Source organism: Heterocephalus glaber, unplaced genomic scaffold (genome assembly GCF_053883595.1).
Source record: "Heterocephalus glaber isolate CG9 unplaced genomic scaffold, H.glaber_assembly_v1.0 deba00001537, whole genome shotgun sequence".
In the NCBI taxonomy this organism is placed as follows: domain Eukaryota; kingdom Metazoa; phylum Chordata; class Mammalia; order Rodentia; family Bathyergidae; genus Heterocephalus; species Heterocephalus glaber.
In genome coordinates this window covers 2,773,674-2,845,762 of record NW_028258332.1, presented here as the reverse complement: position 1 = coordinate 2,845,762, position 72,089 = coordinate 2,773,674, and the positions used below count along the sequence as shown (strand labels likewise).

At 44.1% G+C, this 72,089-nt stretch overlaps 1 protein-coding gene across 2 annotated transcripts; it reads left to right on the top strand.

Annotated features, from left to right (window-relative positions):
* The first annotated feature begins 40,272 nt into the window (after nucleotides 1-40,272).
* Nucleotides 40,273-63,945, top strand: LOC110349271 (uncharacterized). Of its 2 annotated transcripts, XM_087189185.1 has the most exons (5): nucleotides 40,273-40,795; nucleotides 41,177-41,289; nucleotides 57,819-57,924; nucleotides 58,891-59,590; nucleotides 59,927-63,945. In XM_087189185.1, exons 1-4 carry the CDS (start codon nucleotides 40,516-40,518, stop codon nucleotides 58,917-58,919), a joined length of 528 nt encoding a protein of 175 aa, XP_087045311.1. In that variant the 5' UTR covers nucleotides 40,273-40,515; the 3' UTR covers nucleotides 58,920-59,590; nucleotides 59,927-63,945. The 2 variants fall into 2 exon arrangements, 1 of the variants encoding a protein (XP_087045311.1); XR_002395106.2 differs by lacking the exons at nucleotides 40,273-40,795; nucleotides 41,177-41,289 and adding an exon at nucleotides 48,822-49,041.
* Nucleotides 63,946-72,089: the final 8,144 nt, after the last annotated feature.

Sequence of the window (72,089 nt, the reverse complement as noted above, 5' to 3'; positions counted from 1 at the left end):
GAGTGTTTTCCAATCGCACCTAATTATGTATGTTAAAAATATGGTTTTAGCTATTGATTTCTCCTCTGATGATCTCTTTTTGATAGTTATGAAAAAACAATGAAATATTTGCCAGGAACCTCTGATTTTCCAGTTAAATCTTTTTTCTCCACCTCTGGATGTGTGTCCTTCTGAGAAGAGGAAGAACCCCAAGAGGATACAGACGGGAAAGTCATGGGAGGATAGACACAGAGCTTAGACTGAGGTGCCTGTGTGGCAGGGCTGGCCTGGGTGGAGCTTGGGAGAAGTCGGGCCAGAGGCCTGGGACAGCTTCTCCTTTACAACCACCGGAGAACACAACCTGTCAACACCTTGATCTTGGGCTTGAAAGCTAAGAGATACTTTTTTGTTATTTTGTTTCCAATTTTTTGTTGTGATACAATGAACAAAACAGGGAACTTACCCTCTAATCATTTTTGGTGTTTGGTAGCATCCCAGATCCACAGGGGCTCTGAACTTGTTCCACAGTCTCTTTTGGAAACTTGAAGCTTCTATCACTTATTTGTATCTTTCTTTTGTCATTTATCTTGTTCTTTTGATTTTCAGTTTTAGTCTACATTCTGAGCTGTACTCCTTTGTTAGTTTTTTATCGTGCAAACATCTTTTCCCACTCTCCTGATTGCCTGTTTGCCATTTTAAAAGTGACCTTTTCTGAACAAATGTCTAAAAGTTAAGAAGTGAAGGAGAAATTATTGATCCTTTTCCTTATAGTTTGTATACATTTCTTTATTTCAGAAAATCCCCCATTCCCTGGGTTGTTAAAATATCATCTGATATTTCCTGTGAAATACATTAGAATTTTGATTTCTATCTTTATCGTCTAAATATTTTGGAATTTTTTGTATGCATAAAATAGCATCTTTCCTTTCAAATGGCAACTTGGCTGCTCTGATTTGAAATCTCAGTGCAGGAATGGCTTGCTCTCCATGCCGCACTCCGAATGCTGGCTTGGTGGAGAAGTGCCCTCATCCTGAGCTGGAGCCACCTCTGCTGCTCGGCCAGCCTCACTGCACATCCTGTCTGCCTCTCACGCCCAGAACCCCGGTGTCTGAGCTCTTTAGCTGAATAGTTAATTTTTACAATTTGGAAATTCCTTCTCATGCATTTCCACAAAATTTGTGGTGATTCTTATTTATTTTTTTCACATGAACATTACCAGTTTCAAAAACCAAACAGAAATTCTGGTCAACATTTTTATTAGAACCATACACACAAAAACTGTTAGTTACAAAGATTTTCTCCATCTTATTTTGTAAATACATGCCTTCACCTTTCTCCAGGTGAGAGCCAGAATGGACTCCCTTTGTCATCTAGTGAGACTGCATTTCTCTGTGCAGATTTGTAGACCTGTTCCACAGAGTGTTTGCACCACTTTATAGCTCAGGGGCCGGGCACGAGTCTCTGTCACGCCACGCTAGAAGGTATGAGGTTTGGGGTAGGGTCAGCTTTGTTTGAAAGCCTTTCTAGTGGGTGTGAGTGGTGTTTCCTTGTGGCATTAATTTGTATTTCTCTGTGGACCAAAAATGTTGACATTCCTTTCGTGTACTTATTTATCATTACCATATTTTAAAAATACATATGCAAGCCTTTTGAAAATTTGGACTGCACATCTTTTCTACTGACTAGCAAAATTATGCATATTTGCCTGCTGCGCAAGCGCAAGGACCTGAGTTCGATCCCTGGTACCAAAAAAAAAAAAATTATGCATATATATTTGCAAATACATATAGAGACATACACATATATTTACATTTATTTTATATATATATATACATATATATATATATTCTAAAAAGTTCTTCGTACAATCTTGAGAGTCCAAAACAAGTGACAATCAAATGTTTCTAAACAGGAAAATGGAAAAATCAAAAATCAAATTGAACTCTACCCATAGAATGGTACTGTTCAGCATTACAACGAAAGGAACTCTTACACATACAGAAGAAAAGGGGCCAGTCACTGGTTCAGGTTATACGGTTCCATTTATGTGTAGCACAGAAAAAGACAGAACTCATACCAATCAACAAGTGTCCCAACAACAGCTTCATGAAGATGAAAGGAATCGTAAAAAATAGCACACAGAATGCTTCAGGGATAATAGAGACAGGTACCATCTTGATTGGGATGCTAAATTTACATAAAGTCTTCAAAGGATATACTTCAGTTTGGTGAATTCAGATGTATATAAATTATACTTCAGTAATGAAAAGTTAAAGTTTTATTCAAGTTTACTTTTTATCTTCATAATAGTTCTGCCCAACAAATGATGTATTTTCATTTGAAATGTCTGTGGCAGAGTTCTAAAGTGTTCTGCACACGGGTATTGTTTATCCCTTGAGTTTATTCCAAGTTATTCTGACATCTTTGTGACTTGTTAAAGATTTATTTATTCCACTACATCTCAGGTTAATTTGTGACTATCAAATTTATTTATAGAAAGTCACCCAAAATCTTCTCTTGGTCAATCCTCTCTCATTCTCCAGATTTTTAAAAAAATACATAATTTGTGAAATAATACCCTATTTTCACATTTATGATTTCTCCTGTCCGATTGCATTGTCAATTACTTCTAAAAATGTTAATAATTCAAATAAAGAAAATATCTATCATTTCTTTAAGCTAAAAGGTTGATATTCTAAATAGAATAGTTGACCTTTTACCCAACAAAGTGTAATACTGGTTTTTCCCATTTCATTAATATTTTTTTAAATAACGAAAAGTTCATGATAATGTTTTCATATACCTGGGCATAATTTTTGATTTTATATATTCTGATCTATTAACACAGTGAACATATTTTCTAGTATGAAAAATATTTTGTAGTATGAGAGCCTGTTTCCTTCTTTGTATTATTGAGAAACTGTACTGCTGCTACATATAATAAGGTGATATTTTTAGCTTGCTAATGTTTTATTTTGGGTACTTAGTTTAACATTTATAGTATTTGTGTGTGTGTGTGTGTGTGTGTGTGTGTGTGTGTGTGATCTTACTCCAGGAAACTTCCTTCTTATGGATGCTGTGTTTTTTCTTGGTTTGATATCCGAAAAAAATTATACTTTTTCTGCAAGAGAGAGCATGTGCAAAAGAGCAGGAAAATATGAAGTGTCTTTGTCATGTAAAAGAAACCTATTGGTTGTCCACTCTGGGGTGTTGGAAGACGTGGGCCAGTACTATTCTACACCCAGGGCTGGGAAATGGAGTGTTCTTCCAGTGCACATCCCAGCTTGGCTCCGGGGTTCTCGTTCTTAGAAAGCTGGGTCAAACAGACTCGTCCCTGAACACACAGAGACACAGGGCACCCTGGCCTTTTTGCTTAAGAAGGATTTTTCTTTTTCCTCTAGAATGGTTTACATAGCTTTTCTTGCTAGATATGGAATTCTAGGCTCTTGCATTCTTATTCCAGCTAATTTGCTTTTCTGTTTTTGACACTGAATATGGCCATAGAGGAAGTTAAGCTTTTCCATTCTAACAATGAGTTAGTTTAACTTTGAATTGACTATCAAAAAGATCCTTTAATTTTTTAAGTTTACCAAATAGACCATAATATGCATAAATGTTGATTTTTATGGGCCTCACATGTCTTTTATGCTGCAAGTCAGAGTCTTATATTCTACTTCTAGCAAGTTCTCCAGGATGATAACTGTTTCTAGCATCTTACACATAATATAAATTTTGGTTTTAAGTACTCATTGCTCGTGTACTTTTTTGAGGAGAATAAAAACAATATTAGTTTTCCTTTTCCCATCTTTTCTCTCATGATAATTAAACTTTTTATGTCTAGTCATTTTATTGCTTTTTCTGTTTCCAGTGTCCTTTACTATGTTTGCGACATCACTGCATTCTTTTCATTCTCTAAGATATTTTCTGTTTGCTTTTAGGTTATGAGATAATTCCATTTTGTGTTGGTTGTTTGATGTAGTAATTAGCTCGAGCTGCCATAACAAAATATTGTAGGCCGAGTGGCTTAAACAGCAGAGGTCTACTTCCCACACTTGTGGAGGCTGGAAAGCTGAGATCAGAGTGTTAGCCTACTCCTGTTCTGGTGATGTCTCCCTTCTTGCCTTTGTCTGGCTGCTTCCGCCCTGTGTGCCCTTGAGGCTGAGAGGAAGCGCTGATGTCACTTCCTCTTCTTGAAAAGGCAGCCATCACGTCCTGGAGGTTCATCCTCATGCTGTCGCCTCAGCTGCTCACCTCCCAGCACCAGCACATCAGTGTTGGAGCTTCTGTGTATGGGGGACAGGTAGATGCAAACATTTGGTCTGTAGTCATTGGCTTATTGTCACTTCTTTCTATGTTACTCTGGCTTAGGTTTCATTTTATTTTCTGGTCATGTTATTGATTTTCTTAGTATCTCGAGACCTTTTTTTATAATGAAGTAAATCATTTTATAATGCTGTCATTATTATTAAATTCATGTCTATTTAGTTTTATTATACAGTGACTAAGATCTGTGTAGAGAAAAACTGGATTTAATCCAGGCTTTTCTTACAAACTTGCGTTGACTTAGGTAGGTTACTTACCCCTTCTGAGCCTGAGTTTCCTTTCCTGGAAAAGAGGAACCACACTATGTACCTCGGTGGCTGCTATAAGCAGCAATTGAACTCATATATATAAACAATAAGCTAACATATTTGTTATATACAGCGTTAGCATGTACACTAACATACATTGACTCAAATATACAACAATTATCTAATATGTTGTAATAAATATATAAATTCATAACATAAAAACGTATTGCAGGAAGATGGTAAATAGCGATGAATTACTTAGCGTACACATATACTGAAGGCATGGCCCAGAACTATGCCAGGCACAGAACAGCACTAGTGGAATGCCGGTGAATGCTTAATGGCCAGATCACCCAAGTAAAACATTTTTAAATGCCCTGATCTGCATTGCCGCTGGCCCTTTCCCTGCTGCTGAGACCCAGCAGCCCTCCATCCAAGTGATCAGCTCAGGGTGGGACAGGACGACCTGTCCCACACATCACTGGCTGAGAACTGAGGCTGCCCTGGGCCCTAGGCCTGCATTTCCATTGCTCCTTGCAGCCTTCCTCTGGTGAGTATCTGCCCCTCCTGAGGCTTCTCTGTTCAGCTCTTCCTCTTGCTGCTGTTATCTGTAGGGCCTGCTGGGCTGTTTCTCTCTGATTCATGTGAATATTTGAACCGGGCCCCTTTCCTGCATGAGCAGACTGCTGGAGAACCACCTGAGAAAGAGCCAGGATGGTGACCTTGAGTGATTCCCCTGATGATGGGGACACACAGTAGCCAGGAGCTCCTTGGAGTTCATTCCCACAGCCTGCATGCATGCAGCGGAACTTCTCATGATGCAGAGCGCTTGGGCTGCCCTGCACCCCAGGCAGACAGCTGCCTGCACCCCACCAAGCTTTGAGCTTCCTTATTTCTCTCCATCTTTCTAATTTTCTAAATCTATACCAAGTGACATCCACTGATTCTCCTGGCACAGCAGGTATGGCGCTTCCCCTGAGAAGCACCAGGCCTTGGAAGGCCTGTGCAGGGCAACTCTGCTTCCCCCTCCCGAGCCCAGCACCTCTCCACACTTCCTGCAGCCTTCCACCCTCCCTTCTTCACTCCATGGTTCCAGGCTGCAGATGGCTCCCAAGTTCACCAAACTTGAGCTTCACTCCTGAGTTTCTCATATCCTTGCTGCTCTTGGTGGAGTTCCTAGAGGTCAGGGGAAGCTGCCCTCCTCAGAAAGGAAATGAGAACCATGCTGTCTGGCTGTTCTGTTACCTTGGGCCATGGCTTCTATCCTCTCCATCAGTTCTCTCTCTCCAGCATCTTCTCCCTCCTTCTTTCCACTGGTTTATTCCCAGGTGATGTTTAAACATGTTTACATTTTCATTGCTAAAGGGAAAAGAGCAGAAAACATGGGAAGGGAGAAGACACAACAGAGGAAAGAAAATAGAACTTTGCTGGACCTCCCTGTCCCACGAGCAAAATCTGCTCCAGTCTAGTTCACTGGGGCTGTTGTCCTCACTGTTGTTTGATTGTGGAATCTGTCCATCCAGTGACTGAACAGTCGTGCTGGCTGTGAGTGCTCCATGGTGTGTCTGCACTCTTGGAAGGAGATGGAGCTTCTTTTCACATATACAGGAAACATAGATGTATATATGCTTACACATACAGGTACAGTTATATATGAGCCTCCCTGTCTACTCTTCTAGCTTCTGCTTCCTTTCCTGGTAACTGTAGGACTCTGTCCTGCTTCCATTCCACTAATCAAACACTCCAAGGGGCCCTGGTGCCTCAGGAGACTCGAGCCCTGGCATGCCCCTCATAAGCCATTTTCCTCTGAGGGGGCAGGCAGTGGAAGCTGAGAGCTGGTGGAGACAGGCAGGCAGGGAGGGCAGCCTGGCTGCACACAGGGTCTGGGGTAGAGGGGCCCAGGGTCTCCCTTGGGAGTTGGAGACCCTGATGCAGGAAGGGTGGAGGTGCGTTATTCTCGGACAGGGACTCCGTGTTCTCACTTCTGAGCAGGGTCCACACGTCTCAGCCTGGGCTCTTCTCAGCCCCAGGAGTAGAGCAGGATGATACAGGAAGATAGAGAATTCAGGAAATTCATCTGGACCAGGCAGACCAACCTTGGAGAAAGGGCCAAAATGGTATTCACTGCTGAGTTTGTGCACTGTTCTTAGCATTTTTATTCATTTACATTTGCTCACTGTATATGAAAGTTCCTGTTGCTTCATTATGCTTACTAAGAGTCGGTCTGGTTGGATATTTACAGCTTTGGTAAAGCACATGTCCATATCTCACTGTGTTTCTTACGCAGGGTTACTTGCAAGGTTGAGGTTCCTCTTCTCTGTTGGCTGTTTGTCTTTGTTGTGTATGAGTCACACATATAAATTATCTTATTCTTTTAGGTGGTAGGATAAATACTTCTTACGAAATTTAATTTTACTTGTCATTTGCTAGTTTTTTGAAATCATGAACACTCAATTTCATCTTTAGTGTTTTCTATGCATTTTTAAGTTGATCAAAAGTAATTTTTCCTTAAATGGTTCCTAAACTGTTATTGATTGTATTATATAAATAGATTTTCTGATGTTTAACTATATTTACACTTCTTAGATATATCTGGCTTTACTTGTACTTTTATTAGCTTTTCACATGAATATTCATAAGCCAGAATTGATTCATAAGCTATTATTTTATAAAAATCTTTTCTTAGAGTGCTATATATGGTTTTAGATCAAATTATAAAGCCTTACATATAACTTGGGGCTCTTTAATTTTTCCCTACATTTTGCATTTTTAAACATAAGGTTTTTTAGTTTCCTTGAATAGATTGAACATTCGTCTGTAAAATTATCTTGGCCTGATACATCTTCATGTAGAGGTGGGTGAGAGGGATTGAGAAAGTTGTCATTGTGAGATTATCTTCTCTGACGGGCAGGCTGATTAGTAGGCTCTCAGATGTTCCCAGAATCTGTGAATGTCACTCAGATGTCAAAGAGGACTTGGTACTGTGGTGTAGATAGGATCATGAGATGAGAAGTTCATCCTGGACTTTCCAGGGACCCTAGATATGATCACACATGTCTTTTTAAGAAAAGGAAACAGTGTGATTTGACTACAGACGAGAAGGGGTAGGAGGACAGCAGGACCTATAGCAGCTGTGAAGGGAAGGGGTTCACAGGAGGCACTGAGGGCACCAGCTCCGTCAGCACCATGACTGGTTCTATGTATCTGACCTCCAGAATTACAAGGTTTCTACACTTCCCCAATCTGAAAAGACATCAACATCAACATAGGTTTAAGAACCCGAATGAATCTCAAATAAGATAAACCTGAAGAAATCTGTACACAAAATACATTCTAATTAAACATGTGAAAACTAACGACAAAGAAAAAGAACTTGAAAGCAGGAGGAGAGAAATGACCCACTTTTCACAGGCACATAACCCACGGCTGGAGAACTCTCCAGAGAATCATGCTGCTTAGAAAAGGACGGTCTCCAAAGGTCACCTGCTATGAGATTCATTTGTATCACATTAGTGAGATAAGAAAGGTACAGAAATAGAAAACCAATTAGTAACTGCTAATGGTTGAGGAAGGAGCAGGGCTTGGGAGGGAAGTTTTTTGGCTTTGAAAAATTAAAATAAGGGATCTTCTGAGTGCTTGCAAAGTTCTAGATAATACTTGTATCCATGTCCTACTTTTTGATATTATCCTATAATTTTATTCAATGTTATCATTGGTAACCTGGTAAACAATATTTGGTATTTCTTATTTGCTACTACTGTGTGAGAATCTGCATTGATCTCAAAATGAAATGATTAATTAAAAAATAAACATTTTTAAAAAGTCTGTTTCACTTGTTCATATGTATTCCCTTTGACACTTTTCACTCTTCAAAGAGCTTTCTTTGTTAAACAATTTGCTATTGTTTCACTTTCCTCTATTTCTTTTTTTTTTTTTTTTGGCTTACATTCTTTTATTGGTACATTTTAGGTATACAATAAATTTACATTTCTCATTGGGTGCTTGTACCTGTACATGATGTATCTTGGTTCTTATTTTTTTTTCCCATTCCCTGTGCTCCCTTCACCCACTCTACCCTTCCCTATTTACAAAGACGTTGTTTCCATTTTTTCCTTTTCTCATAATTTTTCCTTTCCCTTCTTTCCTTTTCCCTTCCCCTCCCACCACCCGTATCCCTTTGGACCTTTTCTTCCTATTTCAAATTATCAATTATTCATTTTAATCATTTTAATCATTATTTACACTTTCAGTTTCTCACACTAGAGAAACTATTCAGTACTTACACATGTGTGTCCTATTTATTTCACTTAAGAGTATGTCCTCAATATGCATCCATTTAGCTATAAATGTCTCTAGTTTCTCATTCTTTATGGCTGAGTAATACTCCATTTTATTAGCATCTTCTTTATCCAATCTCCAGTTGATGGGCACTTGGGCTGTTTCCAAGCTTTAGCTATTACAAACTGTGCAGCTATAAACATGGGTGCACATATATCGCTGCGGTATGATTCTTTTAATTCTTAAGCATTGTGTTAAGGACAAAGTTTATAGGTGCTTGGAATGAATATAATAGCTTTGGACACACATAAGATCTTTGGTGGCCACTTATATTTTGCATTCATTTTCCTTATATTGATTTTCTGTATCCTGCACAAAGATCTAATAAATCAATCAGCACCTAAAATGAATTCATATAATTCATATCATTGGAAGTTATACATAAAAGGACAGTAGAGAATACCTCTATGTCCACTGAATGAATTTATAGATGTTCAAAACAGCCTACCTAAAATTATTTTGGGTTCACTGACAAAAATTGAGAAAAATGCTCTTTTGAAGCTACATATAAAAACAAAGTACTGAACATTGTTACTTCTAGCTCTTTAACCTTCTATACACTCCTTGAACTTACACCATGATTCTGAAATTTTTTTAGAACCTAAAACATGGTCTAATTTTTCAACATGTCTACTAGTGGAGCCTTGGAACCTAGAATTGAAAGACAGATCACTGATTGCTGTGGGGCACACAGAGGGTAGAAGAATGTTTGGGCTGGATTGGTAATCACATAAACATTTTATTTAGTTTGAAAATTATTGGCCAACTCACTTTCTGGTCCCCCTTCTGCCTCTCTTAGAAAGAAGCTATCTTTCTCTCAATAAATTCTTCCTACTCTTAACCTCTGTTGTTCTTGGAATTCATTCTTTGATTTAGAGAACACAAACACAGTGTTTTTGATATTTAGCAGGTTGGGAGTTATAATATTTCCCTTGTTTGCCTTATTTTGCTTATTTGAATTACTTGGTGCCCTATACAATTTGGAGGTCCCACTGAGATGATTGAATGGAAGTTGTATGGGAGGAATCTTCCTGGCTGCCATACCACTTCCCCTAGTGGGAAGGAGCAGAGCCACCCCCAGCACCGAAGAGGAGGTGAGTCTTCTGGGCCACCATACCACTCTCCCCAGCACTGAGGAGGAGCCTTCTGGGCCACTGTGCCACCGGCCCCAGTGCCGAGGAAGTGAACCACACTGGTGCCAGCAGCCACCTACCCCCCCCCCCCCGGAAAATGAGAAGACACATAAACAAACTCAAAAACAGACTTCTAGGTCACCTAAAGCAACCCCAAAGGGAAATGAGATGGAATAATCTGATACTCAACCACCTGGACTCCCTGAATTAGCAACAAAAGAGGATCTGGAAAAAATGAATTCAGAAATAATTTCTCACATAACAGCAGAGATTGTGCCCATAGTGCAAAACACGATTAATAAATCTAGAGAGGACACAGATGAAAAAAAATAGAGGAGCTGAGAAACATGATGGAATCCCAACATAGGAAACAGATGGAATGCATAAAACAGATTTCCAGGAGATTAAAAACTCCATTGAAAGTTTACACAGCAGAATGAGCCAATGTGAGGAAAGGATTTCAGATATAGAAGATAAGATTGCAATTAGTGACCAGGAAAAGAAAAATTTTTTTCAAATAGTAAAAGCATGAGAAATCAATCCAGCAGCTGCTAGATGGTGCAAAGGAGAATAACACAAGACTGATTGGGGCCGGGGATTTAGCTCAGTGGTTTTGGTGCCTGCTGAGCAAGTGCAAGGACCCAAGTTCGATCCCCGGTACCCCCCCCAAAAAAAAAGACTGATTGGAGTCAATGAAGAAACAGGAGAGAGTGCAGATGACATAAAAAAAATGTTCACATAAGTGATGGCAGAAAGCATCCCAAGGAGGGGAAAAGAACTTGACATACAGATAAGAGAGGCATATAGGATTCCAACTAGCTGTGATCAAAAAAAATCTACACATAGGGAATATAATAGTTAAGATTCCAGAAACCCAACAGAAGAACAAAATTCTACAAGCAGTTAGAGAAAAGAAATAAATCACATACAAAGAAAAGCCCTCCAGAATTGCAGCAGAATTCTCAGTGCAAACCCTCAAGGCAATAAGAGCTTGGAGTGACGTATTTTAAGCCCTAAAGGAAAACAGCCTCCAACCTAGATTGATGTATCCTGCAAAACTATCTTCCAAAACTGATGGAGAAATAATATACTTTCAAGGCAAAGAGCACCTTAGGAACTTCATGAATACCAAACCAGCACTCCAGAAAATTTTAGACAGTATCCTATGAAAAGACAATGAGGATCACAACCCCAAGAAGCCCAGTAGAATGAATCCATTGGGTGCAGCAAGAAATTAAACACAAAGAGGGAGAATCCAGCAAAAATAAAAAGACATGATAATGATAATTCAATATGTATCAGTTATAACCATCAATGTTAATGGTCTCAATTCACCAATCAAAAGAAATAGACTGGCAGAATGGGTCAAGAAGCAAGATCCAACAATATGCTGCACACAAGAAACACACTTAATTCAAAAAGAAACTCATAAACTGAAAGTTAAAGGGTGGAAAACAATACTCCATGGAACAGGAACCCCAAACAAAGCAGGAGTAGCTATCCTCTTTGCAGATCAAGTAGATTTCAAAGCAACACTGATTAAGAGAGACAAAGAAGAACACTACACCCTTGTAAAGGGAACAATCCAAGAGGAAGAGAAGACAATCATAAATATATATATGCACCAAACACTAGTGTGCCCAACTATATAATAAAAACACTAATGGACATGAAAAATCAAATAAGCACTAATATAATAGTAGTGAGGGACCTTAATACCCCACTGTCACAAATAGATAGATCAACTGGACAAAAAATAAGCAATATAATACTAGAACTCAATCAAACTCTTGAACAAATGAAATTAACAGATGTTTACAGAGTGTTTCACCCCACAAAATCAGAATACACATTCTCTTCAGCTGCACAAGGATCGTTCTCCAAAATACACCACATACTCTTAGAACATGTTTAAGTAAATGAAAAGGAATTGAAGTTATCCCCTGTATATTATCAGACCATAGTGCAATGAAATTGGAGATCAATAGCAAAAGAAACCACAAGAATTTCATAAACACATGGCAATTGAACAACAAACTTCTGAATAGCCAATGGATCACAGAGGAAATTGAAGAAGAAATCATACAGTTCCTACAATTAAATGACAATGACAATATAACATATCAGAATCTATGAGACACAATGAAAGTAGTCTTACAAGGGAAATTCATAGCAGTGAATACTCATATTAGGAAAGCAAACTGAGCCCAATTAAACAACCTGATGCTGAACCTCAAGCCTCTAGAAAGAGAAGAGCAGGACAAACCCAAAGCTCATACAAGGGAGGAAATTATAAAGATCAGGGCAGAAATCAATGCAACAGAGACTAAGAGAATGATACAAAAAATCAATGAAGCCAAGAGTTGCTTCTTTGAAAGAATAAACAAAATTGACAAACCCTTAGCCAATTTTATCAGGAAAAGGAAAGAAAAGGCCCAAATCCGTGCAATTAGGAATGAAAAGGGTGAAATTACAATGCACCCAGCAGAAATCCAGAGGATCATCAATACCTACTTTGAGAAACTCTACGCCAATAAAATGGAAAACACAGAAGAAATGGACAGATTCCTAGATATGTTTAAATTACCAAAGTTGAATGAAGAAGACCTAAAAATTCTAAACAACCCAATACAAATCAATGAAATTGAAAATGTAATTAAAAACTTACCAACTAAGAAAAGCCCAGGTCCTGATGGCTTCACTGTTGAATTCTATAAGACATTTAGAGAGGAACTACTGCTACTACTGTTTAAACTCTTCAATGAAATTGAAAGGGAAGTAATACTCCTGAATTCATTCCTGAAAGCAACCATCACTTTGATCCCCAAAGCAAAGAAAGACCCAACCAAAAAAGAGAACTGTAGGCCAATCTCACTAATGAAGATACATGCAAAAATCTTTAATAAGATACTAGCAAATAGAATGCAAAAGATCATCAAGATCATACACCCTGCCCAAGTTGGATTCATCCCAGGGATACAGGGATGGTTCAACATACACAAATCCATAAATGTAATACACTGTATCAATAGGGTCAAGGATCACCTCAATAAATGCAGAAAAAGCATTTGACAAAATCCAACATGCATTTATGATAAAAACCCTACAAAAATTGGAATAGACAGTCTCTCCCTCAATCTGATAAAAGCCATCTATAAAAAACCAACAGCCAATATCATACTAAATGGTCAAAAACTGAAATCCTTCACACTAAAATCAGGAGCAAGACAAGGATGTCCACTATCACCACTCCTGTTCAATGTAATACAGTTTTAGAAACATTAGCCACAGTAATTAGATAAGGGAAAGAAATAAAAGGAATAAAGATAGGAAATGAAGAAGTGAAATTGTCATTATTTGCAGATGACATGATATTCTATGCAGAAGACCCCAAGAACTCCACCAAAAGTATTCTAGACTTAATAACAAAATTCAGTAAAGTAGCTGGATGCAAGGTCAGCACACAAAAATCTATAGTTTTCATCTACACAAACAACAGACTCACTGAGAGAGAAAGAGGGCAAATAATTCATTTCACAATAGCATCCAAAAACCTGAAATACCTAGGAATCAACCTAACAAAAGAAATCAAAGAGCTCTTCTCTGAAAACTATAGCACTCTGAAAGAGTGATTGAAGAGGATATCAGAAAATAGAAAGACGTCTCTGCTTCTGGGTTGGAAGGATCAACCTAATGAAAATGACCATACTTCCAAAACTGCTATGTAGATTCAATGCAATCCCAATTGAAATTCCAGCAGCATACTTCATGGACCCTGAGGAAACAATCTGAAAATTCATTTGGAACAGAAGAGACCTAGAATAGCAAAAGCAGTTCTAGGTAACAGAGACTTGGCAGAGGGTATTACAACCCCCAACTTGAAACTATACTACAAAGCTACTGTGATAAAAACAGCATGGTACTGGCAAAGAAATCGACCTGAGGACCAGTGGAACAGATTAGAAGATGCTGAAACAACTCCAGACACACTTAGCCACCTCATCTTTGGCAAAGGAGCCAAACAGCCTCACTGGAGGAAAGATAGCCTCTTTTATAAATGGTGCTTGAAAAATTGGGTTTCAACTTGCCAAAGATTAAAACTAGACCTTTATCTCTTACCATGTACTAAAGTAAAATTGAAATGAATTAATGATCTAACTTTTAAACCAGAAACACTGAGCCGGCTGGAACAGAGGTTATGTAGAACTCTTGAAGGCACTGGTGTAGGAAAAGATTTTATTAACAGAACCTCAGTTGCCCATGAACTAGCACAAACAATCAACAAGTGGGATCTCTTCTTATTAAAAAGCTTCTGCACAGCATGACACCACCAACAGTGTGAAGAGACAACACACAATGTGGGAAAAAATTTTTACCTGCTGTTCCTCAGATAAAGGTCTACTATCTAGAATCTACTATCTAGAATATAAAGAACTTAAAAAAAAATCAGATCTCCCAACTCTAAAGACCCAATCCAAAAATGAGCATCTGAAATAAACAGACATAGAAGTAGAAATGGCAAATAAGCATATGAAAAAATGTTCAACATCACTGATCATTCGAGAGATGCAAATGAAAACAATGCTGAGATTCCATGTCATGCCAGAAAGATTGGTTGTTATCATGAAATCAACCAATAACAAATGCTGTTGGGGCTGTGGGGAAAGAGGAACTCTGCTCCACTGCTGGTGGGAGTGTAGACTGGTGCAAGCACTGTGGAAATCAGTATGGAGATACCTCAAAGAACTAGGACTGGAAGTCCCATTTGACACCACTATTCCACTGCTGGGGATCTTCCCCAAGGAATTAAAAGAATCATACCACAGTGTTATATGTGCACCCATGTTCATAGCAGCACAATTTGTAATAGCTAAAACTTGGAAGCACCCCAATTGCCCATCAACTGCAGACTGGATAAAGAAAATGTGTTTTACTTATAAAATGGAGTACTACTCAGCCTTAAAAAATGAGAAACTAGAGACACTTATAGCTAAATGGATGCACAATGAGGCAATACTCTTAAGTGAAATAAATAGGACACACATGTGTAAATACCAAATAGTTTCTCTAGTATGAGAATCTGAAAGTGTACATAAGGACTAAAAGGTACAATAGATAATGTGAAATATGAAGAAAAGGGGCAAAGTGGAAGGGGAAGTGGGAGGGGTAGGGGAAAGGAAAGAAGGGAATGGAATTAATATGAGAAAATGAAAAAAATGTATACAAAGTCTTTGTCAATAAGGAGGGATGGAGGGGTTGAAGAGAGGGCAGGGGAATGGGGAAAAAAATAAGAACCAAGAGAGATTATGTAAAGATGCAAATTTCCAATGATGAATGTCATTATATTGTATACTTAAAATGTACCAATAAAATCCATCTAAAAAGAAAAGAGAGAAAATTATTGAAGGCCATGTGTCGCTAATGGCATAAAAACACTTAAAGAGAAAAGTAATTGTTTTCTTTTATTATACAACTGAGGTACTTGAACAAAATTCCATTTCTGTCTGCTTCAGACATGATTCCTCGATCCCTTTTTCATTCCAACCTTCAAGAATATTCACAGCGATATTTTCAACATGTTGGGTTGTCCATTTGAGTCTACAATAGGCAACTTGTTTTACTCAAAGGATAAGTTTTATTATAGATATTTTATTTCTTTGAAGCATACCTAATGAGCTAATTGGCATTTGGAATATTATTTCCTTCAAATAGCTTTTCTGCTATTTATGCATCTTTAAACTTATGTATAGCCCATTTGCATGTTTTCAGAAACTGTGTCCTTTCAGGCCTGGTGGGCAGTGGTTTGGTGTCCTCTCATGTGTGTCTTTCCTCCTCGCTGTGTAGGAAGAGTGCTGGTGGTACTGGGAAGGGCTTTCATCTGCATTTTCCGCTGGCTGTTGCATTGCTTGTGTTTTGCTCACGTGAGGGTCTACTATGCCGTGTCTGTATGACCATTACCATTGCTGGCTTCTAGATTTCCATTTGTTTTTTTGTTTACTTTCTCTCTTGGCACTCTTCCTTGAAAGTTGAAAATGCTGGGTGTCTTCCAGTGCATCTCTGCCCATCACAATAAAAATCAGTGTTATTTCATTTTGGAATATTGTTATTATCTTTCTCCAATTAGTTTTTTAGCTATTCTTTTGAAAAAAATAATGGTCAGAGAATTGCAATGGTATCTGATGTAACTGAACTCTACTCTACTTCTTTGCTCTGCTCCAGCTTTCTGGCACGTGCTCCACCCATGTGGCTCCCCGATGGCTGGACCTGATGCCGAGTTTGACAGTGCACAGAGTAGCTTGCCAAGTCTTGGACTCTACTGAAAACATCTGGTCCAAATTGTAGAGGTATTTTGGAGTGAGGACTTCCACCTGGGCTTTAATAACTCTAGGACATCATCAGTCATCTCAAGAAATACTGCTGTCAAGATTCACATGACTTAGGTTGTCATAGTCTGGCTCAATTTGCACTGTCCCAGTACTTGGGTTCAAGGTCCAGATTCCCTTTCCCCACTTGCCCCTGCCTGTCAAAATCAGTGAAAAGCCCAAGGGCTCCTTTCCTTGCCACCACAGGAGGTGGAGACAAGCAGGCAAACTGGGTCCTAAAGGGGTGACCTGGGACCACCAGGAAAACTGTTTCTCTTGGCTCCCTCCAGCAGTGTCTGGGTCTGCTCAGAAACCTGCCCTGCTCCCCAGAAAGTCTCATGGTTTTCATGGTGACACTTTCTATATTGTCTTAGTGAATGTCCACGAATCTCATTTCTTGACTCTTGAGTGGCAGTTGGATTAAGGTGTTCTTCCTGGCTTTCTGAGATGACTTCACATGGATGCTCATTGCCATTATTATTATTAATGAGGCACCATAGAATGTCACAGGACTCACACACTTGAAGCATCTTACAAGTCATTAGCCTCTGTGTCCCAGCATTAATAAAGAAGTCTTTCCTTCACGGATGCCCTTTTGATCACTCCTAGAGATTATGGCTCTCAGTATTTGTTATCCTCTTCAGGCTTGGCCATCATATTTGCTGACACATCAAATTCCCAGAGCTCTGTGGTTCTTTCTGTTGTTACTGGTGGCACCCGCTTCTTCATGTACTTTGATGACTTTTACTCCTGCATAGCTACCCATTATTCCACCAGACTGGGCCACCTTTGCCTTCCACCTGGTGTAAATGAATGAACCTGTAGATAATACAAGCACCGTTTATTCCCACATCTGTCCACTTTTTTGCAAAATGAGGGAACCCTTAACTGTTACAAATAAAAAATCCAGATTTACTTGCTAGCTTGCCCATGCTTTACATTTCATAGATCCTCCAAATCAAATTCCTATTGTAATTACTAATACTGAGTCTCTAGTGATTAAACATAAGTTTGTTAGAAGTGGGCTGAGATGGATAAATATTGTACCATTTCCAAGTCGTTCTCCTTTGCTCTTCTCTCCAAAGCCCAGTGGAGAACAGCAGGCATGGCAAAGCATGGCGGGCATGCAGTGGGGTCTGCAGCTGGGTGGAGGTCACTTGATGGCACAGCCCAGGCACGTGGATACAAGTAATTATTGCAGAATATGAATATTGCAGCATACGCACTACAGGAAATACCACAGCAGGAACTAATGTTGGTGACATCATATCTCAGGGTACTTCCTGATACCTAGTGGATATTCACATCATGAATGGGGCAGGGGAAATGCTGCCCATCTCATTTGTGGTTAAAAGGAAAAACTTCTGGGCTTTGCAAAAATGAATTGCTTCATTTCTAAACATAAAGTAAGAAAATTAAGTAAACAGTTTATAATTCTAAAATGTCAGTATATGCTAGGCATAATATATTATGTTTGCATTGGTAACTGTAATTTTGAAAAGTGTACTGAATATGTTAAAAGAAAACGTCATGGCATATGAGATAAATTTTAGAACTGTTCTTCTTTGTAATTTAACTGGAAGGGGGAAGGCCCAGCATTGACCCCTGCTTCCGATGAATGCTTTTCTTAATGCCCTACTTAAAGATATTGCTGGAAATCAAGCCAATGTACTTTGTTATAGAAGAAGTAAGGCAATCCTCTAGGAAGACATTATAAAATATGCCATATGTTCAAGGAGGCAAATGTGAAATGACTGCTAGCTAACTCCCTTGAGCTCTGGCTGAAGAGTAATAGCTTATGTCCTATAGCTATTGTTCCAACCAGACTTATTAACTCAGGATTCTAAGTTACTACTTACCAATATATTGATTTTATTGTCATGTGGTATAACTGGTACATTTAAAAATATGATAACTCTACAAATGTTTAATAACTGTGACCTTGAAATGGCAAAGTGTTCCTTAGCTGAACATTGGGAATAGCTATTGGTTCCATCTTTGGTATGACCTCAGCAACATTTCTTCCATCCCAGAAGAAAACAGATCAAAGGTGTGCAGAAGCAACTGCTCCTGAGTTGCCCATGAGGGTCTGTGGGGAGTTCTAGGACAGCCACAGGAAGCAACACACATTAGGTGAGCAGGGATGCATTCTCTCCTGATGTGGAGGCTGGCAGTGAGCAGAGGGTTCCTACTGAAGCTGCGAGGGAAGCCTTGGTTCCTGGTCTTCCACTCTCTCAAGCTTGCAGGTGGCCATCTGGTTTCTGTGTCCTTCATAATTTCCCTCTATGTGTATCTCTATGTCCACAAGTTTTATAAGGATGCCAGTCAGATTGGGTTGCAGTCTAACTTGATGCCTTCAGCTGTAAAGACACTTAATGGAAATCAGGGCACCGTTATGGAACTACTATGGAACACAATTTAAAACATGATCACCATGGGACACAATTCAACCCACATATGGTGTCTACACAACCTCAATTCTCTCTTCTCTGAGCTAAGATGCATATGTCTTCTTATATGAAGCCAAACTATGAGTCTTTGTATATTAACCACTTATGTGGTAGAAAAAAGAGGCAGGCACTATTTGGTGGGCTTCCTAGTTCTCAGAAATTCTCCCTTAAGAACCTAAATAAACAGCAAAATAAAAGAAAGATAATAGAAAACAAGGATATAGATCCTTTGCTAATGTGAAGGAGACCAAGAGATAGAAGGAGGGAAGGATGTGAAGAGAAGAGGAAACAAGAATTAAAATGTGATATGCACATGCACCAAGTCCCCACAATGAATGTAATCATTATGTAGTGCAAACATGTAGTAATAAAAATTAAAAATTGAAAAAAGAAGAACCTCTTCTTATTTCCAGGGATTCATAATCAGTATCTTGCCACAATCCTAGCTCATTGTTCAGGGTGAATGCTTATTCCAAACATCAGTAATCAAATTATCTCCTCAAGAATTCTAATGTTTGAACTGAGAATGAAAAGAGGCTAGGAATTGTTATAACCAACTTGCATTGAAGGAATTGTTCTGCCAGGAGGGCTCACTCTCTCCTCACCTGACCCACTTCCAGATGCTTTAGCCTTCCTTGAATTCCTCATTATTCCTTGAAGTCTTTTCAGTACATTCATTTTTTTCTCAGGTTGGTCAGAGGTGATTTCCATTATTTTTATCCAAATAGCATTTGTCATTTATCCAATTTCCAGCCCATGGAAATTTTTAAAGAAAAATTTCTCCTCCTCTCCAGGGACAAATAATCAAATAATCCAGGTAAATTTTGTCATAAAAGCATTGGTTTTTGCTTCCTACAATGAATGGTCTTTCAGCATTATCCAAGAATGATAAAAAAATACAGTGTTCAAAATTTTAAAAATGTAGTATAGTAAAAGACACAATATCAATAATTCCCTTCCAAATACTCCCCCTCACTGGAACACATTTATCCTTTCACTCTTGTCTCTTTCTGAAGCAGTTCTGGAAGTTCTATTTTATATTTAGCTGTGTGTGGTGGCTGCCTTGATGTCCTCAATTGATTCAAAGTGTTTAGCATTCTTGGTTATTTAAATATGTGTAAGAGTCAGACATCACACAGGGCCAGATCTGTGAAAAAGGTGGATGAGGATACAGTGAAATATTATTCCCTCCCTGCCTTTCAGTTGGATGGCACTAGGCAGCAGCCTTCACCATATTTTTTATCACACCTCCTAAAGACACTCAGAAAAGAGGACTCCAGAGCTGCTTCAGAAAGTGGTAAGAAAGTGGGATACATGGATTTAAAGCTGGAAGAGTATTTTGCAGCAATTAATGGCACTGTGCCTTTTACTATAATAATTTTTTTAAATCCTTGAATATTCACTGTACTTTTTTCTCACTCTGTATACTGGTTTGCATATTAGTTTATGGCTTTGTTAGGTGAGTAACTAAAGATAAGAACAAAGTTGTGAAATGGTACATCAAGGCAAAAATGGGGGCGGGTAGGAGGTTAATGAGGCAGCTGTGAAAGATGATAAAACAAACAAGTAAAAACACTGAGTTTCTAGGGAGAATGAGAGAGCCAGTTAGATGTAAAACTTTCTCCTGGCCCTTTAGTAATCATGCATATGTTATTTTCCTCAACACCCTTTGCTGCATACCCAGAAGGCTGTACTATGGGGTGCTGTGTCTTTGGAGCAATCCTCTGAGACTACACACAGCATGCACTTGGTACCACTGAGGTGGAGCTGGAGACCTTCCATGCTGTCAGGAAAGAGCTGTCATAAAATACAATAATACAATCCCTTTATAACTCTCTTTAGTTTGCAAGCTCTTTAGCTCCAAGTTCTTCCAAGTTAGAGCCAAGGAAGCTATAATATCTGGAGTGTGTAGAGGAGGGGAGAGGCAGCCACCTGGTGACTTTGCTCACAGATTTCCAGAGCATCTGAATTCTACCCACAACACTTAGTCCTAGCCTCTAAAATGTTTTTCTTATTTAAATGGCTCTAGCACACTGTAATGGTGATATTTAAGGGTAAATTATCTCACCACATTTAAGTTTATCTAACACAATCTAGATATAACCTTGTGTGTGTGAGTGTGTATGTGTGTATGTGTGCTGGGGCTGAAGCCCAGGACATCATACATGCTAAACACTACACTGCACACCCAGCCTCCCTCAGGCATGGTTTTGGTATGACACACTCTGGAAAATACATACTATATAAATGCTCTTTAACATTCTGATGATTGGTATCCTTGACTTTCCTCTTGGAACAAATTCATTAAACATTTTCCACTTTTTATGAAAATAAAATATATTTGTAATTAAAAATTTCTTAGAGATCATCCTAGGGGCTCATCTGAAAGGACATATAAAGTCAAATTTTATTTTTTCATATGTGCTTAGATTAAAAGGGTCAACAAATTAGTATTACAAACAGTATTCATAGATAAGTGATTGAAACATGAAAATATTTTTAGGACTTATTAATGGTTTAGATCAAGAAGGTCCCCCAGATGCTTCAAATGCTCAAAGACAGGGATCCTGGAAGGCGATTGGATTACTGGGTTTTCTGCTGACTCCCTCTTAGGAGGCAGGGCCTGCTGTGGGTGTGGCCTGGAAGGGTTTTTCTCCCTTCTCAACCCCTCCCATCCCTCTCTACTTCCTGGCCACCATGACGTGAGCAGCTTTTCCTCCTCTGTGCCCCTCTGCCCTGGGGTTTTCTCCCAGGGAGCTAGCAGACTGTAGACTACAACTGTGAGTCAAACTAAACTGCTTCTCTTTTAAATTGTGGGTGTTGGGGATTGCTTCTTGTTAATGATAAGTTGACCAAGACATACTTGTTAAATTTTAGAGAAATAGAGGTGAGAATCTTTTTTAGAAATACAGTTCTAAATGAGATACATTTGCAAATTTTCTATGCCTTTAACGAAGAAAGAAATGTATATAGAGCTTTATCTAATCAGGGTGGAGTTTGAATAATTTTTTATTTTTGGTTAAGTGCCAGTATAACTACATATGTTACAAGATGAATTCAGGATTAATCCCATCTGGAAATAATATTTTGTGATAAAATTTGATAAAATATGTTTTCATACCTAACGGAGTAACACAAGTCATAATTGACCAAAAAAAAAAAATCACATGAAGTTTTTCTCAAGTGTGTAATCCAGATCATCTTTATAATTTTGGCACTCCTAGCAAAGCTTCAGTAATCTTACTGCTTTGCTGTCATGGGCATCTCCCTTAGGAGTCACATATTCAGTTAAAATTGTGGGAGGAATGATCCCTAAACGAAGATGGCCTTCATTCCCATCATTAGGATTCCCAACCCAACAGCAGAGAAGGGCTGGACATGCGTGGTTGCCTCATTTACCTTATCAAGGACATCAGAGCCCTACCAAGGAATGTGCTGAGATATTATGATTGCAGACACTGGGGGCTTGGATTTGATGCATTTGAAGGCTGGTGTGTGGCCTTGAGATTTGGGGTAAGGTCAGTGAGTGTCTTTCTTCTGTCATATGGGCCCATTGCTCCTAAAAGCCTTACCTGTCCCTGCAAAGCAGTGTGGAAAAGAGTAGTTCAGGAGGAGGAGGAGGAAGGTGAAAAACTGATCTGTGAATTTCTCCAAGTCCTTATGGTCCTGGGAAACGCTTCACACACTCCATACAAATATATGGGAATCTGAAGGCGATGTGCTTGCTAACATCCATGTGCCCTACAGCCTTCAACTTTAGCTTTTCCCAGTTGATCCTTTGTCTGACACAGAAAAATTTGTCAATAAATTGTTAATTGTGATACTTAAGCTTAATTTTAAATTTAACTGGCCTTGGAGCTGTAGAAGGGATTAGTGAAGCACACTTCTCGGTGGTCACAGAGATGTGTCCGTGGGTACTGTATGTGGTCCCTGTCCCTTCTCTCTGGCTGTGTTTCCCTGCTCTACTTCCTGGCTGCCGTGATGGTTCTGCCTTGGAACCATCTGAAAATGGACTGAATCCCTTGAAGCTGTGAGCCCAATTAAGCCTCTCCAGTAAACTGTAGGTGTTGAGTATTGTGTCCCAGGGATGGGAAAGCAGATCGATACAGTAAACCATCAGCAAGTGTGCAGACATAGAAGTGAGCACTATATGTGAAAAGAACTGGCTTACATGAGCTTGCACAACAGACACTGAAGTGTGCCCAGTGTGTGGTCGCTGTCGCCTGAGATGTCCTCAGCTGACACTGCAGCAGTGCAGTGTCCAGAGTGACAGGCTCCTGCTGGAGTCCCCATCCCTGGCTCCTGCCACCCACAGTTACGAGTACTACCAACGTATTCACAGTTAATTGTTGACCAGCTTTAACCCCAAGATTAAGAATTTAGACCCAGATAGGGAAAAAGTCATAAAAAATTACTCCAACCTTTTATTGTTTCTCCTTTTGACAAATCTAGGACACTTGTGTGGTTTCTAACAACAACCCAGAATATTAAGTATATTTGCTTGAAATGAAGGCTTGAAGGAACATATGGCTGTCATAGTATTCAGAATATCAAGAATTTTTTATATCAAGTATCTTTTTGTTTAAAATTTAAAAAATGTAGGCAGAAGCTTTCTGTCACAATTTTATATTAGACTTGATATAGAATGACAGCTGGATCATGTTAAATTCAATCAATGGCCAGTCATCTTGAAAATCCAAAACTCTGAATCCCATGAAATGAGAATAATTTCCTTCCACTGAAACCTTATCTTTCGTAAGTGCATGCAAAACATATACATTTCATCTGTGTCAAAATACTAGGGAAAATGCATGTGTTTCATCCACACAGTCCAGGTAAGGACTGTTTGCAAGATGAAATCTATTTTGTGATATTCACAAAATTACTTCTCTGAGTTCATAAAATAATTTAAGTATAAATGCTGCTTTCTGATATCAAATGTTCTGAGGATTTCTCAGAATTAGTGTTGCCTCTTCTTGGGAGAATCCCAGGCTGGACATCAAGACTGTGGAAGAGGACAAGTCCACTCGGTGCAGCATGCAGTTCCCTGCTCTCCTTGACCCATGTACCAGGCTTCCTGGTCTCTGCACCAAACCTGGTGTCGCCCAACACTGCAGGTTCTCACCTGCAAACTCTTCCCTCAACCCCAGGAAGGGCATCCTGGGAATGAAAACTTGTCTCTCAACCCCTGTCCTTATCCTCAGGCTGCCCCCCCCCCGCCCCCGCAGCTGCCCATGTGGGGCACTGGCCCTTAGGCTGGCAAGGGAAGCCTCATACTTGTGCCGATCACTGTTGTACTTTGCAGTGAGCCTCACCAGTCTCTTGTTACCAATGCTTCTTCATTGCTTTACTCTCTTCTGTTGCTAGTGGGCAGCTGGTGCTGATAAATGATATTATGTTGAAGCCTTGCAGAAAGTTGCAATGACACTGTAACTTCTGCAAGGATGAAAGAGATGCACATTTGTGTACTCCCTCCTCAAAGCACAATGGAAAAACCTGGGTGTTATGTGCAAAATTAATATGAGAAAACTGACAAATGGGCACAAAGATAGCCATTTTACAGAATAAAATATTTAGGTGTCAAATCAGCACATGAAAAGGTGTTTAATGTCATTAGCCACTAAGGAAATGTAAATCAAAACCCACTGAGATAGCATAGCACAATTATCAGAGTAATTCAAATAAAAACAAAAATAGTCACAATACAGAATGCAGATGAATGTGCAGCAAAACATCAGCGCCACTTTGGAAAACAGTTTGGCAGGTCCCTAAAAAAATCTAAACACAAAGTTACTACATGACCCAACAATTGTGCTGTTGGGCACTTATTCCAATAAAAGTTTTTTTAAAAATGTGGTCCCTAAAAAATCTATATACAAAGATGAGTGGCAGATTTATTTTTTAAAGCAAAATGCTGAGACACTCAGAGGAATTTCCCCAGTAAACAAGCGAACAGTGGCAAATTCATACCATGGAACATTATACAGCTCTAAAGAAATCAAGCCCTGAAACAACTTGGAAAAGTCTCTGGGTTGTTCAGCGAAAAAATAATAAAGCTGATCTTAAAAAGGTTGCATCCTGCATGATTCCATTTCCATAGCATTATTGCAATGATGACATTGTAAAGAACAGGTTAGTGGTTGCCCGGGGTTACACTGAAGCAGGGTCAGGAAAGAAGCAAGTATGGCCATGAAAGCGTGGCCGGAGGGCTCCCAGTAGCAATGAGAATGTCTCTGTGCTTCGATTGTATCGATGCCAATATCTTCCTCCTCCTCCTGCTGCACCAATTTGTCAGATGTTATTTTTGAATAACTTGGTCAGAATTACATGGGGTTGTTCTGTATTATTTCTTCCCAGTTGCTTGTGAATCTGCATCATCTCAAGACTTTAAAAGTTTAACGAAAAAAAGAAAGTTTCAGCTAGCTGATTGCTCTCTGGAGGTCAACAGTTAATGCACTTTAATGATTAATTATTCCCTAAATTGCTTTCTACTGAAGAGAAAACTCAAAATAAAATACTCAAAGAGTATTTTAAAGTTGCATTTACCTCTGAGATTTTATGAGTCTCATATTAGGACTTGTATTATTGGGAAAATTAAGTTCATAAAACTACTGAGATGTGTTAAAACCTAGCGATTTGCTATTATGCGCTGAAATATACTCAGCAATTGCCTAGGATAAGCAGGAGCTAATTAAATCTTTTAACGTCACTTTCATCTGTCCACAGACATAGATGGATGAAATGGGCGGGTACTGGGGTTTTCTCTGGCTCACTTTCCTCACTGCTGAGTCACAGCACCCGGTCCCCAGAGATGTTTCTTTTGGCTCACAGTTGGTAGAGGTTTCAGTCCAGTCAGCTGGCTCCAAGCAGTACAGCCTGGAGGAAGGGCCAGAGCGCGGAACGCGTGGCAGCAGGAAGCAGAGAGAGGGAAGGGAGGGGCCAGGAAGTGAGATAAACCCTTCCAGGTCATGACCCCAGGGACTTCCAACCCAGCCCCACCTCCCAGGGTCACCTTTGGTTATGAGGCCCCCGAGAGCCAAGCATCTTCCAAAAGCCCTGCCTTGAGTGCACGTGGCTCTGTGAGGACAGCCAGATGCAGCCTGGCCGGCAGCTGGCCTGGAACCGCTCACAGCCAGTTTCTTTGTATCTGAATTCCCGTGGGTCAAAGCCCCCTTCTGTTCCTCGAGAAGATCAGTGTCATGCTGAAGCGCGGACCCTAGCCCTCCATTTGAATGACCTAGAATCCTGAGTGGCCTGCTTACAGCAGAGGGGTGGGAGGCCACTTTGTTTACACCACAAGCTCCGGTCGTGCTGGGAAGCAGATCCTGGTGGATGGCCAGCCCAGCTGTGTGCTGCCCTCATCCCTGCTCAGCCGTGGCTCGCCTAGAAGCGGGATAGTGTCTCAGGTCACCTCAGCCACCTTCTGCCACAGCGCTCCCTCCTCGTGGGTCTCTCGGGTGCTGATCTCGCATTTCTGAAAGGTTTATTTCAGAGACGATGATTACCCCTCTCTACGATAGGTCACTTCTCTGATTCGATTCAGCTTTTCTGAATTTATCTTGACTCACAAAAGAGCTTCCTGCAGGAAGGTGTTGGAGCAGGCTGGACCAGTGCCTGTGTCCTTTATGCAGATGTCTCCTCCTTACCAGGCCTGACCTTGCCAGGTGCCTCAGGGAGGGAGCACGGATGTTTCCTCATTTCCAAAGGGGCGGCACCAAGAGACAAGGCATTGGGTGATTTAATGAGCTTAATGTGGCCAAGCCCATCGCTCTACACATGACACTATTACGATCTCAGGGACGCACACTGAGCTTAACAAAATTCCCTGATTTGCCCCATTTCACTGCTCCTGGAAGAGTCCTGATTTTTTTTTTATAACTTCAGAGATCTCTTAAGCCTGCCCACTCAGGGGCTACTGATGAATTAGCTCTGTAAGAAGCCAGCAAACAAGCATTTAGCTAGAGACAATTATAAAAATAAATCCATTGCAAGTCAGAATTTACCTAAGTGGCAAAGGCGATCCACGCATTTGGGAAAAGTTACCACATCTCAGTAAGAACAGCGAGAGTCACAGCACTGGGACAGCCCAGTTCCTGGGGTCACCACCCTGCAGTTCGCTTCTGGGAGGGGGGGCCAGGACAGATGCTCAGCACCTCGCTGTTCTCTCAGCCACTGAGGCTCCTTGCCCCCCACTTCCCCCTTCCTAGGACAGTCTCCCCCGGTTGTCCCCAGGGCACCTTGGTTGCCCCTGCCCTGCTGCTTCAGCGTGAAGCTGCCTCCGATCGGGGATCAGGGAAGAGATGGTGCTCCCATCCCTGCCAGCAGAGGGGGTAGAAACAGACCCACCCGGCTCAGGTTCAGGGCTGGTGCAGCCAGTGGAAACAATGAATGTATAACCTAAATTTCCACTCCATAGAACTACACAAGGAAAAGTGAAGAAGATCCAATGCAAGCAGAAATAAGGAAATAAGAAAGAGAGGAAGCAGAGATAAATGAAGAAGGAGTACAGAGATACTAGCCAGGTCAATGAAAAGATCAATAAAGTGGACAGCCGTCCAACTAGAGCGTGTATCTATGTGTATATCACATAGGCATACTAAGATGAATTACAAATGCATGACTGTACGGGAAAAGGTAGAGAAAGCTGCACTGTATTGTTCGCCAGCCTGTTGAGATTCACAAAATCTATGATTTTCCTTAAAATCAGTGAAGGAAATGATTCACCAAGTGGCTACTCTTCTTATGCTTGTACTCCAGCATTAAGACATTGTTAGAGGTATAGACCCTGGATAAACTGGCTTACATGTGTGGAACTGTTTTAAGTGGAGGGAGGCTTCTGAAGTCACCTGTCCACGCTGCAGTGGCAAAGCCTCCTCTGTGGCAGGTGGTGGGAGGGGCTGCTGCTCCCAGGTGCACAGGCTCTGGTCCTCCCCAGAGCTCCACCTGGGCTCCATGGGGCAAGGCCCTGGAGGCCCTCTCGGCAATGCTAGTTTTTCTGGCACAGTGACAGCTTCCAGCTTCCATGGTGACCTCCAGCCCGAGAGCCACATGGCCCTGTTTGACATCATGTTCTGTCAGTAGGACTACAGTTTGTGATAGAAAATTCAGCATCCTCAGACCCAGTGCCTTCAGCTGATACCTCTTTGTTTCTTCTGAGGGATTCCAATAAATTTATCAGCAGCTTGTAGATTTGAATTATATATACAGTATATAGAATGATAAACATGGATTTAAATAATGGGAAGACTTGGCTCAATTGATTTTCATTTAGGGTAGACTGAGCTAATTATTCAATTCCACTTTTAATTACTAACAGGGAATGTTTACATGTTAAATTTAAAAATATTTTTAAATGAAAAGGCAAAACATGTAAAATTTTAATGTACTGACTTCTAAGAAATTTCTTAGTAATTTCCGTAATGGAGTGCCTTTAAACAGCCAAAGTAAAGTAGAAATGTAAGGCTCTACTCAAGCTTCATTGCATTTCCAGTGATGTAATGAAAGCAGCTCAATATCTGCAATCTGTTAGATGTGGGTTTAGATTCGTGATCTGCCACTTACAAGCTATGAGGAATTAGGCAAGTTGTGAGGTTCTTCTGAGACATAGCATGTGGCTCACAAATTACAGACAACTAAGTTAACTCACAGTACACTTGAGAGTAAAACCCATTGGTGGTTAGAAAATCAGAGGCTGAGTTGGAGGAGGAAGAGTTGGAACTGGTGAGCGCTGCAGTGGCTGTGGTCTGTGTTGCCCTCAGCCAGCCCTGCTGAAGGTGTGGGCTGCAGCTGCAGGAGCGGAGCAGGGTCCGGCTCAGGGAGGCCCTGAGCTGAGGGCAGACGGTGAGCGCCCGGGGTGCTGGCACGTGAGGGACGAGGGTGGGCAGCGCCGTTGCCCTGTATCTGCCCTAGACGTGTACTTCCCTCAATTCAGATGACCGCTATTTAAAAACTGAGTTTACAGGGTAATAAAGTCTAGGTCAGCTATGAACACCTTTCCCTTTCGACACTCCACCCAGTCTTTGCACAACTATTGTGTAATGTTGAAATGGGGCGCTGCACATGTGTGGGAGCAACACTTTCTTAATGTCTGTTTGGCTAAGCAGGTGATGTCACCTTGCAAATAGGATGTCTTTTCAAAAAAGAAAAACAAATGCATTTCTGAGTAAATTTATGACTTGCTGTAGCAATATGTTTGACAAGTTTAACCAGTGCCAAGTGCACTCGGCTGAGAGAGGCAGGAGAGTGCAGCATGTGTGCCACGCCAGGCACTGGACCTCCTCCCTGCAGAGGCCGCTTCAGGGTCCCCCGCGTCCTTGCTGTGATGAGTAGACCGCTGGGATGCAGATGGAGCGCCATGGAGACGCCGGAGTCCTCAGAGGTGACCATATGGCTCTCTCACCTCTTAATAATTAATGCTGGTCCTTGGGCACGCTCTAATTATTTAAAAAAATAAGTTTGTGGAAAGATCGTCTGCACAAAAGTTTTAAAAAATGCAATCAATATATTCCACTTACAGTAAACTCCCTTTAACTTTGATTTTATTTGAGCTTAAAATGTTTGCCAAATAGCTTGGTCAAAGACCCATTACCCTTTGTTACTAGGGGCTTTTCTCTATTGGAATAATATAATCAATCTAACTCTTAATTATATAAATCAATGACAGGCGGCCAACACGAATTCAGAGCCAAACAGCAATACTGAGAAAAAGCCTGATAAAATTGCTACCTTTCAAAAACTGAAATCCACACAAACAAAAACAAAATATCAAGGGGCTCTATTTTCTTTTTTTAATTTTTGTTTTTACGAGCACAGGTTTGCAGCACGTGATTACATTCTTTGGGGAGCTGGTGCTGTCTGCAGCACGTCTTCCTTCCTGGCACAGCCCTGTCCCTCTTCACACCCTGCCCATTTCTAAAGGATCTGTCTCCCTGTTTCCTATTGTCTGTCTTTTAATTTGTTTTAATTGATTTATACTTCGAGTTTCTCCTGTAAAACCAAACACTAGTGAGGCTATGGGGACAAAGAAGACTTTTACATAATTGGGGGACATGTAAACTAGTACAACCACTATGGAAATTAGTACGGTGATTCCTCAAAAATTTATGTTGTTTGTTGCTGTTATTGTATCGATTATCCTGAGGAACAAGATGGCCAAATATAACTTCAGAATATAACTTCCCTGGAGTTCCTGACACACAGTAGTGTGTCTTTTTCTTTTTTTTCTTTTTTTTTTTTTAATTCAAAAAACAAACTTTGAGCATCAAGAAGTGTTTGTGTAAGTGCGTCTGAAAGGCACACTCACTGTCCTGGGGAGCTGTGTGGTTTGTTTCCATGAAGCAGATGGACGCATCCGGAGGCCAGAGTGTCCAGTCTAACTGGAAAAGCAGCTTGTCTCTGAAACAGTGTAATTCATGAACTGGTTAGGACTCCCTGGTTATTTAGTCAAGTGGTTGCAACAGCAGGTTACTGTTTTAAATTCTTATCTTTTTTCCCGTCAAGTAATTTGTGTTTCATCAGTCAATCATTTGATCTATCATTCAATAGACATGTGTGAGAATGTATTGTTCTTGGGACTGATGCAGTTATGGAAACTCAGAAACAAATTATACAATTCCTGCTCAGAAGTTGTACGTACCTGATCTAGGAAGAGCATAATTAAGGTGTGTTGTGTTTATAAAATAGTATGATAAGTGCTTTGGTGGTAGATCCTATCCTGAAGGCTTCAGAAGCTCAGAGGGAGGGAGAGATTTGGGGGAGGAGGTTGAGAAACTAGTACTGGTATGAGAAGTCGAGATAAGCATTCTTAAAATCAAGGGCTCCGCCTTAGAGCCCGGAGAGGGGCTACGAGGAACAGAGGGCCAGAGGAGCAGTCTGCCAAACCCTCACCTGCTTCATACTGCAAAGGTGTGTGGCTCAGGAGGGGAGAAACTGGAAGGTAAGACCTAATCTCAAATTTAAAACTTGACTTTCTCAGGGCTTAGTGACATGCTATATGCTTGTTTTAATTATATATATATATTTTTTTTGCAGAGGAATTTGCATTTGTAGAAAAGGTAGAAAGGAAAACATCAGTTTTAACTGAGAGCCTAAAGCCAGAGGCAGTAACTGGAGAGTCAGAGCACAGCTGGAGAAACTGAGCTGGGGAGGCGGCATGGTAGTATTTGTGCAGAGAAAGGGAGCAGCAAATGGGAAGTCAGCCTGGCCCAGAGCAGGGCTTTGCAGGTGCCTTCTCTGTCATGATGTGGACGAAGAGCTCGGGAACATTAACGAACTGGGCACTAAAGATGAAGGGAGGCTTTGTTTAGAGAATCCTGGGGTGCCCATGGGAGCGGGAGCGCCTGCTTCCCAGCACTGCTGTGAGTGCTGTGGAGCGCTTCCTCCCTCACTGTCAGCCACCCAGCCCATGCGGGGCTGCAGTGTGCCTTCCAGCGGACACTATCACCTCCAAATGTGCAATTTATAAACAAACACGCGATGTGTTCCTGCTGTTACATTTATATGCAGTGGAACTGTTACCAAAACTTGTGTAAAACGGTCCCTCGAGGAGGTTAGTAATGAAAAAGAGGTGGAAAACAGCAGTACAGATGTTTCTGGAAACCGGCAGGCTGGTCACATCCTTGGGTAAAGGCAAGTTAGTCAGGGAATACTGGTTGTGGGTTTTGATGCCTTTGAGCGGCCATTCATTGTATGAGTCAGCTTTCTCTTCACTGAGACACAATAGAAACAACAACAGCTTACTGGAGCAGAGGGTTAATTTGCTCACAGTTTCAGTCTATGGTCGGTTTCCGTCCAAGTCAGACATCATGGTATTAGAGACAGATGAGCGAGCTAGAATAGAATTAGGTAGTCAGATAGGGCCAGGTCCTCAAGAGGGTCAGGACACAGGTGAAACACACCACAGCTGCACGGGAGACACATCGGCTAAAGACCCGGCCTCAAGATAAAGACGAGATGACCAGACACACATAGTTCCTCAAAGAGCAAACACCGAGCCTCATGAAGTCTAGATAGTTGTCAACCCCCTCACCCCGTGAATGACCAGAGACCTCTGGACCCCCCGCTTCCTAGGAGAATCTTTGCTCTTTCCATCCACATTTGTTACGTGTCTTGTTTCCCAATTGGACACCATTACCTGAGTAACTGTCCTTGTAACCTTATTGGACGATCACGGCTGTAGCCCACGTTGTACCCACTTGGGTTTCACCCTATAAACGCCTCTGTTAAGTGGGGTTCCCTGGGCTACTCACTCAGGACCCCTCCAGCATCTCAGGAGCTTTCCTATCAATAAATATCTTCCTACTCTTAATCTCCGTTGTTCTTAGGACTCATTCTTTGATTTCTAGAGAATAAGAACTTGGCATATCATACAGTTAACAGGATGGGAGATACAATTTTTCAGATTTCATCTCTGGTATTATTTCCTGTAACAATGGTGGAAGGGCCTGGAAGAGCAAACCTTTACTTCATGTGCCCTGAACCAGAGAACAGGAAGAGCACCAAAGTAGGAGGGGCCAGGGACCAGATATAGACCCCAGGTCATGCCTTTCTGATCCACTCAGACATGCCTAGAAGGGTGCTCCACCAATCTCTGGGGCAGATCCCAAAGGCAACCAATGGAAACTCCACACTAACCACCACAGCCACTCAGCAGGGTGGGCAGAGGTAGAAGCTAAGCAAAAAGATGCTGGAGCATTGGGCAGAGTAAGAGAGGTGGGGAAAGTGGATGCTCTGACAGTGACAATGTTTGGGAAGTTGGAATTACACAAGATTAAATGAGGGCAGACAATGGAACTGCTGCAGAGTGGAGTGCCTTACACTGTGCTTAGGAGAGGGAGGAGCAGAGAGGACATCGGGTTTGGAAGTAGGACTATGGAGGAGGTGGTCATGGTGGGCAGAGAGTGAAAGCCATTGGCAGAAGTGCTCCAGATGAGGATAAAGAACATGGTGTTCCCATAAATTTACCTGGAGGCAATGAGAACTTCTACATCTGTGATTTTCAGGAAATTATTCCCAGGAAGATAACCTTTGCATCTAATAAATAACATCATAGTGTGTTGTGGAACATTCCAACAAACCTAGGTAAATAATTTACTCCTCTTGCCAAATTGCTCTCCTTTTATGGAAATAGATTGTTGCTTCATTTGGACAAAAGCTTGTTTATCAACCAAGAGTCTACCATGACTCACCTCTGAGGCTCTCCCTGAACTGTGTCCACCAACCCTAAATTATTTTGTTGTGCCGTCTTTACAGTCACAACAACTGCCCTGCATTAAGAAGTCCATCTTGAATCACCTGAACTTAGATATGGAAATTGCATGAATATTCTGTATCTCCCACTTAGAGACATTTATGAAGATGGTCAAGGGACATTCTTCCTTATCATAGTAGCTCTCATAATATATAAGTTATGGAATGCTTGTCTGTACAGATTTTATGAAGAATGGAACTACGGTTTTGGGGAAACAGGTCAATGGATAAATGTATTACATGAAGGTTACACCATCTCTGCATTGAAGATTGAAGAATACCTTACCTCTCGATCAAAACCCCATAAAGCATAGTAAATTCAGTGAATACTTGAGAACATGTTTGTTTGATTTTATAAATGCGTGAAAATATTATTCTCTTTCTAGAATCAAACAACACATGTGGGCATGTGGTATATGGAAGACTGAAATGAGGAAACAACAGATTTGTGATCTCAGCAGCTTCCTAGAAGAACTCTGCGGGCCCTCTAGCCAAAGAGCAGGGGTTTCTGTACCTAACAGGAATGAAGGTGTTCACCCGGGAACACCAACCTGACCTCTAAAAACTCCAGGGTAAAAGCAAAGATTCTCAACGTTTCCAGAGAGTAAAAAGCAAAGAATGAGGATCAAGGAGACATGTGCTTTGTCAATAGCATGAATTAAAAAGACAAAAGCAATTACGGCCTTCAAATTTCTGGTGAAAATTGATATCCAATTTAAAAAAAAATAATTCTTAAACTCCCAGTCAATTGTGAGTGTAGACTATATGCAAGGGTTTTACAAATTTATCTCTCGTGCAACCTTGTATGAGACCCACAAGAGGTATAACAGGCAATCAGGGTAGAACACCAAGAAAGAGGACCAGGAACCTGGCACAGCATTAAACCAGGTCCTGGGATGGCCAGAACTGGGACCTGTGGACACCTGTGTGGGTCAAGCCACAGAACAAGAAATCCTGGCTATGGAATCCAGGAAAACCTTGGCAGGCTCAAATACAGTAGTGTCCCTTGTCAGTGATTTCAGTCAGCCAGCTTCTGCAAATATAAGTTAAATCCCAGAAACAAATTTGGAAGTCTTGAGTAACTTTTATTGTAGTATATACTTGTAATTTCTATCATTAGTTATTATTCCTAATCCATTTATGTGTTTTGTTTATAAATTAAAGTTTATATTATGTAGACATTTATGTATAACAAAAACATGGTATCACTGGCTTTGTGACCATGCCTGGTCTTAAATATCCACAGAACCTTTCAAAACATATCCCCCATGGATCAGAGAGGTTTACCATGGAGGATGTGATGCTGCTGGCCATGTTGGTTTTAGGAAGCTTTACTAAGTCACTCAAGGAGTAGCAGTATAATTAAAATATACCCTTATCTCCTGTGTAAGTGCAAGAAACCTGCATGAGAAGTGGGCTAATACCCAAAGAAAGTGCTTTTAATGAAAGAAAGCGGGTAAAGAAGGGTATTGTGGTGCAGAATGTAGAAATACTTCTATAACTGAGTTTGCATTGCAAAGATGAAAATTCTGCAAAAGGATAGATCGGTGTTTGAGGACTTTAGTATACGTGGCTCTCTTTCCTTCTAACTGAACATGATCCCAACCCAGAAACAAAACCATAAGCTAATTAAGATCAAAAGACCAGGTTTGTTCCTGACAAAGCTTTGGGGAGATGTGGCTGGGGTTTGTGACAGCGGCGGACGTATGGGCTTCTTTGACAACAGATAACTGTACTCCCTTCTCCTCTAACCCTGCCCTTTGCCCCTTTAAATGTCAGCATTTAAAGGGAAAATACAATGTTTCTTGACTCAGATCCCGGGCACGCAGGAAAGTTAAGCGTTCACTTGGAACAGGCTTCTTCAAGAAGGAGAGAGAAAGGAGCCAAGAAGATGAATCCCAACAACTCTCCCAAGTCAGAAAGTCTGGCTGCAAAGGAGAGAGGGGTGGAAGTGTGCCAGAGTGTTACCCTATTTACTGTCCCTCCATGTGGAAACTTGGAACAAAGGAAGCAAGGTTCCCCCCTAGCATCTTTGCTGGAGTGAGCCACTAAGTTCATGGTCACCTGGAGGTGTACAAGTCATCCACAAATCACTCTTCTTTTTCCTTCCAAAGTCACAGTGTAGACTCGCCCCAGAACATAGTGATGTATCCCTCCCTATCCTATTTCTCGAACCAAGTCTAACAGGTTTTATTAATATAGCTCCTCAGAAATTCATAAAACTGACTAAATGGCAATAGTACAAATAATAATGAGCATATACTCATACAATACCAAGAACATGTATACATAAACCCTTCTCACTGTAAAAGAGGGGTAGGAGTGGGGAGGAAGTGATCAGAACATTTCAAGTTAACATCCAGAGCTGTTTCCAAAGCTGATTTCAGAGGCACACCATGGCTAGCTCCCGGGTTCAGGGAGAGCGTTCTCCATGAGGTGTGGACATGGGTTTCACCCCAGGGTGCCATCCAGGCTGTGAACACATGAGTGGGTGCAGTTCTATGAGAAGGTGCTCCTTCTTTTTAGTTCAATATCGAGTTTAATGGAATTCAGTTTATAAAGCATCAAATATTAAACAGATAACATGACTAGCAGAGAACTGATCTTACACTCACCAAGCTAAAACAGGACCCGGTGCGCAGTGCACAGATAATTATGCCGGCAAGGTCACCTTGGCACTGCCCTCAAGCAGAGCAATTGGGATGCCAATTGAAGATGGACTAAGAAAATCCTATTTCCGGGCCAGGGATTTAGCTCAGTGGTTCTGTCGCCTGCCTTGCAAGTGCAAGGACCCGAGTTTAATCCCTGGTACCAAAAAAAAAAAAAAAAAAGAGAAAAGAAAATCCTACTTCCCCATCTCTGGATGCTGGTCTGCAGAGGGTGTGATGTGACAGCTTCATCCTCTCCTGCTGAGGTTAATAGTGTGTGTGTGTGAGAGAGAGAGAGAGAGAGAGAGAGAGAGAAAGAATGTGAGCATGTGATTTCCCATGTGTGACCAGGTATAGGTGCGTTTTAGTCAACTTTTGGTCACTATAACAAATACCTGACACAATTATCTTGTGAAGAGAAAAAGATTATTTTAGCTCATGGTTTTTGTCATTGAAGCCCATGAGCCATTGGCCCTGCTGCTCTAAGCACAGCATGGTAGGAGCACATGGTGAAGCAAAACTGCTCACTTCATGGCCAGGAGAAGGAAGAGGGGGAGGAGGGACCCAACGTCCCCAGTCTCCTTCAAGGGTTCGTGCCCAGTAGCATCGAGGCCCCTAGGAAGCAAACCTCTTGGAGCCTCCACCAGCTCCCTGCAGCCCCATCCTAGGGACTAAGCCACTGGGGGCTCCAGATCCAAACCCTAGCAGAGGCTGGGGCTGCCCAGTTCTATCATCAACTCGTAGGGGCCAGAGTTAGCCTGTCTGCCATCTCCACTACAACCTCAGCAGCAGAATGGAGTCTGGAGCTCCAGGGGCCAACAGCCCACCGCAGCTTAGCACAGTTCACAGGAGGAAGCTCCTCATGGTGCTGTAGCTCCATGACCTTCCCTGCTCCAGAGTGTGGCTGCAGTGACCCAAGCCCGAGTTGACCCCAAGGACAGAGCCAGGCCCAGGTGCTCATGAGGGGATGAAAGCATCAGTAAGGCAAGTTCCTGCTCATGCAGGAAAAGTAGCTTGGCTTTTTCACATAATTAAAGCCTTCAGGTAAAAAAGCCCCTTTCTCCTGAGGCCAGGCCATCAGAACCTGCCACTTACTAAGTGCAGCAACCCGTCCTTTGAGAAGCCCAAGGCCCAGTGTCACAGGCTGCAGAGCGCCGTTAGTTAGCTGAGTGTGCAGGCCCCAGGTACCGGGACTCTCCGAGCATCAGAGACGCTCCTGACTTCCAGGAGCAGAGGGGCAGAACGAGGTCCACAGCCCAGCCTGCCCTCTCCCTTCATCTCTCTGCTGTCATCAGCCCTCTTCTTCCTGGAAGAAGGCCCAGTGGGGGAGTCGCCAGTCGCCAGTGTCTCTTCACCTGGACAAGGTGGGCACAGGGTCAGCATGTGGAGCAGACACAACCCAGGCCAAACACAGCCGTTGAGTGTTTCAGAGAGACAGCTGGGAACGGGACCCTCCACAGTCCAGAAGCTCCATCCTACCTGTCTGCATAGAGCTTGCAGTCTCAAGGGCGCTTCCCCTGTCCGGGATCACATCTCCTGGAATCATCAGGCCGGGGAAACCATTGGGCCGACTTCTGTCTGAGTTCCTGGGAGGCTGAAACCCTCCTGCTGGGAGATGTGCAGCATCTAGAGGATCCTGACACTGATGTGCAGGGTCGCCAAGTGTGTGTGTGTGTGTGTGTGTGTGTGTGTGTGTGTGTGTGTGTGTGTTCATGCCTGGCAGCTTGGGTTATGGTTCTCCATCCCCTTAAGCGTATCACATGTGATGGCTTCTCATCATAGAGGTATTTGGATTCCAGAGTAATGCTTGGCTCCTCCCTCTACACACATAATCTGCACAACACCTGTTCAGATGTCATTTCCACATCAGCTGCTATGTTATCAAGGTGTGTGTGTGTGGCACGCACACACACACACACACACACACACCCCACAGGGAAAGAGAAAGACAAAGACATGTCAGGAGTCGACTCTCCCTGGAGAGCAGGTTGATGAGACTGAATTCTGCAGAAAGGGTGGAGGCTGGAGGACTGGAAAACCCCAGTGCAAGCCTCGGGCCATGAGCTTGCAGAATCCCCTCCCTGGGAGGTCAGTCTGCCATGGGGTCCGGCCTCTGCTGGGATGAGGTCCACCACATCACGGAGGGAGGGTCATCTGCCTTACTCCAATGCACTGGTGAAGTGTTTCCTCATCTAATAGATGCCTTCACAGCAACGCCCGGAATGGTGGTTCACCAGACCTCTGGCCACTGCAGCCTATGGTCTAGTTGGGCACACACTGACCACCATAACCCACCTGCTGGGCCAGGGCCCCAGGCTCTGCACTCCGAAGCCAGACTCTATCACTCTCCCTCTGGGCCCTCGCGCTCTGGCTTCCTCCTAGGTGCCCAGCACACTGTGCAGTGGGTGCTAGTCCTGCTCCTCCTGTTCAGGCAGCTTCCAGCATCTCCAGATACACAGGCAGAAGAGACCCTCCACAGCACGGCCGAATGTCCACTCGGTGAGGAACCTTCTCTCCAGTGCAGGAGTCCTTCCCCAGAGTGGAGAGCATGTGACTGACTGTACTGAATACCGTCCAGGGGCAGAGCAGCCAGGTCTCTGAGGAAGGGGAGAAAGGAGACAAAGCAGGGAGCGTTCTCAGCGTGGCAATGCATTTTCACCTATGACCTGTTGGAATTGTGCTTTTGCTCATACTTTTTGTGGAATGGCGGGTTCTAAGGGTCCTTTCAAGTTCTACCTTAGAACTGATAGGTTAGCTTGGAGCAAAGAGCTTGCCATGAAACCCCAGATCTGATCCTAGCTCAGCTGATGTCCTCAGGAAGGACGGTACACACACCCCAAAAGTTTCCTGAGGATGTCAAGAGGAATAAGGAAACTTTTTGCTTCTGTACCCATCCTGTTGGGATGATTTTGTAAACTATATCTACCTATAAACCTGTAAAGATGGGTGAATTGTTAAAAGTAGGGGCGGTTTTCAACATATCTGTGTAAAGGCATCATGAATTTTTCATAAAGGAAGGCTAGAATGCTCAAGTTTAAATCAAGTAAGACTATGTGTCTTGGTAGTCCTTAACATTTTTCTCCAACGAAACAAATATTTGATCATTGCCGCTTGATATGGAAGAAGTGTTCTGTGGCCCCATCAGAGAATGCAGTATGGCGACAGGTCTTTGAAGCCAGGAAGAGAGAGGTCACTGTGTTTTGCCTTTGTGTTTCTCTCTCTAGTACAGAGACAGAAAGCCAAATGGGTATTTAGAATGCAGTGAAATACAGCACATTCCCTGGATGCAGACTAGCAAGCAGATGTGGAAGTCGGGCTCACGTTCCCAGAAACGCTTGCCTTCCGTGAGGAAACTGCGGCTCTCTTCTGCGTTAACAGAAGCTCAGGTTTAGGGTGTTGTCCACTTTGTATTTTAATCCGTAAATCCCAGGAATAAGCAGTGGGCCATTCTGGTGCTAATTACAATCTCCTCTGCAGACCCTGAGTCCTCCCACAGCAGGCTTGAGTTAAAGTCGAAGCTCTGTCTTGAGGAGAAAAGCAGCTATGAAAGAACTTCTTTGATCTGAGACTTCTCTCAGGTAGAGCAGCACCTTGTCTCTTTTCAAAAATAGTGCGGTCCTTTTCTTTAACCCTTAGAAATTTATAAGCCAAGGGAGAGGGTGTTTGTGATGCAGATTGCTTTTCTAGTATGGGTCAGATGGTGGGAAGAAAGGACTACTGGGAGCTGCTCCATGTTGAATGGATCTCATTGAAGGGACTGGTTTTAATAAAAGCATCGACTTGGTGTTGGATGGATCTAAGTGCTCACCGGCTTACAGGCTTGAGTGCAAACATCTGGGCACCTAACATTCATAGCTGTTGAGTCACGGTTTGCCCATTTGAACTTCAGAATAATCTGACAACCTCCTTCTTACAGCCTGCATTTTGGGAGCATGTGTTCCCGAAATACTCAAGCATTCGGATCCATAGCAGAGAGCAGGCAGCACTATTGTCTGTAAGAAGCCAGTACCCTGAGACGTGGAGCTGGCCCTGGGATCGCCCCTTGGCCGGTCCACTCGTACTTGATGCAGACGTGGAAGTGCATGGCCTACACACCCCAGGCTCAGGCTCACCCCTTGTGACCTTGCATGGAGACATTAGCACCACTGGGCCTTAGGCTCTGTTTCCATAAGAGATTAAAGCCTGGCAGTCTTCGGTGGCTCTGATTGCTGTAACTGTCTATGGTTCTAGAGAAGAATACGTGTTTCTGATACAGAGGATCTTGGCCAGATCACCCTGGGCGTGTCCAGTCTGAACGCACGTGTGGCAGGACATCGCCGTGCCATCTCTGGGTTCTCATGCTGGTGGCATTGGTCAGCTGGGATGTTGCCTGCCAGTCGCTCACACCCTGGTCCCTCTGTCTTCTCCAGGTAAACTGAGGCCATGCTGGGATCTGCCCCCGGGGGCAGCTGAAGGCAATGGAAACCCTTTGCTGAAGTCCTTATGGCTCATCTGTGAGGCTCAGCTGCACCAGTGCTGGATTCAGATCAGAGAAGCCCTCACCCTGCCTTGTGCCCGGGTTCTGCCTGCTCGGCTGGTGAGAAGTCCCCTGGGCTTCCACACCATGGCCTTCTCTCCTCCGGGAACAAATCAGAGCCAGATCTCGGGCACACACCACCACTTTCCCTTTAATGGGGCTTACTGGCAATTACTGTAATATCCTGACAGTTTGAAAGCTCACTGCCAAACCAGAGAGCAGTCTGGAGACTAATGGGAAGGAAGAGGTGGTGCCAGCTCAGGAACTGGGGATGCTTTATGAACACGGAGCGGTTCAAAGGGCAGCACCCTGGCTCCGTCCATACGAACCTCCTCCTGAGAGGCCCTGTGATTGCTTTCATCATAGTCCTGGGGTTGGAGCCCATCTGGTGGCTGTTCTTATCCGCCGTGGAAGGCAGGTCTGCAGCAGGAGAGCTCGGGAAGACAAGTCTTGGCAGCCCTGTTTGTTCTGCCCCTGTCCAGCATCCGAGAGCAGAGCATGCGAGGAATCCCGGCTGGATGCTGCGTTGTGGTTACCGATGACAGACGCCTGTGAGTCCTCTGGCTCTGGGGCAGGCCGGTACCTTGTGTAGATGGGTGAGAGGGTGGTGAGAGCTGTCACATGGCAGGGCCAGGACCCAGGTGGGTGTTCAGGGCTGTGGCAGGGTGTGGGTGAGGCTGTGAAGCACACTTGGTGCTGTGTGTTGTGTGGACCCTCCGGGGCCCAGCCGCAGCCAGGCACTGGGACGTCTGGTGCCCCTCGTGTTCCCCAAGGGGCCAGGGCCATGGTGCGGATGGAAGTGTATGGCCACCCCTATGCGGGTGCCCCACCAAGGGCTCAGGTGGTCCCTGTCCCCTGTCGCTCGAGTGGAGACCTAGCTCCTCGAGGAACTAGTTTCCTCTTGGCTTCACCTCTCCTCTCTTTACTCTCAGTTAATTCTCCTCAAGTCCAGGGCTGTGCTGAGGGGAGAAAGGGCTGCTCTTTCCTTCTTGGACTCCGCCTGAGCTCAGCAGCCAGGAAAGCCCGTCTCCTATCCTGCCGCATGGTAAGGCGCCACTTCCTCTGTTTTCAATTTCACTTTTTATTAGTCCATGTTTGCAGTACACAATGACTCCGTTCACTATGGGAGTTTGGTACGTGTGCATGGTGCATCTTAATCTTTTCTGCATCCCCTTCCCCTCTGCTTCCCCTCCCTCCATCTCTGCATCCTCTTCCCATTTGCAAAGACCTGTCTCCCTGTTTCCTGTTAGCTGTCTTTCACTTTGCTCTTTATTTATACTTTGGGTCTCTCATATAAGAGAAGCCACGTGATATTGAAGCTTGTGTCTGCTTTATGCCACTTGACATCATGGTCTCAAGGTGCATCCATTTTCCTACAGATGACTCAGGTTTATCCTTCTTTACAGCAGTGTAGTGCTTTGTGGTGGGGAAATACTAAATTTTCTTTATCAGTCATCTGGTGATGGACACAGGTTGCCACATGGACTTAGCTGTTGTGACTGATGCTGCTGTAAGCTTGGATCACTATCCTGCGATGACTTAGCTCTTTCCAGAAAGCACCTTCCTGTTTCCTGGGTACTTGGTGTCAAGGACCCCCATGCTGCAGTGTCTAGGTCACCTCTTCCCATGTGGATCTTGGCTCTTGTTGCCCCAGAGAAAGCAAGCCTGGGGCAGGAGGGTACCACCTGGCAAGCTGAGAGTCTCAGAGCATCCTCATGACAGAACCATGAGCACAAAGCTGGTCAGCGATTTCTCCCCAGTGGAGCTGGGGCTGCAGAAGGGTGGCTGCTCCTTTTATGTATGTGACCCGGGGCCCAGGAGGACTTAGAAGGAGCAGCAAACCTTCTGCAGTTTCTTGGCTGGTTTCATGAATTTCTAAGACTATTCAATAGAAAAAGGACAGAAATAAGGCCAAGTTGACAGACTAGCAGGAGTGGGGCCGAGATGTAGTTCTTTCCTGAGAGGCCTCAAAAGGGGCAGTGTGAGAGCCGGGGGCTGTGTGATGCAACGGACAGGGTGAGCAGGTGGACCGCAGTGGGTGTCTGTCTCTTCTAACACAAATGCTGTGTTGGAGCTGCACAACGAACTAAGCCCAGGAGGACTCTGTCTCTTCATTCTGGCCGCAAGTGGCCATTTGGCACATGTTGGAGTTGTGCTACACTCTTTGCTGGCAGCTGCCATGTGTCCTAAAGCTCACTGCAAGGAGAAGAGGATGGCCTCTGTGCGTGCTAGAAAAGGAGGGGCCTCCCAGGATATTGGGACCATGATCACAGCTTTAGGTAACCAGGCTTAGGTAGCAATGGAGCTGATCAGTTTGCCTGAGACAGTATTTTGAACGAAGAGTCCTGGTTGCATCTATTCCAACTACTCTAAGCCCCAAACCCCATGTAATTATCAGTTTTCAGACACATGGTGTGGGTCCCTGAGGTGGCAGGTAATGGTCTTAGGACAGCACTCTTGGGTATCTTTGTTGGTGTAATTCTGGCCATGAGTTATTGTGCGGATTCCAGTCATGTGTGGATTGCAGCATATGTCCGACTCCATGCTTTCTTTATCAAGTGTCACTTACTGGGAAGTACATGGAAGAGATCTTTTGACCAGTGCCCTTTTAGAGTTCTGATCTCATGGCTCGTTCTACTCAGAGTGACGGAGGAGCTGGAGGAGACATTGGAGTGTGGAGCAGAAAACGTGATCAGTCCTCTTAGCGGGTGAGCTGGTGTGAAGACCCCCAGGGCCATCGTGGAGGTGGCTCACTGTTCAGGTGTGTGTGCTTTCCAGGATACAGAAGCCAAATGAGCTTAGATTTTCCTAACTCTATTACTGTTCTGTTGGGATCCTCTTAGAAAGTCTGCACTTCGCTTTATTCTTCGGCTGTGGAAGGTGTGTGATCCACTGACTCAGCTCAGACTGCTTTCTTTCGGATATGATACTGAACACGATCATAAAGCTCTCCCACACATAGGTCAAAATGCTCAACCGAAGCTGTGGCAATCAAGAGCTCTGAAGCCATGCTTATATTCATAGGAGTTGCAGTAATAACCCACCTGATCCCTTCCTATTAGTTTATCATTGCACCTTATTCCTCTACACCTCCCAGGTCTCAGTGGCCTTAGTGCACCTCATGAGAGCCAGGCCTCAGGCAATGAGGGTTGGAAAGCTCCTTCTGTCCACTTCAGTTGACCCAGATGTGAGGTTCACCCATCCCATTGTGGTGACCGGGACGAGAACAGGGGGGAATCTTTCCAACAAACATGACTAGATGTATTTTCCAAGTTAGGAAAACATGGCTTTGTCAAGAAAGGAGCTGTGCCTTGAGCTGGGCAAATAAAAGCAGGGAGAGCAACCTACACCTTGTGAAACCCTAGTAGCTGTTAGAGAAGACCCAGCATTCGCTCACTTGCACAGGCTCCCATCTCTGCGTCGACTTACTAAAACACAACAAACAAACAAAACAGCATCACCTGGGCTCTCATCCTTTCATGTCCTGCTCTGTTTCCTCTGTGGCTTCAGTCCCAGGCACGCATTGGCGAAAACGTGGGGGTTTTGACTGATGTCTGGAACGAGCTGCTGAGGCAAGAGTTTATTTTAACAAAGGTGGGATTGAGAGAGGTTAGTCCCTTGCTTCAGTTGCTAGTGTCAAAAACATTTGCTCTATTTGGATACTCGCCTTTGTTCCCTCCATTGGGGAATTAAACTCTATGATAAACAGACATTACAACATGTTCTAGGAAGTGAGCGGCTGCAGCTTTGGTGGACGCCCCTGGCGCGCTCTAGGCTGCCGTGGGTAATTGCTGCCACCAGCCTCGGAGAAAACCCACCTGCCTTCAGTCCTGCTTTTGGACAGTGTGCCCTCTCCAGAGCCCCTGCTCGCCCCTGAGCTGGTTTTAATAACTCCCTTGCCATGGCCCCAGGCTAGCTGTCTTGGCACTAAATCCTCCACCCCGTCAAGCCCAGTTGCTGGTAGCACTGCGCTCACTCTGTGATGCTCGCCTTGCACCTGTCCCGCGCAGCTGCAGGAGATGATCACATAATTCCGGGGAGCTGTGTTCCAGCCTGGACCCTTCCTTCCAGGAAAGGGACAGCAGGACATCGCTTGAATCCTGTTTAGAACCAAATCACCTACACAACTAGAAGCAGGTAAATCACCTTCCTGCACTGTGAGATACAGATGTCATTGTATTGGAATTAAATAACCAGCCCTCCCTCTATTTCTGTAAGCAAGGAAGACTTTCTCCCTGTTGTGGTGTCTGGTGGGAAACCTCCCCAGCTGCTGAATGAATTTAAGGAAGCCTCCCTCCCAAGCCCGAACTCCGCCCTCCAGCTCAGACAAATTGAGTCTGAATGAAGTGTTTATGAATGAGCCCCTATTTCCAGTGACTGCAGAGACTTGTGTTGGGATTTGGGTGGAAGTAACTTAAAATCCTCAGTAACAGAGCATTTGCGGTAAGAAGGTACCTAAAAGATTTGTAATTTCTAATCTGTTAAAACCCTGCCATAGAAACTGAGGTGCCTCTGACCCCTCTCCTTGGAGCTGTGAATGTCTGCTGTGAGGGATAAAGAGAAAAATGAAAATCTGTTCACACCAACTTGCAGGTTTTCGGACATCATCAAACGTGACACTCATTTGTCTTCCCACAAAGAGGTCATGCTTGAATTCTTTAAATGCAGTAGAAATATATAAACTATGATATTGGTTGTAAACTTGCCATGGTCATATAGGTCATGGGTTTAAGTGAATAATCCAGCTCAATCTATTGCTTAAGTTTGCATAAATCTAACATAATTTAAATGTACATGCTGTGCTGTCTGTGACAAAGGGCCTGCAGGGTGAGCAGCACATAAAGCATGGGCTAAGACATGCTAAGACACATTTGTACTTTCAGACGCACGTGTGCGCCACATCCTGTGCTCAATACCTGTGTTGTGCTGTGATCAGGGGTCTGTCTCTGGTGGGCTTTGACATAGAGGGGCCCCTGCTCTGTGCTGAGCCTCAGGTAGCATCGGGCGCTGCAGTCTTCCACTCCTCAGAGGCCTGTGGGCGACTTCCAGGCTCACCAGTCCCCCAGGAAGCTCCCGTTAGAGTAAAGGACTTGCCCAGGAGCAAAACTGTGGTGGTTCATCAGACTGCGTGTCTTTCTTTGCCTTCAGATGTTCTCAAAATGGGGACCTCAGGGGAAAACAAGGGAATGAGTCGTAGGTGCCATGAGGACTCCTGCCGGGCTGTGGAGAGAGGGCCTGGGTCTCTTCTTCCTCACACTCCCAGGAAACTCCCCTGTCCTTGTCCCCTGTGCACCTGTGTCTGAGAGTCTGAGACGCAAGGATCCAACACCTCATTCACACCAGCAGGACTTCCGTGTCTGACACACTCATGATCATTTGCACAAATGTGAACGTGTTTTCTTGTTTGTCTTTGTACAGTAATACCTTGGTTCACAAACGTCTCTGTTCACAAATAATTCAGATCATGAACAGGAGTGTTAGGCAAAATTTTGCTTCCCTTTTCAAACTCCCCGTCAGGTGACGAACATGACTTTAGCTGTCTTCCCCAGAATATGGAACAAATTAAGCACATGAGCCGAGGTACCACTGTATTCATAAATGCTCTGAAATACAAGATTATCCCTTTCCAAAGTCCCAGCTCTTCTGTGTCCATCCCGCCCAGTCAGATTTGTGTTGTAGGGAGAGTTGTAACATGTTCAATTAGGCTTAAATACCATTTCCTTATAGCTTTAGTTGTTATTGCTCAAACACTTGTCAAAATGAGCATATTTATCATATTCAGCAAAACAAAACGAAAAAAACCACACTTTAAAAGGTTTGTTAAATTTAAAGGACAGTTTCCTGGGCCTGCACACTTGAATTCTGTAGTTAATTCTCATCCTCCATCCCAGCCCCCGTCTGTGGGCACCTTCCCCTCCCCTCTGCAGGCACAGCCTCCTACTGAGAACCTGGGCTCCATTGCTCATGGGGGCTGCAGCCCTGGGCCTGGATGTGCTCCTCCCAAAAGACTAACCAGGAAGATAAACACTGGTGTGATAGCCCAGGCACACCTACACCAGGTAACTTGTTAGAATCCCAGCTGATGAAGTCAAGTTCCTTTTGAATTCCCTCCCTCCCCCTTCTCTCTCTCTCTCTCTCTCTCTCTCTCTCCCTCTGTTTCAACCTTGAATAAGCATTTGTTTTCACAAAGTCCTAGACCTTTTCATTGGAGAACGGTATTTAGAACACAAGACCTGGGTACTGGGTGCTTGTTGTTACTGAGGTGTCAGCCCCTTCACACCAACTAAACATATACAACCTCATGTCCACACATGTCCTGAATGGTTTCCGTATATCTCTCTCTCCCTCTCCCTTCCTCTCTCTCTCTCTGTCTCTCTGTCTCTTTGTGTGTGTGTGTGTGAGAGAGAGAGAGAGAGAGAGAGAGAGAGAGAGAGAGAGAGAGAGATCCTAGCCATGACTTCATACTGATCTCAAGCTCCAAAACAGCAATAGAAGCAGCATTTACAATGATAACAGTTCTTTTTCCCTCGGCTCTCTCCTGTCTCGTGGCTTCTATGTAGACACACATCTAACTCTGAACCTAAGCACAAGAAATGGAGTGAAATTTCCGTTTACTCAAGTGTGTGCTAGACCTTGGCCAGTGAAGTTCAGATGCCAAGTGCTTCACACTCAGACTGACTCAGTTCTCTGGGTTCCTCCAGTAGGCTGCTCAGTGCTGGCTTTTCATTGCCTTGGAGTAAGCATCACCCTAACCACCCGTACCACACGCTTGCTGTTGGTACTGACTCATTCTTATTCCAGAATTGCCACTTTCTGGCTTTTCTTGCTGACCCCATCTGTAGTAAATGCTAAAAATGTGTACAGTTTTACCCAAGTAAATGCTGTTTTGTGTAAGGCAGTCGACTGTATAGGGTTTCATTGACTGATTGCTTATGAAATATGTCAGTAGGTTTGTACATATTTTATATTACCTCTAAAACTTGTGCATGGCTGACTTTGTATATTGTTATTCTGAGAAAAAGAGTTTCCTGTTATAATGTCATTCGGGTGGGAGCAAGCATGATACTGAGAGGAAGAGAGGACTTGCTCTTTCTGAAGGGCTCGAGGCCTCCAGTGGCAGATATCTAGCTGCTGCATGGGTTTACAGACAGTCACGGGCAACTGACCTGCCTGCAGTCTGCCCAGATAACCGGCTCTGCGGTCCCAGGTAAACCATGGAGACTCTCAGGGCTGCTGATGCCAGCTCTGAAGAGGAGCTGGGAGGGAACACAGGTCCCGGGACCCTGTGCTCTTGGGGTCCAGGAGGTTCCTTGGATTAGAGGCATAGAATTCCGCCCCACAAACTGTTGACCCAGCACACTCAGCTTTGGTTCTTCCTGGACTATTTAACTTCTATTTTCTTTCATCACAAAGGCGAGGGACGATGGCTTTCATTTTTTCCTCCTGTGTTGGGATTAAAGAAGGAGTTAGACATGATGGACATGTCCAGCGATTTCCCGATTCAGCCTTCTTCCGTCTACTTGAAACCCTGTCCTAACCGCTTACAGGTCTTCACTGCGACATGTCCTCGGTGGCAGTAAATATTTGTCAAAAGCCTTCCTCGCCTACCTCTGCTTCACAGCGACAAGGCTTCCCTCCATTTGCCACTTCTCTTTGTATGCTCTTTTTTGTCCAATTGCTCCGAAACATCTGACATTTCTCTCCCTCCCTCTCTGGCTGCCTCTCTTTTATAAAAGATTGAGTTGTGTTTTATCATCTAATCCTTTCAAAGTGCTGTGTACCTTTCTAAATGATGGCACCCCTGACAAGGCCGGGGATACCACATCAGACAGGGCTGTGAAATCTGTTGTGACAACAGGGAAGGAATGCTAGGGCTCCCTTCCTTAAGGGCTGAAAGCACCTTTGTTATGATTCTGCAGGAACAGAGAAGGGTGGGAGGGAGCCTGGGAGGGTTTAGCCAGTCCCTCCTGCCTGTCAGTCACATCAGCATGGAAGAAATAATGCAAGATTAAGGAAAAGTGGAGGCCAGATCCAAAGGGAGAGGCATAAATAAAAGAAGCATTTGCATAGTTCTCAGTATCAAAATGGCTCTACATCATATACTGAGATGATTACAGCTGGAAAGGTGACTAATTTGTGCCTGCAGGAATGTAGCTGAGGTCACCAAAATTAGATTCCTGGCTTCCATCTTGGCTGAACAGTTTTTTTTTTTTGAATACTGAATGTACTTTAAAGAAAAGATATATTCAGAGTTTTTTTTTTTTGCTTGCTTCGTAAGGTGCTCATTTGCATCAGGTTGTCAAGAGTTATGACATTTAATGTTATTAATGTCACTTCCATTGTTCCAGCGGATCTCAGCTGCCTTCACCTACACAGTGTAAGTGTTTCTGATTACATGGCCACAACTGGAGACCCTGAGGAGAGGCAGGAAGTACATGGCTCCATGCGGCATGAAGGTCAGCTCCCTGGCGCCAGGTGTCACTCACTCACTGCCGGGACTCAGATGTCAGGAGTGCTGAGTGTGCCTGTGACACACACACACACACACACACGCACACTCACACACACACGCACCCGGACACACCAGTTGTTTCTATTCTAGGAACCCACTCCAACTTAACAAACACGGGGAGGCAACACTTGTAGAAGAAATTGTTTGGATTGAAAACAGATGAATTTACCTCTAGGAATAAATAACCCAGTCAAAAAGGACCAAAAAAAATCTGAAGATAAGAAGGACAAATCTTGAAGATGGGGGATCTATCATTTTCTAGAGTTTACAGCAAAAATTACTGAGGTGAGAATGGGTTTTACATGGCTTACTTGCAGAAATTTATGACATAAATAATCTTGTAACATAAATAGAATCTTTTAAAAGGGTAATTTCTGTCATTTTAACTTGGAAAATATAAATAACTTTTACTATAATTATATTTCCTATTCAAATAATCTTGAAACCTAAAAAGATTTTGTTCATACCAAATCTTTAAAAATTATAATTCAGTAGCCCTAAAATTCTATTCTGAACCAGAAAGTCTTTATTTGTAATTTTTATTATTAAAAATATCAAAAGTAATTAAGTAAAAATGGATATAACAATTGTTCAGGAATAAATATTTTGCCGCATCCTTATTTTTATCTTTTTAACTTTTTAAATTTATCTCCATTTAAGTTTACGTAGACAGTAGATAATTAGATATTCAAGACCTATAAATATATAAACAATTTGCTGGACCCACCTCCCCAACTGTACCCAATATACCATTATCGGAGTAGACAGAATTATTATATTTCTCTAATATCACTTGGTCCCAAACCTTTTGCAAACTTACTGTACTTTTTCCCCAAAATATCTTAAAACTGGTTTTATCAAACTCAGAATCATGTCTGTCCATTGTATTGTTATATCTCCCTGTTTTAGAAGTTTAGAAGAGCTTTCTTCTCCTCAAAGACTTCTAGTGTTTTCGCCAGGACCCTGACTTTTGAAGCGACAACGGTGATTGTTTTTAGTGCCCTGTGGTCTGCATTTGTCAGACTGCTTCTTCATCGTACCATTTAACTTGCTCAACTTGTTTTTCCAGCTTCTAGATTTCCCAGACAGTGAAGGTTAGGTTCACATGCACAGTGGATATTTTTAGCCAGAAGAGCTCCTGTGTGATGTTATGAACTTGACATTTCTGCACATCAGGCAATGCCTGGTGTCAGGTGGCCGTGTTTCAAGTGAAGCTAAATGGAATCACTTGGTAAGGTGGTGACAGCCTCTCATCTGTGATATTTAACATCCATTGGCGGCACTGTCTAAATCAACAGTTTCACTGGAGGGTTACCAAATTATCTTTAATTATATCATTGCTTCTGTATTTACTAATTGGCACTATTGTGGAAAGAACACTTTGCCTCATCAGCCAGAGTTGTCTACACTTCCACCTTAGGGCTCTGAGGAAGGAATTAACCCTTGCCAGGTAAGCTCTTCAGGCCATGGCGCTGACGTAAGGATCACCTGTATTGACATATTTAATGAGTGTGCCTGTTTCTCCCCCATATTCACTTGAGGAATGACCAGATTTTTTTCTCAACATACTCTTCTCAGTTGAAGTCATTGTTTTTGGCTGACACCAGTGTTGCCCCAGTTTAGCCAGGCTGAGCCCCTCTGTTATTCATACATTCTTTGCCTTGGTCCCATTGACCTTCCATCCCTGGGTGCTTTCCTCACTGCAGAGCTGAATTGGCTCTGTCAGAGAATGGCGGCCCTTTCCAGGATGACCGGCACTGCAGGCACAGCCAGGGCGTTTAGATGTGCTGGTCGCAACCATTGTTTCTAAAGTGCTTCCATAGCAGGAGCTAGGAAAAGTATATTTTAAAAAATTAATGATCAAACCAGATATCCAAACTAAATTTAATATTAGAAGGCATTTTTCTTATCTGTTTTGACTGTCCATTTTTATCTATTTTTCATATACTGAAATTCTTCCTCATAATATCATTAACATTTTTTCATATTTGTCTCTCTTACAATCTACATAGTCAAAGTTATGGAACCATTATCATCACTAAAAATAGAATGACTGAGTGAATTTGATGATATATTTTCAGTATCTTTATTCTTTGAAACATATCATATTGAGCATTTACTATCATAAAGTAAAAATAAATATAGTTATTTTATCTATGTGGTAATGTTAGGCATTTAATATACAAGTAAGTTTATTTTCATTATATTTAATGAGTAATGTTTATTAAATTTTATTTCATATGTTAATATGTGAAACATTGACAGGATCCAAATGTCAAACCGTGTTAAAAATACTACTTACAGATGTATTACATCAGTCCCTAATTACCCAACTCTCTGCATAAGATTTCTATCTGCATGAGTTTGTACTGTTACTCTTTCTTTCTACAAAGTAAATTTATTTTTAACATACCTTCTTATATAAAATATATAAATAGGTATATTATTGTGTAACTAACTTTTTAATTGACCTAAATATATTGTGAATATCACTCAATCATACTCTTATATTTTCACTAAGGCACTATTATACTGAGTGAATGCGCTTTTATTTTCTTGACAAGCGCCCTGTTTCATGCTCTATTGTTTTCTCATTTTCGCTTTTGCAGCTAAGAATCCAATTTGATTTTCTTTCCTTTTACATGACTTGGACTTTATACTTGGAGATTCATGTACTGCACAATTTATGAGGTTTAACCTTTTCATTACAATATATTTTAGAATTAATATTTCTGAGCCAAAATTTCCTGGAAGATGGTGGATTTCTCCCAGTATGCCAACTCAAGTTTTCATTTATTTCAAGAGAGTGTGTGTATGCTTGTTAAAGTATTAAATACTAATTCTGTCTTACTGTTTGTTTTCTCCTTCATTGAAATGAAAGGTGAGGGAAGGGGGTGGCAGTTATACTTCTGCTGGACCCTCTTTGTGCACAGCCATGTTCTTTCCTTCTCTATATTGAGGACATTCCTAATTCTGTTCAATTTTCTTAGCTGTGTGATCATATCATGTATTTCTAATACTATGCTTTCAGCTGCATACACCATCCCTCAAGCACATTATACTTTAGACTTAATTTCTGACTTTCATCTTTTTCCTGTTTTTCTTAGAGTGAGGGGCCCCAACTCTCCTTCTCCCTTTTCTTTTGCCTGGTATCATCATGAGTGTTTGAAGCTCTGCATCATGAGATTTCTCATATCTGCATTTGTGTGAAACCCCATGGCACTTAAAGTATTGTTTTATTGTTCAACTTTTCTCTGCTTAGTGCACACACATGTGTGTGTACTCTCACATCCTGTAGTTTTGATGCTTACTTTCTGGCTTCTTTTGTTTTGTGGTTCTAGAGCACCCTCGTAACTTGCTATGATGCAGTCAAATTTAAAATAAATAGAAGCTGAGCTATATATAGCTCAGGAGAAGAGTGTGCTTAGCAGGAAAACGGCCCTAGGCTCAATCCCCAACAAAAACAAAATAGAATAGATAAATAAATAAATAGCAAAATGGACACATTAATTTGTAGCTTGATTCTTCTGGTTTTGGGACATTATCTTATATCAACTGTTTATTATTTCTTTTAATCATTTTAAGGGCAAAGCAGAGAACATCCAATTTTATATGCTCAAAAAGAACTAAGCAGAACATTTGAAAATGTTCAACATAAGTGTACTTAAGATATAACTTTGACATTTTAAATTCAATAGATAGGATAGAGGAAAAGGGTAAACTATGCATCTTAACTACTTTTTTAATGAACTCGGATAGGCATACTGAGAAAACAAAAACAAGAAATGTATAAAAGTTATACATAGCATAATCAACGAGCTTTACCTGAAAGTGTGTAAACAATATTTAGTCAATAAATAATGCACACTTGGGTATATTTTCAAATACATTATTGTTATGGCTTGTGTTTAGATGTTCCCCCAACACCTCATGGGAATGAAGTGGGTTTTTTGTGGAGGTAGCTGGATCTAGAGTGTGTGATGCTGGAACTGATTCATGGTGCAGTGCTTGGCTTAAGGGCACTAGGAATAAGGCTGTGAGTGCTACCTGCGCTGAATAGTCTGGATAGAATAAAAAAGGGGCAGAAAGACGCTGTTAAGGTCTCTTGTTGCTTTTGCTAACCTCCTTCCACCATGAACTGTGGCCCCTCAGACATGTGCTATGCTTGAAGCCAGTTGATTATGGACTGAAACTTCTATGAAGTATTAGCTAAATTAACCTTTCCTCCTTTAACTTTGGGTGTTGGGTATTTTGTCTCAGCAACAAGAAAAGCAACTAAGACAACTATGAATTAGACAATAAAAGAAAAATCTGTATTCTGAATTCATATTGTGGTTCTCAGCCTCAAAGCCTGTAACATGTTTTTTATGCATTTGAAAACCATTAAGCTAATTATTAAATTACACAGGTGTTGAAGAGAAAAAATAGGTGAAATATGAAAATATTATGGCAATACAACAAAGAACTTTAGACATGTAAGGTTTTGAGAACATTTAAAATGGAAATTGGACATATATATGTAATTTAAAATTAGGAATATAATAAAAGAACTAATCATTCATTTTCAAAATAGGCAAAATGTTTTAAAAGCATAAAAAATAAGGACTACAATGCTTAAAATGACTAGAATATAAAAGACTGAAGTGAAATATATATTTAAATATTGATATATTAATATTAATAAAATAATGGATGCAAATGCAATAATTTAAAAATCTTAAAAGGAGTTTACTAGAGATGTCACATGGATAAAGTTTTGTCCAAAAACAATCAGTGAAATAAAAATTTGCTGGCTTCTTCTCTTTTCAGAAATCTCCCTAAAGAATCTAGAATACCCAAAAACATAATGAATAAGAACATCAACAACAAAAACAGACTATCAAAGCAAACAAGGCATATTCATCTCATTCTCCTCAAGCAATCTTCCCTTTTGGCTTTTCTTCCCCTGTAAGAGAGACTACAACTAGAGAATGCTTGAGGCCTAATATGCTGTCTCAATAGCTTTCTTGTCACTGAGCCACAATTCCCATCACTCACAAAGGAGGAAAAGGTTATTTTGGCTTTTGGTTTTTGAGTTTCAGCCCATAGTCAGCTGGCTCTGAGGTAGGAGGGACAGGGTGGAAGGACCTAGGGGAGGAGAGCTGCTCACATCATGGCGGCCAGGAAGCAGAGAGTAAAGAGAGGAGCTGGGGAGGGAGTCGCACCCTCCCTGGACACAGCCCCCCTGACGTGCTTTTTCTGACCAGGCCTCACCCCCTAACAGTGCATTTGGCTATGGATCCATTAGTGAATGAATCCACTGATGAGGATAGTGCTCCCATGATCCAGTCAGCTTCCACACACAATAATATTTTGGGGGACATCTTAGACCTAAACTATAACATTCCACCCATGACCCCCAAAAGACCCATGTCTGTCTCTTTATACAAATGCATTTAGTCCATCTTGAAGAATCAACAATGTTTTAAAAGTTACAGCACTGCTGAAAAGTCCAAAGTCCTCTGAGACGCATGGCAACTGAGCTGTGAGCCCCTGTAAAAATCAAAAAAGAAAGTTAAATGCTGCCAATGTACAATGCTGCAGGGTAAACAGTCCCATTCCAACAGGGCGGAACGGGGGATAGCAATGAATGGAATGAAGGCAAAACTAAAGCCCAGGGCACACATTAAATCCCATAGCTCTGGGACCAGCCCTTGGGCCAAGTTGTGGTGAGATAGGAGCTCTGAAGGGCCTGGGTGGCTCCATCCCTGTGGCATTGCCTGTTGCTGCCCTCATGACCTCTTGGGGGGCTCTGCTCACTGCCTGTGGCTTTGCTCAACAGTTCTTCCATGTTCCTGGCCTCATAACTTCCTGGGTTGTCCACTGCACTCTCAGTTCCCCCTCACAGCTTCACGAAGAGCCCGCTCAGGGACACAGTGAAAACAGAGAGCTGGGCAGGGGAGGGGAACACGCAGGGCTCCCTACAGATGTATTCATGGTGTTTACCTGTGAGGAACAGAATTGGCTACACTAAATATATATTGGGTTAGTTTTGCCAAGTAATGGAACTCTGAAGGTGGAGGCAGGTAGTTGTTGGAGTTTAACGATACCAAGTTTTTAGGAATGCGCTTTTATATTTTTACTTCATAGCTTCAAAACGGCTGCTGCAGCTGCCACCATCACAATTGTTTCCTAGACAGGAAACAAAGAAAAATATATTATTAGTCCATCCTAGCTGAGATAAATTTTGCATCAGGAGAGTGAAAATTCTCCTGTAATTTTTTAACAGAATTTTATACCATTGGGTAGAGCTATTTGACAAAGCTGGCCACATTTAGGTAGAATAAAATTTGGAAATTAGTTTTTCTTTGTTTTGATTGTTTTTCTTTGTTTTATCTTTTGTTCTAAATGATTCTTTTTAAAAATCTTTAGAACAAAAGGTCCTCTGATAACAAGATATTAGGATAATGGGAAGTGGACAGTCACCACCATCAGTCTCTGCCATGTGAGAGCCTGAAGTTTTGGTTTCATTATACATGTGGTAGGGAGCCTTCTGCTGGTTATAAGTCACAAACAGCATGATTGCATATACATTTTGCACAGGTACTTCGCCTGTTGAACATAGAATACACTGTAGGCAGATGAGAGAGGGCAGCTGAGACATGATGACAGACATCCTGGTAAGAATCCGGGTTGGCTTGGATATTGGGTTATGAATGGGGACAGAGAGAAGTGGAAAGAGTAAGAAAATTTTCTGGAAGGAAGCAGCACTCACTCCTGGGTGAGGAACAGGTGACTTCCAAAGATGGTTTAGCTCTCGGGACTTGACTTGCAAAACTCTAGGACTTCTGTGACAGAGACAGATTCTGAGAATGGGTGGTGGATGTCAAAGGTGCTGTCGAAATTTTCTCTATGGGAGATGCTGTTGGACATCCAGATGGAATTCCCATTCAGTGAGTCATCGCCCTTGTCTGGAGGTCTGAGAACAGAGTGGGCAGGAGAAAGGCAAAATTATTCCAGGAGCTGGAGATCCAGGGCTCCTCCATTGACACAGAGGGGCCAGCATGTCTGTTATGATTTATGTCTAGATGTCTCCCAAAGCCTCACATGCTCATAGATTGGGATTTAGGGCAGTGAATGGGTCATGGGGCGTGATACTCTTAAGTGCATTAGTCCACAGACGAGCTCATAGCTGAATGTGATGTTGAGAGGTGGAGCCTGGTGGAGGAAGTGGTCAGTGGGGCGTGGCCTGGAAGGATCTGTCTCCCTCCTCCTCCCTTGATCGCTCTCTGTGCTTCCTGCTGCCCTGCCATGAGCTGCTTCTCCTCTACCAGGCCCCTCTGCATGCCACCCTGCCTTAGAGCCAGCTGAGTATGGACTGAATCCTTTACAAACTGTCAGTCGAAATCAATCTGTCTTCCTTTAAGATGTGGGTGTCTGCATGATGATAAAAATAACTAAGACCAGGTCCTACTCAGTGCTCCCAGTTGTTAACACCTGCAATTCTGCTGAGAAGTGCATTGTCCCCCAGCTGTCATGATCTTTTCTTACTTTGACAGCAAATTCCTTTGCTTTTCTGAGCCAGTGTAGCTACTTATTGGTCTTTGCACAAGGAGAGCTTCTAAAAGCCTGAGATTCTCTTTACCACCACCATTAATAAAAGGATTAGTACTTCTTTAGATATTTAAGTGCCGTCCATCAAAATTAAAATTATCATTACAGCTTGCAGGTGATGTAGCAATTCAGAAGGGGTATCCACTAGACTAACTTTGTTCAACAGTAGTATCTCCGTGTTGTTAAGTAATTTCCTTTTGATTAAAGGTCAAAAATGAGCCCATGGTGAATAAATGCAGCATACCATTCTGAAATGGACTGAGAGTGTGGGAAGCATTGGTGGAATTTAGAGCATGAGAACAGAAGTCAGCAGTGTGGGGTGCTGGCTTCTGAATTTTGCTGGTTACATGCCATTATGTAGCAAGAGGTCCTTTTATAAAAATGTGCCACACAGTATTCAAGTATGATAAGGAATTGTGTGTCGCTAGGTTTCTGTCAAATGGTTTTAGAAAAATAGTTATTTGAACAAAGCTTCTCAAGTTTCCCAATAGTTGTAATTGCTTTAAAATTCAAAGAAAAAAGAAAATATGATGGCCTGTTTTCTCTGGGAACTTAAGGATGCTTCATTTTATTAGCTGCTCTTCCAGAATGCTCCAGCGGGATAGGGTGAAGAGGTGATATTTGCATGTGATGGTAGTTACTGGACATCACGGCCACATAAATTCAATCATCAATACAACAATCTTTACTTACATTTTTTTATATTTCTCCATGTTCCGAATCAAATACTGAGTAAGATGCGATGCCAACTGATTGTAAAGTCAACTTTTATTTCAGTTCTGGGCACTGAGAGAGAAGGTGACAAGCTGTTTTGTTAGGTGGTGAGGGCATTCCTAGTCCCCGGGGTGGGTCAGGTAAGTTATCAGACTGTTTGCTAATTGTCCAGCCAAGAAAACACTGGGAATGTCCAGGTGTAATTACTGCTTACAGCTCACCTGCTGGGAAAGCCCTTTGATTGACTCACTTGAGTGACTGTTTGTTGTTGATACTGAAAAGGACTCCCTTGAAGAACGCAAAGCACATAATTATCAGCCTTTAGTGCAGATGCTTTTGGAGAATTTCTCAGCTAAACCCACTCTTTAGTGGTAAATAGCAAGGGGGCTTGTAATTAGATGTGCTGGTCTTTCGACATGAACCTACATAGATAATTCGAGATAATTAGTAGATAATTTTCCAGGTATTTCTGGCACTGAACGCTAAAAGCAAAATTAGGTCGGCAAAGCACTCTGAGAATCGCCTGTGGCCCATATGCTGTTAGTGTTAATTAAGGAGAGAGGAGCTCTGTGCTCTGGAATCTGAATGACTCTTTCTCCACTGTCCAGTTCACTCGGCCAACAGCCAGGATGAGTTGGTGATTGAAAGGCAGTATGGGACTCCGGTCTTTTCTTGGAAGCAGTTTTAATTTTAATCCCTGGTTGGCATTCTGGCAGGGAGACATTAGCAGGCTCATATGTGTTTTACATTTCCAGTCCCCTGCTTCATTTACTGACCTGCTAATTGGGACATTCATCGCCAGCCACGCTCTGAGAAGCAGTCAGATGGTGGTGAAGTGGAAGGACTTCAAATCTCACGTAGGTAGGTCTCTTTCCAGGAATTAATAAAGCACCTTCAAGATTCCCTGAGAATGTCTCCCAGGAGACCACTTAATTACATATCTGTAATTCACAAAAAATAGGTTGAGAAGGAAGTGGGATAAATGGGGAAAGTGAACCAAAAGCTCTGCGAGGAAACTCTGGGGAAACACACAGCTCCTGCGTCTGCAGCCCCCCAGCACCGCTGTCTGGCTCCTGGGCTGACAAAGCGCGCCCATACCCCACTCCCTCCGAGACATCCCGAGGGCGGTCCTGTGCCTCAGTCCAGCCTCACCCTGAGCTTCCTGTGGACCTGGGGCACAGAGCTGTCCTTCTTGCCCTTCAGTTCTCCCATCCATAAAGATTGAGCCCGTGTCTCCACAAGGCATTATATGAAGGGTCAAGTAAGATAAAGTCTCAAGTGTTAGAGCAACAGAGTGTTGCCATGGGGATGTTAAGGGTTACCTGCAGGGCTATTGTGGGTTGAGGGAGTGATGGAATTTAAACACAGGATAGGAATCTGCCCAGTAGGGAGGAAACTGAGGTGAAGGCTCACAGTACTGCATCCTGCACGGTCAGTTCAACATTATGGACACTTTTTTCTCACCTTCAGAATCCTACCTGAAACCCTTTGAAACATTGACTCCTTTGTCCTTCATCTCCACTCTCTCGGACTGAGGAACCTGCCTCCTGGGCCCCGCCTGCTTCTGCTCTTTCCTCTTCTTATCCCCTTCTCCTTCTCTTCCTCCCTACGAGGTGACAAGACTTTCTGGGTTAGCTGGCCTGTGTTGCATCCTTTGAAGCACTGCACAGATAGCTTAGTCGCAAAACTCTACCTGATCAATACACTCAATGTGAATTAATGAGGTCTCTAAATTTGTGGTACATTTGATATGAATGTGCACTTAATTCTAACATGGACAATGTAGGCACAATGCGAAGATTTTTAGTTAATTATGAACATTTTCAGATGGAGAACATCCTCATGTTTTGTCCTGAAGTGTGTTCCTCCACGTGGCAAACAGACTTCTGCGTCTGATCCTGGGACCCCTGGAGACCCGTGGGCCTCACAGCCCCCGCCTGGAGGACCATCACCTTCAAGGGCAGGTGGAGCAAGTCTGAGCCATCCTCTTCTCTTCCTTCACAGGGGAAGCAGAGGACAGAAGCAGAGGCTTGTTGGTATCAGGGCAGGGGTCCCTATTCTGGCAAAACCACCGAACCTCCTGGGCCATGGCTAAGAAAGGGATGCCACCAGCCTGTCAGATGGCAGGCACAAATCTGACCACAACGGACCCAAGCTGCCCATGAGGGCAAGGAGACCCGGCCCCTAGATGCCCTGTTGGCCTCAGGAAAGAGTGTTGAGCGTCCCTGCCCAGCCTCCACGTCACTCTCCAGGGGCCACTCCCCACACAAAGCCCTGCAGGGCCTCAGGGAGTCCAGTCAGAGCCATGAGATTGGCTTTCCCAGGAGAAAGGGCTGCATTACTGCAGTGCGCTGCAGTGTGGGGATGAGGTGATATTTTAAACCTTTAGTAATAAAGAAGACTCCAGGAACTGGGAAGTGGTCCTCAGCAACTCCGCTGGGCCAAGATAACCAGCACAGATGGTGGCTTGATTGGAGCAGCCCTGTGAGCTCTGAGCCCATCTTTGAGAGGGGCGGTGACACATCAGGTAAGCAGTTTACACCGGTGGACAGCAGTGCCCGGGCCTGCCCAGGGCTGTCAATTCTGCCTCTGTTGTCCTTTCCTCTTCTTTATCTCTCCTTCTCCTCAATACCTCCCCTCTCTTCGAAGAAACACAGGCAGCCTGGTGGTTAAAATAGCTTTCTGTCTTTTTATGCTAAGATAAGTCTCCTGGAGACTCGGTTACTTTGCGTTTAAGCTGCGATCGCTGTTTCCGTGATAGTCCTGCGTTTAGTGAACATTTATTAAGTGCCAGCCACCAGCCCCACTCCCCTAAAAAAACAGCAAACTGCTTAACTTTCTTCACTGTTGGATTGGATTCTAGAAGCAGAGACTGACGAGAAGAGGAGGAGCAAACAAATCGCAAGCATGGAGAGGGACAGCAGTGTGTCCCCAGGACAAAGCATGGCCCGCATCCTTGGAGCCCGAGGGGCTGGTAAGCCTGAGACCACTTTTGGGGACAGAATCTCTGCACAGGCTACTCGGAGGCACATGGCAGTTTTTGCACCAATCCTCCTTGAAACCTCTCTACTGCTCTCTGAAACCAGCAGCATTCATTTTGAAAGCCTAGACAGCCGCAGAGAATAGGGTTCAAATCCACATGCCCAGCACATGCAGGGTGGCCCGGCAGGTCCATGCTGGAACAGGAATGAGGTCAAGGCCAGCAGAGGCTGAGCACAGGGCCCCAGGACCGGTGCTCCGGAGACCCCACTAGGAAACGGAGAAAAGAGGAAGAGCAAAGGAAACCCCCGCAAAGCCTCTTGGATTGCTGCAAGGTTCTCAGTTTTTATTTTAACTTCAGTCTACTTTGAGCTTGATTCTGCCTGTGCGAGCAGTGGTGACTGAATAAAGCTGAGTCTTGAGAGATGCTGCCCTTTGACTAGAGCTTGCTGAAATGATCTTTCCCTCAAAACTGGAACCAGATCTGACAATCAAATGAGTTCATCGAAGTCACTGAAAAACCTGAATTAATGACCAAAAGTTGCACATGTTCACCATGTCGGAGACTGCTTACATCCTCAACGTGTCACCGCACCTTTGCCTGCATGTTTGTAGGCAGAACGGCCTACGGGGGGGTCCTGAGGCTGTGCTGGCCCGGCACCCTGAGACCCTCGTCCTGGGACCCTGTCTCCAGAGAGCGAGGGACCACAGCAGATGAGGCTCCGTTGGGGGGGCAGCACCCCTCTCCCAGGTGGGTGCAGCCTCTGAATCCGAGCCCGCAGCTGCACGCAGAACCACACGGCTGAGTCAGGGATCTTCACCCCACTCGGTGCACACAGCAGGCCGTGTCACCAGCTACCCGGGAGCATCACGAGGTTGTCCAGGCAGATGCACATGCCAGACCCCTCTGTGAGTCTCACGGTTTATCAACCTTCTCATGAGCATGACAGTCCTGAGGTTCACACCATGTCTGGGACCCTAGCACACGAAGTCCAGAGCACTCGGAGGCTTGGCTCCCCGGGGATGGCTGCAGGCCAAGCCAAGGAGTCACGGTTGGTGGTTGGACAGTCTGCACACTCGAGGTGCCAAGTGTCTCGACGAATCTGGGTGAGCCTCACGCAGGTGGCTGGGTGACCCTCACTGCGCGGGCAGCAGTCAGTGCGGCTGGGTGGCCTGCGGCTTGTGATCCCCGCATGGATGCTGATGGGCTGAAGCATTCTGCTTTTTTACCACTAGAATCCCCACCTCACCGTCTCTGCCCTAAGTGAGACGGAGCCACCTGGAGTCATGAGGCCGGGCACTCACAGCGTCCGCACAGTGCCTGGCCTGGCTGGTGGCCTTGGCCTCACTGAGGACGGTCCAAGAGGGAGTCGCCCACCCTAAGGGGCAGTGCTTGCGCTCATACGCACAGGGACCCGGAAATGCGGCTGGGAAGATTCCCCACACATCTGAAAATGAGGCCACTTCTCATTTCTCACTCCATCAACAAATGTTTACCTCCTACAAAATTGGAATTGCAAAGAGCTAATAGGAGAGAAACTGAAGCAGGGACAAGGAAGGAGAGGGAGAAGGTGCAGGAGGCATCAAATCGCGTGACTAATGAACATTTACCTCCTCCAAACACAACATGGCTTCAGTTACTTCCCTGTAAAAAGAGTTAAAGTCAAGTTAATGTGTTAGTGCCAAAGAGAAAGTGGCAAAATCCATCTGTGGAATTCAATATTTGGCAGTGAAATACACAAATGTACTTGTTAACTAAATTAGTGTTCTGAAAATAAGGATGGTGACATTACTCACAAAACTACGTCACTGTTCTTGGGAGAGTTTTCAAGGCTTTGGATATTTTTAAAAGGGGAAAAGAGGAGGAGGGAAGAGAGAAAGAAAGAAAGAAAGAAGAAAGAAAGAGGAAGAGGAAAGAGAGAGAGAGAGAAAGAGAGAGAGAGAAGGAGGAAGAACAAACTACTCTTTACTGGCTGGGAGTAGCTTAAAATAAAACGTGTGTTCAACAGGTTCTGCACAGTTAGGTGAGTTTGGGTCCCGAGAGTATCTTTCCAGGAAGCACGGAGAGAGGCTCAGTGTGGACTGTCCACGGGCCCGGCCCCCAAGACTCCTCTGTGCCTTCCTGAGCCCCTTGCCAGGCCCCTGGAAGATGCTCCCAGATATCCTGTGACAACCGCTGATGGACGGTTTGTTTTGCCAACCTGTCCGAGTAATCCGATCGTTTGCTGATTTAAGGCAAGCTCTTTATTTGGAAACATCAAATGTGTTTTATTGTACACATCCCTGTCAGGGACTGTCCTGCCGATGTGCAGGCTTGTGTGCATTTCAGTAAATCAGCCGTGTAAGTATCAAGGAGAAATCCGCTCCGGGCTTGGGGAATGGGGGCGTTGGAACATGCAGACAGGGGCAGGGGGCACTCGGGCCCTGGCAGCATTCCTGGGAGGTGTCAATGACTTTAAGCCTGTCAGGAATGTCTCTGGTTTACCCAGGAAAGACAACTCATGGTTAGTCAAAAGGAGCAACGGTTCCTACCAGTGAGCCAATGATCAAGGGACAGAGCAGAAGCTTTGTTGCCACTTCGGAAAGATGCGCTGTGGACTTTAACCCCCGTGTTTGAAGTCAGCTTTGAAAGCCTGCAGAGGTTTGCGGGGTCAGAGGCTGCTCTGTGGAGGGCACAGCACACTGACTGTAAATGCCAGGGAGGAGAATGGCAGGGCCAGGGGGCAGAGCTGTGGAGCAGGTGGCCCTCTCTCCCCCCAGATCCCACCCACAGCACATGGAAGCTCTCACCAGCCAGGACTGCTGAAGCCTCACAGTACTTTTCCCAAAGGGCTCATGATGTTTTCGTATGCAGGAGTCCTGGGCATTGTCGTCATTAGCATAGAAATTCACAAACAGAGGTGCTTCTGGTGGCTTCACCCTAATCTGTCTGCAGCTCTCTCCTGCTGCATGGGGGAAGTGCAGGAAACCCCCAGAGCGCCAAGACCTGGTCTCTCTCGGGGCCAACTTAGGGTGTGGCCTGTTTTTTGGTGGGACCGTGAGATCCTGCAGAACTTTTCAAGAGAGATCAGGTTGGCCCCAGAGGGACCACAACCTCCTGCGGCACAGCCATGGCCTTTCTTAGTCTGGGGTCCCCAAAGGGTTGGGATTTGGGGGCGCAGAGAGACTGGAGAGCAGAAGGTTCCCTGTTCCACTTCTCTTGGATATTTATGAGCCCTTTTCTTGGTACCTACCTTGGCCTGGTCTTAACCCTAAATCCAACTAGAGCTAACCCAGACCCTGTTCCGGCAGGGCAGTGTCACTAGCTGATTTCACATATTCTGTCCGTCCACTAGCCGATTCTGTCTACAAAACACCATGCCAGGCCAGCATGGTTCCCAGAGATTTGATCCCCTGCGGAATGATGGAGCATCCACGTCACTTTCCTGAGGGGCTGGCCGGCATGAGCTCTCCCTGAGCAAGGGCTTACACCGTGTCTATTCCCTCTGTTTCATTTTTGCTCAAGTTTAAGTAACAAAAACAATGCTTCAGCCTTTGAAGGAATATGAACATAGTGGACCAGGCCCTGTGTTGGACATCTGCAGGGAGCCACGAGCATTGTTCTTCTCCAAGCTGAACGTCAGTCCCGACAGACAGTGGAACCAGCAGGTACCAGGGACATCACTCCTGCGAAGCCCACAGAACCTGGGGCAGGAAGCACGTAGATTATGTATCCAACGTGACCAGAACTGCAGTCTTTGTAAATAAAGTCTTTGTAAATAGGGAAGGGTGGAGGCCGTGAAGGGAGGCCTAGGAATGGGGAAAAAATAAGAACCAAGATGCATCATGTAAAGGTACAATTCCCAATGAGAAATGTAATTGTGTTGTCTACCTACAATGTACCAATAAAAGATTTAATACAAAAAAAAAATGCACCATTAGCTGGCAGGCTGGTCGTGTTTCCTCCAAGGGCACTATATCATCGGCTGTATGTAAATGTTGTCTTTGTCAGTTTATTTTTTCAGGTGAAAACTCTTCCTGTCTGTGAAAGAAGGCTTTTGTGGCCTCAGTTCCCTGGCTTGCAATAAAATCAGAAGGGGTCCAGTCCCTTTAAAAAATCTGCTGTGTAAACCTCAAACCTGGAATCAACTTGACAGCACAGGGCTGATAGACAGGTCATACTTCAGTACACATTCTCCTTACCGAAGTTTAGGAAGGGGTGGCCAGGGACCTCTTCTCCGTCCAAACTGGGCATGGAATGGATGCTTCCAGAATGTTCTTCGGGTTTTTGTTTTTTTTAAACTTTGGCCAATGTTTTCTCCTTGGTGTTAAACACAGACCCTCCTGGGAGGAAGAGGTGGAAATTTCTTTCTCCATCAATCATACAACCATTCCCCAGCAATCCACAACCATTTCCTTGCTTCCCTTTCTCTCATGGTTAATTTTTCTTCGGAGAATCCCAAAGTTGGAGAAAACCCCAGGGCATGTCACCAGTCCTGGGCAGTGCGACAGAGCAAGAACACTTCATGTCCTATAAAGAGTGTCAAAATTCCACCACACATGGCCTCTCGTTGGAATACTTAAATGACGTTATTTTAGACATGTCAGCTTCGTAGGAAAGAAGCTCAGACGAGGACTCCGGGCCTGGTCCTGTGGGAAGCGCTCTGCATTCCTCTTTGGAGCATGCACTGACCTGACAGCCTCCTGGAGTGACCTGCACGCCCGTGTGAACTCGGGAAGGAACAGGGCACACGGCACTCTCCAGGAGGACTGGCTGCCTCCCCCTCTGAGCTCCTAGGCCAGGCTCCCTCAGGTGTGCCGTGTTGTTCTAGTCTCTGGACTCATTTTGGAGATAGGCCTGCGACATCTGTGAGACAGGAAAGCCAAGAAGAATTTTCACATGCGAGGAACTCTGCCAAAATAAAATGAAGAGAAAATAAGACTGTAATTCGATGTAGCCATCTAATTTAGAGGATACTCAGATGCCAAATAATGAGTCCGGCTGAAGACTTCTGTTTCCACTTGCACTGTTTTGTGTGGAAGCTAATTGTGGCCCATCACAGGGTGGTTCATAAAGAATGTGTTACAATATGGCCATTTATGAGAATACTAAAAATTATAATCCTCGGGCACATACCAAAGGTTTTGCCCATAATGACATACCCAACTTTTAAGCTCACATAGCTCTGTGATGTTCACCTTACTGTGGCAACTTCCAGATGAGACTGAAGTTTTAAAACTGTGCCCCAAGTCCTCCTAAATGGACACTGAGTCCAGGATGTGGACAGCAGTGTGAGCCCCACTGCTGAGTGCAGAGTGAGCAGCGGCTCTGAGTGAGGACCTCAGACCTGCCGACCTCTCCTGGCTCATCCCAGCTCTTCCTGTCAGGCAACATCTGGGAGCTCCTTTACCTTCCTTTCGCTACTCCCAAATTGGGGGCTCATAAGCACATGCCTCCCAGCCTTGCCCTTCCTGGGAGGGGACCTGGCCATGCCAGGGAGCACTCAGGAGTTGGCTGTGAGCAGAACACAGTGGGTTCCAGCTGCAGGTGGCTGTGGGCACCATCTAGCCACCTTTATTAGTGTGAACGCTGCTTTCAGCTTTTAAGTATTTTCATGAAGATGGCCCCAGGAATCCACCACACAGTCACCCAGGAGTTCGCTCTGCACTTGGACATCTCAGCACGAGTTGGGCAATCGGACCTCTGTCTGTTCCTCAGGGCACAGGTGGAGAGCACAGAGGAGGCAGGGGAGGGTTTGAAAAGTGCATGAGGGCAGAGAACAGGCCAGAGGCCCTGCTCAGGCCTCCAGAGTCCTGCTCGCAGCCTTGGCCCTGGGCATGTGGTCCCTTTGCCACCACGGCCATCTCCAGTGACCCAGAGTCTGTCAGGTCTTGTGGCTCAGTGGGAGGCTTCTTGTCCCATGCTCTCAACCCTCTGAGGACATTCTTCCTGCTCGGCACTGTGCAAAGCCAGTGGCCTGTGGATCATTCTGGTCACCCACTGTACACGTCTCCTGAGCTGTGACCATGTTCCCTCCAGCATTGACCAGGCCCCATGGAGTGGTCCTCTTTTTCCACAGAAGGGAGGCAAGAGTGATAATTTCCCCAGCAGGCCCCAAATAGTGGCTTCTAACAATATTTATGGGTGGGTGGGGTTTGAAGAATTCTTGCGACATTTATCTATCCAACTCAGACATGTGTACTTGCTGGAAGGCCAACGGATGCCGGCCACCTCTTATTCCCGAGGCCTGATCAACTGGCATCAGTGTAACAGATCAATGTCAAGGCAATCAAGATTAGTTTGACTACATTAGGACAGATGGTATAGAGTACAGCCCCGGGGGAAAAATATAAATGAATTTTTTTTGTCAATTCCTTGGGAAAACAGATTATTTCTCATCTTACTGTTTGACCAAGAGAGAAGCAAAACTTGGTCGTCAAGTTGATGAACATATGCAATGTACCTGAGGCCAGGCACACCCTCCTGAGTAACAACGCCTCATCTGAGAGGGGTCTGACGTGGGGCTGTCCACAGACCGAGACTGTGGTACTTTTTCTCTTTGTCCACATCCATTTTTCACAGAGGTCAGAGTAGTTGATTGAAGGGATCTGTAGGAGAAACCTCCACGCCTTCATCCCCAAGCTCTGCAGTGGGATCTTTCTGGTGATTTCCTGTCTTGGTCAGGGTTGTTGAGGGACGGCTTTCACTGGGCCTCAGCTCTGACTCCATCGACCAAGGACTTGCTCTGAGGGTTGATCCCAGAGCCAGGTTGGCCGGCACCTATTACAGATTTGATAGCCAGGGATATGGGCCCCCAGAGAGTTTGCTGGACCTTGGAATGGCTCCGTCCATTAGTTAATGACCCACGCAAGGAAGGATGATGGCACTTAGGGCTCTGGACATCAACATGAAGTCAGGTAATCTGTTGAAACTTTGTCAGAGTAGCTGAGCATCTTTTGCTCAGGGGCAGTCACTTGGCCAAGCCATGGGTACCTTGAAGAGCAGGCAGGACCATTCCCAAGGGCGTTTGTCGGGTGTTATAGGAGCTTCATTCCCAGCATGGATCCCCCTTCACTCAGTGGGTCTGACCACCATCTGTGACTGACACCTGCTCTGGCCACAGCCTTCACCTGGAGCCCATCTCTGGGTGCTGCATTCCACCAACCGCCTCAGGAGCTCTCACAGGTCGGGGGCCCTAGGGTGTTATTCACTTCTGCTCTGGCAGCCACTGCAGAAGAACCCCTCCTGGGCATGACCATATGACCTCTGCTGTGCTGACTGCTGTCACTTCATTGTGCCACAGAGAGAGGGCCCCTCCTGTGCCCTTCCATGTCGCAGGTCGCTGGGACATAGAACTGAAGGCTGAGGCTATCCTGTGTCTTCCCCACATTGGAAGCCAGTGAGTCTCTGACTTCTTGGAAATGCTGTGAGCTTGGGGGTGTGAGTGTTGTGCCCACCCCAGCATTCCCACTCTTATGCCTTTGCTCCTCACAGTAGTTCCGCCCTCTCTGCCTTGGCCTGGCTTCCTCCACAGTCCCCAGGGGTCCTTGAAGTATTGGTAACTCCTGAGCCAGCATGCTCTTCCTTACAAGATTCATGCTGGACCCCCTGCTCAAGCTCCTCCTTCAAAAACTGAACCCTTGGAGCACTCCATGGCTCCTGCTGGCACTTGCTAGGTAGGGCTTGAAGATCCTTTGAGTTTTAGTCTGTCTCTAGTAGCAGTGTTCTTAGATGCTGTGACAAATTTCTACAAACCGACTGGATTAAACTGAAACATGGAACTAATTTTAAAACGTCAGAGTGCCACTTTTCTTATTTTTAGAGGTTGGAAGTCCAAGATTAGTGCGCTGACAGATTAGTGTCTGCTGAAAGCTGCCTCCTGGTTCTCAAGCAGTACCTGCTTAACGTGATTAGAGCTGTGAGGGGGTCCCTAGGGCCTGTTATGAGGCCTCTGATCCTATTCATGATGACTTCTGCCCTCCTGGCCTCATGCCTCCAGTATTAGTCAGCTTTCTCATCTGGGAGACAACGTAAAGGAGGAGAGGTTTATTTTGGCTCACAGTTTTCAGTGGGTTCAATCCATGATGAGCAGACTCCAAACTAAAAAGGCACGGTGGAAGGGCACAGTGGAGGGAAGCTGCACACTCCATGGTGGCCAGGAATCAGAAACAGAGAGAAAGAGGGATGTGGGGCAAGAACAGACCCTTCAGGTCACCCCCCCAGCGACCCTCCTCTCCAGACAGGCTCCAGTACCTAACATGAGGGAGGGGGACATTTTGTATCAAAACCATAACACCTCCCAAAGGAGGTGTTGATTCTTTCACCCACTTAATTCTCTCATCGTGAAGCTAGGATTTCAGCATATGGGTTTCGGAAGACCTGTTGCCTGGTGCGGGAGGGGCTTCTGCCTCGTCTTCCAGCACAAGGAAATATATGGCTTCACACTCCAAAGAACACTAGGCCGTGGTTCTGCAGTGTGAACTTCAGGGGAACCTTGGCAGTCACAGCATCTGGGACACTGTTTTCCAGCTTTCCCTTACTGTGACAAATACCTGAGATAAACCCACTTCATAAGAGAAAAGGTTGATTTTGGCCCCCAGTCTTGGGGTTCCAGTTCATGTTTCTGTGGCTCCATCGCGGGTGGGGTGAGAAAGCTGGAGACAGCAGGAAGTGAGTGCTAGAGGAGGCTGCTTAGTTCATGGTGGTCAGGACGCAAAGAGAGCTGCGAGAAGGGACTGAGATCCTGGTTTCTCTCCAAGGGCACAACTCCACTGACTCGATCTCCCTCTACAAGGCTCTGCCTCTTAAAGGGTCCACACCTCCCGACAGCACCAAGTGTTGACAACTATGCCTGCAACACATGAGCCTTTGGGAACCAATCAGACCCGCAATACAACATCACACGCATGCAACCAAGGCACACAGTCCCAGATCATTTTCAACCAGGGCCCTGACTGGCAGAGCAGACCAGCTCCACTTGTTCATTTCCATCAGTTTGAGTTTTAGTCCTTCAGGCTATTACATCTCAGACTTAGTCTCTTGGATGTTGGCTCATTTCACACAAGAAATGAAAGTTCTCTGCATGCATGGATTCTGGGTGAGGTCTTCTCCCTCAACTGTCCCTTTTCTAGGACAGCACCGGCAGTACAAGGTGTTCATATCTACTGTTCCACCAGATGTCACCTGGCATTCCTACTGGTAAATTATTCCCTTGCACTTGCACAATAACCAAGCTCCACTTTGGGCCAGGGTCTGTGTTGCTGGCACCAGAACTGGATCCCATGAGATCCAATCTTAGTGGTAACAAGTCCTGCTTTATGCTTTTCGTACATTTACTGAATTTTGTATGAAACCAAGTACTCAGTACCATTCAACCCCAATTATGACCTGCTACATAAGTAATTTAAACAGAGAACTTAATTTTTAAGGTATCACTAGAAATATCTCTTTGGGTATCAAACGTGCTCTGGTGACAAATTAATACCTATAACCAAAGCAGTCAGCCTCTTCGTGATCTCTCAGATTCTCCCTGTGGATCACATCTTCACTGCACTCAGGAAGTGCTTGTCATGCCAGCGCCAGGCTTTTACAAGCACAAGAACCCGAGAACCCGCGCTGCAGGTCTGACGCTCTCGGCTGAACTGCTCTTCAGTGAGGTGTACGTGGAAGAGCCTGGCTGGAGAGCTTGGAAGAGTTCACAGGGATCTTAAAGGAGAAGGCAGCTCCTTATCTTCAAAAAGAATGATTATCTTCAAAGAGGACATAAATTGTCTCCCCACAATGAATAGTGCTCCTTCTTTGGTCTAGCAATATGGTTTGCTTGGAAATTTGGAGATGTCAAAACTAGTCCCAGACAGCCCAGTCGGGGCTTCCCAGAGTGAGTGTAGAAGAGTCTGAGGGTGATGGGCTTGTTGTTCTCAACTCCATCCTCAGGCAGCGGGGGACTCAGTTCCACCCCATTGTGCTTAGGAAGGACACCAGCTCTGCTTCTGTGAATTGCAGTCAATTTCCTTCTTGATTCAGATCTCAGCAGACAAGATGTAAGTGACCACAAAAGCTGATTAAATCCATCACCATCTTTTGAATGGTGGGTCTGATCCCTTGGATGGTTTGTATACAAGCACACACACACACACACACACACACACACACACACGCACGCACGCAAGCAAGCATGCACTCTCACAGCAGAAGCCAGACCCCTGAGGAAGCAGGAAGGGCATAGAGAGTGGGGATAGAAGGGAGATCTCCTATCTCAGACTGCCCTAGACCCAAGAGAAAATGTATTATCTGAGTTCATCACACCAGCTGTAGTGATATTTAGAATCATGTCATTTTCACTCTTACTATCGCTGTACTAAAAGCTATGAGTGTAAGATGAGGAAAGCAGGATGAATTTTATCATGGGAGGATTTTCTCTAGGGTCCTGCATTTTTAGAAAAAAAGCAATGGTACCTTCCTCATGAAGCTGCATCACACTCTACTCCAAGCAACTCACATCTATAGGATCTTTTTATTTTGGGGGGTGGTATTAGGGATGGAATACAGGGCCTTCACATGGAGCTACACCCTACCCCATTTTTTATTTTGAGACAGGGCCTCACTAAATTACTAAGTGGGCCAGGCTGGGTGTGAACTTGTAGTCCTGCTTCAGCTCCCTGTCTTATTTTATGCTTATTATACAAAAGAAAGAAGCTTGTGGGGAGGGTGTGTGACCTGTCCTGAGTGACCCTGTAGCTTCAGTGGGTTTGGTTAGCATGCATCTGTGCCCAGGGCACAGCACTACCATGTCAGACACAAGGAGTCAGCACAGCTGTGTCCTCAGAACCCCACAGCATCTTCCTATGAGGTCTCCTGCTGGATGCCAGGCTGCATGCCTTGTTCCATGAGCATCTTGAAGTGTGCCACGCTGCCCTGGCATGCACACAGCTGGGGCCCTGGAAGGAGAGCCCTGGAGGCTCTACCGCCTGCCTGGCTGTCACTGGAGGGCAGGAAAACCTGGCACCCTTGGGCTTTCTGTTTCCTGTGCCCCTCCTTCCCAGGCCGGAGAGGATGTGCAGGTTGGAGCAGCAGGTGCTCCCTGTGGGCAGCAACCACCGTCTCGGCAGCACCCTCCTCCATGCCGTTGCCCTGAAGAGGTCCTCCACCAAGAGAAGCACTCACTTTTTACTGTTTACACTTTGTACGTTTTTTCACTTGCTCCAGGTGGGATTTGCGACTGTCACTTTCCCATGCTCTGGATTATTTCTGGAGCCCTTGGTTCTGCTGACAGGAGAAATCGGGAATGAGAGTCCTTATCTTGCCATCTGCCAAGGGAGTCTCTGCTTTCAAGAGAGTTCAGAGGTTACTGCATGAGCCCAGATGAGCTCCACGCTCAGCTCCCCAGGTCCTGACCACCCCTGCTGACCCCATTTGGCAGGGAGAAGTGGGGGACACAGCTCCCCAATTCCCCCCTTTCAGCTTATGCTGCTGGTTGGGCTCTTTCTGCATGTCCAGGGATGGTGCTGGTAAGACAGATGGGAGGCTGGGAGGGACATCGGCCACTGGCTGTCCACTCTTCTGCCCTTGCTTGTGGTCCTATCTGATCAGGCTAGAGACAACAGCAACAAAATGCTATATAGTAAACAGAAAGACACCAAGTACATAGATTTCTGTAGAGTTTCCTTTTCCATCTCTCTGGCCTTTCCTCTGCTAGGTATTGTTACTGTTTTTCGTTACTGATTTTTGCTGCAATAAACTCTCTTGTTTCAGTCACAGCAAGAAACAAAAACCCAAACAGAAAACCCCTCTGAAGAGTAGAAAACAAAAGGTTTGACCCAAAGAGGGGGCAGTAGGGCGGGGCTTGGTTTTGCTTTTTAAATTGGACTGAAGATTAATGTTGAAAAACCAGGAGATGATGCCCCCAAAACCCTTTTTTAAAAGGCAAAGCCCTCCGGGATTTCTGCCTCCGTGGTTTTGTTTTAAATTCCTTTTGCCCTTCTGGGTGCTGATACTTCTCTCCATCCTCATGTTCTTGGTGTTTTACTGTGTTTGTGTTTTTGTGTGTTTGTTAACTTTGCATCACTGC

What these genes read in the sequence shown, in the direction of transcription:
- LOC110349271 (XM_087189185.1), top strand. Translation starts at nt 40,516, where the DNA reads ATGCTTTATGAACACGGAGCGGTTCAAAGGGCAGCACCCTGGCTCCGT. An exon ending in GTTACCGATGACAGACGCCT is followed by an intron (nt 40,796 to 41,176) that starts GTGAGTCCTCTG and finishes CTTTACTCTCAG; the next exon opens with TTAATTCTCCTCAAGTCCAG. An exon ending in GGACTTCAAATCTCACGTAG is followed by an intron (nt 57,925 to 58,890) that starts GTAGGTCTCTTT and finishes GAACATTTTCAG; the next exon opens with ATGGAGAACATCCTCATGTT.